We start from the raw sequence: 72,089 nt of genomic DNA, 5'->3' as shown, positions 1-72,089 counted from the left end.
AGTGGAAAGAGACAGATAATGAACAAATGTGTCGTAAGGACTATAAAGCAAAATAAGTTCAGGTAAGGGGATAGAACATTTGAGTGAGTCCTCTATGAAATGAAGGTGTGAGTCATGTAGATATGTACATGTCTCTGCCCCTCAACTAGGATTTATGCTGCTTAATGGCAGAGACACACTATTGTGTCTTTGATCTCCTCTCCCCTCCTTGAACAATAGGGGTCCAAAATATTTTAATTGCTCTGAAAGTTATTTCAAAGAGATAGCTAGCATCTCTTCCCAGCCAGTAAAGCAAAGATACAACTACTAAGTTCATGAAACAGCAGTACAAATCCTATCAAGCGTAAATGGTTTCCCAACTATTCTACTTAGTTCAACCCATATGAGAAATCTCATAGAACAAAATAGTAAACCCATTTTGATAAATTGGAAAGAAATTCATTTTATGTTGTCCTCGGTATCAGTTATCAGTTCACTGATTTACCAGCTCCGGTAGAGGGACAAATCTCTAGCTGTTTTGGCAGTCATGATCCTACTGAAACTTCCATAAAAATAACGCAGATGAGAATTATAACACCTACTAGTAAAAGGCTTCAATCTGACAAAACTATGCTATATTTTATTCATCCAGCAAACACTTGCTGTGCACATACTATGTGCCAGATACTGGGGATGTAATGTAGAAAAGAGTCCTGCCCTCAAAGAGTTTATTTGCTGGCACATTTCAGATAGAACATATTCTCTCTCACTGTAAAGGCTGATTCTTAGGGTCGAGGCACCACTCCCACCCAGCATTGTTGAAGAAATACAGAACACTCAGAGAAGAGTCTAGTGAAATGCAGCCCCAGGATTCAGTATTCCACTGTCCCAAAGGACAGCAGTTTCCTTGACTTGGCAATTCCAACCCAAGTGTCTCTTTGGAGACAGGGACAATGGTGTTCAAAACTGAGTCCCTTACTGAGCTGAAAGGCAAAGGCCCAACACACGCAGCCGTAAACACATACATCTGAGAAGACAGTACAGCTGCCACCACTGTACCCACCGTTACTCCTGTCTGGGAGTCCGCTCCACCTCCTCCATTACTGGGCTTTCTCTGCCAGGTGTTGATCCATGACAGACAGATAGTCCTTGAACCACTGACCTCTGGATGGGTCATTAAGAAGCCTCTGCTCCTGGAAAAATCAAGAAGCGTATGGGTACAAAGGAAAAAACAGTCATGTCATTGTTTCGACATATTCAAAGTACCAAGTTTAAGCTTTGGTTCTAGATAGGTGTCTAAGTCCTTATTTTATACTGGAAAGGAGAAAATCTAGCATTATCTACTTTCCCTCTGTTTTATACTGGCTCTTACATTTCTCAGACCACCCCTAAGTTACGATAGTTAGGGCTGGGTTTGGTGTCCTGTTGCTTTTAGAACCTCCCCGCTCTGAGGGGAAGACTCTTTGATTGGACATATTTTCCATCTCATTTGTCCTTTCTGCTGTTTGCTTTGCCTGTTTCTTTGGGGAAAGCAGCATTTTTTTAGTAGCTTCCCAACGTGACACTTCATGAGTACAGATGTGTCAAGCTGCTATCTGATCTTTCCAGAGTCATGCGGCTTTCCTGTCCAGTTCTGATGGGAAATCCGACATACTCTGTGATCACGCTGCAATTTTGACAAGGGAAATCTAGCTGAAAACACCATTGTCTCCACACAAATGACCTAGAATGTCTCCTTGTCTTCTAGCCATAAAACAAATGGTTATGCCAACTTGAGGTGTAGAGCCATGAAGAGAATGACACATTATGCTGTCAGCTATGAGAAATTTGTGCTTTATACGCTCAGGATAGCAACCTTCAGGCACACAAACAGGTATTATTATAGTACATCAATTTGCATTTTCTTAAAAATATTATACTTTTTTTTTTTTTTTACAAGATATTGAGTATAGTTCCCTATGCTATATAGTAGGTTCTTATTGTTTATATCTATTTTAGATGTAGTAGTGTCTACCCGTTAATCCCCCCTTTCCCCTTTGGTAACCATAAGTTTGTTTTTTATGTCTGTGAGTCAGTTTCTGTTTTATAAATAAGTTCATTTGTACCATACTTTTTAATTGTTTTCTAACAATAGAAAGTATATGATATTGTTATATAACCAGCAAACTAAAAGTCTGGGACTAGAAGAATGGAACTGGTGCTGAGTTTTAGGATTTAGGGTCTCCGAAAATGAAGAGAAAAAGGAAAATGATCAATAAAATTACAGATTGGACAATACAGTATTTCCTTTTCTCCATAGTTGTAAAGATTCTATAATTTCACAATCTGGTCAATGATCCTTTTTAGATACAACAGCCATTTTAACACAGACCTCTGGGGAATTTGGAATTATTTACTGTAGCTTTGAAAAAAACAGTATTTATCCTAGCTTTTGCTTCTCCATAACATTCACTAAACAAAAACAAAAACAACCTTCAAAAAAACCCTGTAATATCTGCTTTTTACCTTTGATACAGCATAGCCTTTTATTCATATGCAAGATCACCTTGGAAAAGTTAACAGATTACGTTTAATGAATCTTTGTTAGGAATGACAGAGTTCAAATGTGTCAATTCTTTCATTTTCATCAGAAGAAAAGCACAGTTTATTCAAGCTTAGGCATCTCACAGTTACAGAGCCTTCTGTTTGTACAGCCTCATTTTCTTTATTACGGGCTTTGCAAACCTTTTTTCATAAAGTGATTCTGCCTGTTTTACCACTGTCAGATTGGAAGCCAGCAACTGAGAATTTTGAACTAGCATTTCTTATTATAGAATATACATTTTCATTCTCCTAAAAGAATATATACTTATTGTTTTTTAATTAAACAACAGAAAGTATATAATATTCTTATAAAAGAACTTTTATTAAGCAAAACATGACTAAATTATGTGTAAAATAAGATTGTGGTCAAAACAAATTTTGCCGTAAGAAAGAGAAGTTCAAATAAATGGTCTATAAAAAGAGCCTTCCTAAGAAAGACTTTAGTTATAATCTGGAAGTAGTTTATGCTGGAAAGAACGGCAAGGCGACAGAATTACAAGATTTATAAAAAGGAAAGAAAACCTTAAGTATAGGTCTTTCAACTAAAAACATGACCCAAGTTAATTATTTAAGTTACCTCAACCTGATTTCTCATCTTTAAAAATCTATATCTACCCAACAAGGATAGAATAAATAAGACAATAGATATAAAAGTGCTTGTAGCTTATAAAGCACCCTAAACAGTCAAGTTGCTTTAATTCTTTTTGTGGTATTACAAAACTAGATATCTCACAACCAGAAACACAATATTAGTTTCCATTTATGAAGTCAAAATATTATGTCTCATGCAGTGTGTGTATAATGTATATCGCTTTCAGAGAAGAAGAGAGTCTTAATATGTAACATGGTAGAAGGGATACTGCTTATTGAGTCTAATCTACCAGAATCTTGCCAGTTGGGATCCAGCTGGCTCAGATATAGACCCACAACAATAGATGAAGTTAATGCATGACCATAAAAAGACACCAAGAACTCAACTGAGAATGACTGAACTTATGTTCTGAAATTTAGAGCTGTAGACATCTTAGTATACAACTGACAGAAGTATGGGTGAACACAAGAAGCTATAAGTGATGCAAAGTGGTGTTCCACCATTAACTCCCTCCCCTTCCCCTACTCACTGAAGAATTCATGGGGCTGGGGGAATATTTTTAATGTTCTGTGTTCCCTCTTGTTTCCATCTTTCTGACTTAATGATCTCTCTGTGTCCTCCTTGCTTTTGTCCCATTCTGCTTTGCACTGAGTCAACTGCACCCATACTTCTTTTCCCTTATAACTAAATAGAGCAAATTCTAAGTCTCTCTGGAATTGCTCAAAGTTCAGACTTCAAAGAGCAAAGACCTCATTAACTCTCTTGCTAAGGAGTTGCTTCCTCCAACAGATTCAGAAAAATGCCACTGCCATTTACTTTGATTTAGAGAATGACTCCTCTTCCCATTTGTCTTGCACTGAAACTTTATTTCTGAATACTTTGTTTGGAGTCATGTAGGTGGTTATACCATGACAGGCAAAGTTTTTGTTTTTTTAATTCTTGCCTTTTGAGTTAGGAAAAAACTTTCTATATTTTTCTTGTCTGTAAGGGGTCTCCCTTTGGGTAGAAAATGGATGCCAAAACACTCCTAATTGCAGCAGTCTGAAACTATATTATTTACTTCTGCATGCCTTCTGTCATCTAGGCTACATATGTCTGATTCTTGAGAGATCTGAATTCTAACGTTTGCCAAAAGATGAGTCATCAAGCCATAGCTAATAAAATGTATACTACTACTACTACTAATAATACTATGAATTAACCCAGCTAGACTTTTAGAAGCTCAGATTTCATAAATAGGAAACAAGAAAAAAGAAGAAATACTCCCCTAATATTTGGATGCTCTCATACTATTTGAGAAATAAATATTTTAAAAAATCAAAAGAAAACATTAAGAAAAACTTTGCCAGAGAATGCCTTTTTTCACTTTCATTTCATGAGCTATAACTATTGCCAGTGCTATAGCCATCTCTCCAGTAAAGCACCTTATGTTTAGCATGAGTCAAATGAAAGGCCTCTAGCTATTTTACAAAAATTAATTATTAATGACTGTTTGATTTAACTTTAGCTCAGGCCAAGAAAAGAGCCTTCTACTCTGCAGCTTCTGTTTCTACTTGAGGTTTTATTTTGTTTTGTTTCCATCTTGTTTCCTATTAAATTGCATCTGTTTATCTCCTATGTGGATTCTGTACCCAGTATAATGACAATTAGGCTATTTGTCATTCTTGCTCAAACCTCAGAAAGTTACATACTTTTTAAAGGCTTTAAGAACCCTTCAAGATTAAAGCCCAGCAGAAAACTCCTCTCTCCAGATTTGCATTTTACAATCCATTATTTATTATTGTTGTTTGCCCTCTCAGAACACTGTTCTTTATGTACTGCTGTGAGTTATATATACATAGTCCAAACTCATTATCTTTTTCCCTTTGCCTATCCAAACCTAAAACCCAAGAGAAGACTCTCACTTTCCATACTTGAGATAATGCTTCAAGTGACAATGCCTCAGCTGAACTGCAGACCTGTTTTAAGCGACCTGTTTTCAACTTTGAGCTTGAAATGTCTAGGTGCATGTCATCTGTGGCAATTCATACATAAACCACTCCTGTTTCTGATTTCTCTAGGATCCTAGTGTCTGAATGAGTTGTTCTAGAGAGAAAATAATAAATGAAACATCAGACTAACTGCTTTCTAGCTCTCTTGGCTCATAACAATCTTTATTGTTGCAGACACTCCCAATATATATCAACAGAATCAGATTCAAGACACAGAGCTCTCCTTCATGATTTTAACCTCAAAGGACACCTTCTCCCTTTACACTATTTCTAATAAAGTGACACGTTTTCCTTCTAAGGTTCTTTTATTTAGTATTGGGAGAACCACAGACAAGTAATTGTCTTTTCCAAACCATGAAACGTATATTGCCCAATAGCCTGAAAAAGAAAAAAAAAGAATAAAAGTCACGAGATAAAGGGGGCACACAAGAAAATCGATTCTAGTAACATAGAGTGTGTGTCATTTTAATCATTCTGCCTTACTCAGCTACTGACCCAAATCACTGGAAGTCTATCTTACTTACTGAGTTAAGCAATCTTCCAAATAGTATTTTGAATAAGGAATTGTTGTTACATTTTTTTTAGTTGAAATAAGCTGTGGTTCAGCTTAAAGAAAACAGTCCTGGTAGAGTTGATACAGCTGCCAAGAGTAGGATGTTATTTGTAAAATTCACTTTTAGGAAAAGATTTAAGATCCTTTAAAGACAGATTTATCAGCCCAGACTCAGATAGTGAGTATAGGAAATCAATATTATGAATAAAGTTATTACCCATAAAAGTAAAATATTTTGGTACTTCTGTAAAATTACACAGCTACCTGAATAGCATGCTCTGCCTGGAATAGAACCTAATATAATAAGGCTTTTTACACATTATCTTGAATACTGATGTCTGTCATCACTCCGTTGTAATATACGTATGTAATATATATATAAAATAAAATGATAATTATATAAAATCCAGATAAAAATAATTATAATTTCTCATGCACATGTTTGGTGGTCTGCTGACTGCTGGCTGGGGCAACCTGGTGATGGATACAGGAAGAACTGCCCCACTGACCCCAACCCAAATTGTTAACTTGTAAATTCTTAAACTAAATAGATACATATTGTTTTAAGGCAGTGAGTTTTTCCAGTAGTTTGTTACACAGAGTTACTTGGGCTACAGATAATGGATGATCTTTTGATGGAGGAAAGAACTGCATAAAGGGAGGCATAAGTGTACCAAAGAAAATCCTCCAATTCTCCACTGCTGCCCATCAACATTCTAGAGTCCTTGTCTCCCTTTCCAAGGTATTGCTTTAGTCTGCAACCTTGGTTGCTAAAACTTCATCTAGAGTTAGAAGAAAAAAAGGATTTAAATCCTAGTTCTGGAGCTAATTGCTTCGTTGAACCTCTCTAGGTTTCAATGTCCTCAGTAGTACTACCTATGATATGGAGTTACTGTGGGAAGTGTACTGGGAAAATATAAATGATTCACATGTTGCCTGATCCATAACACATGCTCAATAAATGATAGGCACTAAGGAAACACTGGCCAATAAATGACCATGTGTTTTTCTCATTCTTCAGGAAGCCAAATGGGTGAACATAGAGAAACAAGCAAGGGCAAACCCAAATGCACAAGGACTGGTCAAGCCCCTGCTTTGCCAAAGCTGCTAACATCTCGCTGGACAAAGCAAGTCACATGCCTGACACAGAGTGGAAGTGAAGGGACGTAACAACGCTATACAGCAAATGGTTTGAAAACACGAGGTTGGAGGATTGGGCCCACTAGTCAAATCAATATACCAGAATCTATAACTTTTAATCTTATTTCTGAAGACTCCGTTCACCCTTGGCATTCTCAGGCTATGATTCCACAAGAACAGTGATTTACAATAAATATAGATGTAGCTATATAAAATGACCCTCCAATACTGCTGGGCTCCATCATCAAAGAAGCACTGATTGCTTTGCTACTCAAAGGTGGTAACTGGACCAGAGGTTGTGACATTTTGCAGTGCCTTGATAGAAATTCAGAATCTTGGGCCATACCCAAGGCATACTGAATCATAATAAACGTTTTAACAGGATATTCAGGTGACTTGTGAAAAACCACTGGCTATTAGATTTAGAATTCTGTTCTTAAATTTGTTCTCAATTGTGTTTGCTAGAGAAACAAACTTATATAATTAGAGGATTTTTAACTATAAGAATGGGAAACAAAAAATGGGTTTGACTCTCCAGTAATAACCTAATTTTTAAATAGATAAAAGCCACTTCACCAAAGAATATATACAAATAACCTATAAGCACGTGAAAGGATGATTCGCTCCATTAGTCATTAGGGAAATGCAAATTAAAGCCATACTGAAACCCACTAGAATGGCTGAAATTAAAGAGATTGAAAAGATTTGCATGGATGTGGTGCATCTGGGACCCTTATAAAACTATTTTGGAAAGCAGTTTAACAATTTCTTACAAAGGTAAAGTTGTACCTACCACCACAGACCAGCAATTCCACTTTGAGTACATATCCAAGGGAAATGAAAGTGTATATCCACCAAATAACATGTAGCAGAATGTTCATTGTAGTTTTATTCATAATAGCTAAAACTGGAAATAATCCAAATATCCATAAACGGGGGTATGGATAAACAAAATGTGGTTTATTCATGCAATGAAATACTCCGCAGCAGTAAAAAGGAATGATACACAGAACATACATGTATCTCACTGACGTTATTTTAGAGAACAAGGTCAAATACCAAAAAAACACTTATTGTATGATCCCATTTATCTGAAATTAAGGGACAGGGAAAATGAATCTATTTCTATAGAAATCCGAATGGTGGTTTTCTGTGGGGTGGTGGGAGATGTGGCTTGGATTAATCATAAAAGAACAGAAGAGATCCTTCTACAGTGATGGTGAGCTATTGTATCTTGCTTTGGGCATTTTTACACAAGTATATCTATTTGGCAAAAACATATTGAACTTTGTGCATTTTATTATTTATAGATTAAACTTCAATAAGGAGGTGTTTATCACCTCACAGTTTTCAAATCACATATTCCCACATATGATCCTGTTTCAACACCCCTGTGGGTCCAGCAGGGCAGGTGTTATTATGAACTTTACAGATGAGAACATTAAAGCTCAGAGAGAGGTAACTTGCTAAAGTCTCCCGCAGATTTAATCATTGTATCTGCTGCCTAACTCATTTCTGCTCCTCTCCTTCTTTATTCCTTGGTGATTAAAGATTAAAGATCCCATGGTGAATGTTCTGATAATATACTGCTATGTAATAAACTATTCTAAAACCTAGTGACTTAAAACCACCCCTATTTTGTGGTATCTTATATTTATGTGGGTCAGGAATTCAGGCTCCACATAACTTCTGTTCTTTAAAAGACACTGCTAATATATCTGGTGAAGAACTTGTAACCAGAATATATTAAAAACTCTGAAAACCCAATAATATAAAAGCAAACAGTCCAAGAAAAAGCAGGCAAAACATTGAAAGACGCTGCACCAGAGAAGATATATAAATGGCAAATAATCCCATGAAAAGATACTCAATATCATTAGTCATTAGGGTTCTGCAAATCAAAACCATGAGGAGATACTGCCACATAGTAATTTAAAGAGACTAAAAGAAGATTAGTGGTTTTCTGCCTGGAGACAGGAGCTGAAGGAAGGAAGAGGAGGTATCACAAAGGGACGCAAGTTAATTTGGGGCGTGACAGATACGTTCACTACCTTGACTGTGGTGATGGTTTCCCAGGGGTATACACAAATCAAAGCACATGAAGTTATTCAATTTAAATTTGCGCAGTTTATTGTGTGCCAATTGTACCTCAATACAGTTGTTTAAAAAAGAGAATGGAGAGAAGGAATCTTCCCTCCCACCTCTCATCCCACCATGAAAACCCAGAAATTTGGAACTTGTGGAGACATTAGTGTTAAAGAAATTTGAGGCTGATACTTTATGTTCCAAATGAGGAAATCACACCTCAGACAAAAGAGGTGGTTTGCCTAAGGTCACACAGCTGTTGGCTACAATTTCAAACTCCTGTCTCTCTATTTCCTACTGATCTCTGCAAAAAGGTGTCTCGTTTTACAATTGCAAAGGAAACACACTCAAAGTGTTTCAGGATCAATTAATCTGATTGAAAGTGTGATTTAAAAGTAGACTAACATAGGTACTAATTTAATTGAAGGACATCTAAAACTCTGATTTTAAAAAGCCACAATCTGTCTGGCCTAAAGAACTTGAGGATAGAGTTTGGAATAATCACAGGTCCTGGTAAGTGAGTGGGGGAATCCTGGAAAGGTGAGAGCTAGAAAAGGAGAATCCCAAATTTTATTTATAAATTCCACCCAAATCTCTGTTTAATCCCTGAGCCATGCATGCATAAAACAGTCAAACAGAAGATAAAAGAACTAAACTGATATTGGAGTTGCTGCCTAAGATACAAAGTTGGCAGTTTTAGCCCATTCATTTAATTGCCTGCTAAAACAATAAAATCAACACTCTTCAGAAGAATACAACAGAATCCAGAGACTCTAACACAACATTCAGGATACAATCCAAAATTACTAGACATATTAAAAATAGCAAAATGTAATCCATTTTCAACAGAAAAGATAATCAACAGAGACTGACTCCAAGATGGCCCAGATGTTAGAATTAGCAGACAGGAATCACTATTATAGCTATGTTTAATGATGTAAAGAATGATGCAGCTTAAGATAAACTCAACTATCGAGGTAGTCTTCTCTTAGTCTACTATCAGACACTGAGTAATAGCTTACTGTTTTCTGGAAACTATATTGACTTCTGTGGGATATCTTTTCCATCCCTCACCCAAAGGGATTTCTGATCCCAATACTCCACTCTTCTGGCCACAGGTAGGTCCAGGCAGGGGCTACATGATCCAAACCATGTGAACTTAAGTTTCTCCATAGGATTTTTCATGCTGAGATTTGGGATAGAGATTCTGAGATGAAAGACTTGAAAGCTATTGGCAGCCATCTCCCACACAATGGGGAGAAAGTTGATCTTCAGTAGAAGTAAAGTAGATGCAGCTTCCCTAAGAAGGAAGGCACATAAAAAATCTTGGCAACATTTGAATACTGGTTCCAGTTGATCCTGAGTCCAGCTATATCCACTGGTTACATGAGATAACAAATTCCCACATTTTTGTTTAATTTAGTTCAAATTGGAATTCTAATAACCAAAAGCTAAGTGTTTTGTAAAATACAGACCTAAAGAACAGAGAAGATGTGTCAACAGAAGAAATCACAATGTCAAAATAAGTAATGCCAGAGAACTTTCAGGATAAAGAGTAGTTTCAGAGAGAGAGATACCAGAAAACACAATGAAGGGCTTGCTTAGCATTTGCACACAAACTCTTCTTTCCACTTCTGCTTCACTTGAGATAAAACATTGAGAGAGGTAGACAGGAAGCAGCAGTAGGAACTGAAAAGTCTTTGGGAGGTTGCCAAGGAAACCATTCGTTCATTCATTACTAAAGACTTACCATGATTGAAGGCGTATATGGGTTGCTAAGGATACAGCAATGAGCAAAATAGATAGTTCCTCTCCTCATGGAGCTTCAGTCTTGTGCTGTGTTACTTTTGAGAAAGAATACTATTGCTGTAGCATAACTTGAGGCCAAGGAAGATGTCAGCTTAACACACCAAAAATCACAAGCTGCTTCTGGCATGTGGAACCAGGTAAGAAGTTGCTGGTACATTGTCACAAAAAAAGAGAGAATTCCAGAAAGATCAGTGATCAACGAGCCCTATAAGCATGTTGAATCCCATGACAGATCTTCATAAGGAAGAACACATATGCCTCAATGAAGAGAAACACAAAGGAAGGAAATTGGGAGGATGTTGACATGCTAGGAGGCATGTTTCTCCAGGGATTCAACTCTCTAAGAAGCCATCTCCACTCTCCTCTCTACCAGGCTTGGAGGAGAGGGGTTGTCTATAGATGGGTGCACGGTGTCCTTAGCATTAGCTGAGCTAAAGGTCACGGACAGTGCATGATTAGAACTTGGAGGTCTGAAAGTAGACTTCTGTAACAGTGTGAAGGGTCCTTCCTCTTCCACAGGAGGGTTGGAAACACTGACCACAGCCAAACCAAGCAGTTCTGTGGCCTCATTTAACAAGTAAATGAAATCTCACGGCCATCCCATGGTGTCAGCTATCATCCCAGCCATCACATTCTGCCTGGCAGGCTGGGAAATGAGGTGCAGAATAACATACTCAGCTTTTGCCGATGAGCGCTGGCTCTTAGGCTCATCAGTCAGCCCTGGTATACTCCAGAGTGTTCCTGGAGGAGCTTTCAGCACCAAAAGTGTTTTCTGAAGGCAAAATTCTGTACAAATGGAGGAGAGAGTACCTTGATTTTACTCAACTGTCAGATGGCTCAAGATCATCCAAGTTGTCTGTGTTGTTAACAAGCCCTGTCTCCTGTCAAGACTGTCTACCCAGGAGTATCCTCAGCAGTCCTCAAAGTCTACAAACTCTAAAGTAGATCAAAGTGCATACGTGTGAATACATGTACGGGCAGCTGAAAACCAGATTTGAGCTACATCTGCCAAGCTGTCTGAGCAGGTCCTCAGTCAACAGGGGTTGTCTTTGGAGATGGGACATTTTTCTTGGATTGAGAGTCCTCTCAAGGACATTATATCAGGTGCACAATAAATATCTGTTGAATGGATCATGTTTCCAAGAAGAGCTGAACATAGTTTTGTGTCTCAGCAGTTGGCTTAATGAGACTGAAGAGCAGTGAATGGCTGCTGAGCAGTAAAGCTTTGTCCAGGAATCAGGGAAGGCTTCCCTAACACAGTGGCCTGGAGGATGGGGAGAATGAACCCAAATTCAAGAGAGAGAGGATTCATCTTTGAGGCAAAGGGAATGTTATCTGAAGGCCTGGTGCATGTGGCTGGACCAGAGCAAGTGAGGAGTGATGAAATGAGGCTGGAGGGCGAGCCAGCTGGCCAAGACCAAAGACAAGGGCTAGGGATGCAGCCCACACTGGCGGCAGGGACTGCAAAGTTCAAGGCAAAGAGTTCGGGTACAGAAAGGGAGAAGAACTGGGGCCAATAATTCAATTCTCCAGTGAAGACCACCATTACCACATTCTTTTAAGAATTAAAAAAAAAAAAAAGATAGAAGGAGGTTTTAAATTGTTTTGAAAATAACTACAGATTTAATAAAATGGAAATAGTGATGACCTCACTCTTCCTCTGGAATGCTAAGTACCAGGATAAATGGAACATGATATGGTAGGTTGAATAATAGCCTCCCCCCAAGAGGTCCCCATCCAAATTCCCACAACATGTGAATATGTTGTCTTACAAGGTAAAAGGGACTTTGCAGATGATCAATTAAGGATTTTGAGAGGAGGTGATCCTAGATTATCCAAGTAGGCCCAGTGTAATCATCAGGGTCTTTATAAGAGAAAGGCAGGAAGATCCAAATCAGAAAGAGATGAAATAATGGAAAAGCAGAGGTCAGAGAGGAGAGCAGATGTTATGGTGCTGGCTTTGAAGATGGAGGAAGCAACCCTGAGTCAAAATGTGAGTGCCCTCTATAAGCCGGAAAAGGCAAGCAAACAGGCTCTCCCCTAACCAGCCCTGCTAACGCTTTTATGTTAGTCCATGAAATTGATTTCAGACTTCCAACTCCCAAAACTGTAAGATAACATATTGGTGTTGTTTTAAGCCACTGTCTGTGGCAATTTGTTAAAGAAGCAATAGGATACTAATATACATGGTCTAAAGAAATTTGAAGGGGAAAAGTTGTACCTTAAATTTATTTACCTGCTAAGTTATTTTTAATGTATGAAAGAAATAGAAAAATACCATCAGGAAGTCAAGGGCTCAGTAAATATACTTATTTATAGCAATTTATTGATCAAATCTCTGTTTAGATAGTTTCAATGAATAATATCACTTCGTTTCATAATACTCCTTAGACGCTACTGAATTTTTGTGGTCAATTTTTTGGTTGACTGTAATATGTCTTAAGTAATTTTTCAAGAAAAAGCACGTGCATGTTATTTCAGAGTTTTTGTGTACCTACGAAGATATGTATATTGCTGTAGTACATAAGCATTAGCTTGGCTTGTTTTAAATTTTTAGGGCAAAATCTTTTGTTCTTAAACATAGCTTTAAATGTTTTCATGTTGAACAATAAAGAATAAAAATTAATCGAACTTTGTGTTAAACCTCAGATCTTTATGAAAGATACAATAAGCAAAACATAAAATAATTCAGAATAGAGTTAGTTATGGTTACTGTCAGGCAAAATCAAATGAAATCAATCAAATGGACAGACTTTTGGCATATCCAATTTTTAGAAGAGAATAAAACACAAATAAGACTATTAGGAGAGATATATAAGAGAGAGAGAGGGAGAGATTAACATTAATAAAGAAATATTTTTTACAATCACTATTAAAACTTTGCATTTAAAAAAATGGACAATATCTAGATAGAACTGTAATGCTCAAAACTTTTCTCAGGACCCCTTTAAACACTTAAAATGTATTGAGGAACCCAAAGTGCCTTTGTTTATGTTTGTCAAATCTATTAATATTTACCATATTAGAAATTAAACTAGGAATTTTTTGAGTTAGGAATTGTTTTTCATTATTTTTTGTTAAAGAATAGTTGATTTACAAAACTAGGAATATTTAAAACACAAGAATATGTAAGCATGTTTTCTCTTAGATATCAGAATAATGACATCAGTACACATAATTTACTTTCTGGAAAACTCAATACACCCAGAAGAGAATGAGAATAAAAGAGCAAACAACAGCTTGGTTTTATTATGAAAATCATTTTGACCTCACAGTGCCCTAAAAAATATTTCAGACTGCACTTTGAAAATCAGTGGTCTAGTATAAACTACCAACTTACAATTGTGTAATGAAAATTATCAAAATTAATTCAAAGAAAGTTTAAAAATAAAAAAAGCAGAATAAACCAAATACCTACAAAGGACTTGAAAATGTTATCAAAGATTTAGGTACAAATAAGACTCCAACCTGAGGTGGGGCTAATAGAAGTTGTATATAACATCCTAAAATAGAGCCCAAAATAAAAGAAGGAAACTAAAAATCAGTTTTATTAATGAAATTAGTGCAAAAATATTGAGTAAAATATTAATAAGTTAGAGAGGTGGGTTAACAGTTAATAGTAGTGGTCAAGGATTGGTCTGGCCAAGCTCTGACATCAGTGCTTTTTCATGAAGCAAGGTTACCCATTAACCCCTTTTGCCTGCAATGCTGCTGAACTTTTTGCTTTATCAATCCTTTTCCAGTTTTGTCATTTAAAGAGCTTTAAAATTTCTACCCTCTGTAAGAGTTATTCCTGCCTTTGCAGTAAAAGCAGGAAACAAAATTCCTGTATTGATAAAATATCTGAACCTATGTAAATGCTTAATGATGTACTAATTTCCTGAGTAGCTATAAGCTTGCACACTTTTCTTAAAAATTGTGTAAGAATGTAAGAGTATATTAAATTATTTACCCACACAAAGAATTGTTTTTCCCAGAAATTCAATGTTGACTTACTATTCATTTGATTCATGTTGTTAATATATAGTACATTACATTAAGAAATTTAAAAATATGATTTCAATAAATGTCAGAAAAACATTTGCTAATATTCACCATACTTATCACTGACTTTTTAAAGAAAACTAAGAATAAAAGAATCTTTTTCAACATAATAAAGAATATCTAACTTATGCCAATAAACAACATAATACTGGATAGTAAAATACTAGAGTGATTTCCATTTAAATCAAAGAATCAGATTAGAAAATCTTTAATTACCATTATCATTTTACATGTTTCTGAGAAATATTAGAAAGAAATGGGGCAAGAAGCAAAATTATACATTTAACTGCATAAAAAAATTTTAAAACCATGTATTAAGAAGACAAATTGAAAAGTAAACCATGAACTTGGAAAACATATATAACGATCTCTAATAAATCAATAAGAAAATTGCTTACGTGCAATATTAATTATCTATTACTGCATAACAACTAATCCCCAAATTTTGTGGCTTAAAATAGTAATCATTTAGTATTCCTCTCAGTCTCTGTGGGTCAGGAATTTGGGAATTCTAGGTTGGGTCTCACCTGAGGTCATAGTCAAACGCTGCAGTCACCTGGAGGTTGGCTGTGGCTGGAGGATCCCCTGCACCCCTGGTTCACGTACATGGTGCTGGCTGCTGGTGGAAGTCCTCACTTCCTCTCCTCAGGGACTGCTTGTGCATCTTCATGTCACAATGGCTGGTTACCTCCAGAGCAAGAGACCTAAGAGATCACGTCAGAAGCCACAAAGCTTTTTATGACTTAATCTTGGAAGTCTTAGTCCATCAATAATCAGCTGGTCACACAGGCCAATCTTAATGTAAAAGGGAGATGTTCAAGGGCCTGAATACCAGAATCACTGGGGGCCCTCTTGGAAAATAACAACTGCACACACCAATAGGAAAATGTGGCCAAAGACATTCGTGGACAGTTCATAGAAGAATAAATACAAATGGCCAATTAATGTTTTAAAATTTCAATCTCATTATATTCAAAGAGAGAGAAAGTCGAATAAGAGAGTATTTTTCATACATTACAAATAGATAACTCAAAGTGAAAACAAAAACAAAACAAAACAAAACTTGAAAAAAAAATACAATGAAAAGTTTCTATTCCACTATCCCAAACTGAAGCAACTCATGCTACCAGATCCTATGTGCCTTTCTAGAAAGATTCTTTGCATATACAAGCAAATATGTGCGTATATGTGTGTTTTCATAATTAACATCTTATTGTTATTTTTAGGCTTATATTATATCCTGGAGTTTATTTGGTATCAGTGCATATAAAACTACCTTATATATTAATTTCTGCATCAAAATTGTAGTGGATATTGAGGTTGCTTCCCAGTGACCCTCCACTTTTCCACCTCCTTTGTGTCACTGCACTAAAGTTTGAGTGAGACTCATAGCATCTGTAACTCCAGGGGTGTTGTCCCTGTTCAACAGTGATTATTTCAGTGTCAAATGGCCAATGTTGGTCCAATCAAAATGAAGCCTAGATTTTTTTTTTTTTTTTAATGACTGGGGAGTTGCTCCCTCTCTCCATGAGATGAAGAAGCCCAGAGCATTTTTTAATCACAAGTGGAGGCAGCCAAGCCATGTATTTTAGCAGATAATGCAGAAGGCAGAGCAGAGAAACTAGGTCTTTGGGGATAGTAAGAGTCAAGAGGGGGCTTCCCTGGTGGCGCAGTGGTTGAGAATCTGCCTGCTAATGCAGGGTACACGGGTTCGATCCCTGGTCTGGGAGAATCCCACATGCCGCGGAGCAACTGGGCCCGTGAGCCACAACTACTGAGCCTGCGCGTCTGGAGCCTGTGCTCCGCAACTAGAGAGGCTGCGACAGTGAGAGGCCAGCACACCGCGATGAAGAGTGGCCCCCGCTTGCCGCAACTAGAGAAAGCCCTCGCACAGAAACGAAGACCCAACACAGCCAAAAATAAATAAATAAATAAATAAATTTTTTAAAAAAAGAGTCAAGAATATGAGAGTCAGGAGGTTAAGGCCACCCTGAAGTCCACTCTGCCTCTGGACTGTCAAGTTATCAATGGATTTTCTTATAGTGTAAGCCAATTTGGGTTAGATTTCTGTTATTTTTAGCATTGAGAGCTCTAATTGACCCAGTAGTCTACGGTGTGACTATACCATATTTATATAACCAACCTCCTATAGATGGATAGTTGGGTGGCTTACAGCCTTTGGCTATTACAAACAAGGGGTCATGAATATTTTTGTACACATGACTTTGAGACCAAGCTTGAACATATCTGGAGAAATCCTAGAAACTAATTAAATTGCTATCAAAAGAGAAATGAAATTTTAGCAGGAGTTTCCAAATTTCCCTCCATAAAATTTGTAGCAATTTTTACACATATTCACAAAATACGAACATATCTGTTTCTCAAACACTCATTGACACAGTGTTATCAAAGTTTTTAATCATCAAAGATTTTGTTTCCAGGAGCAATATTTAAAGTTGATAAAGGTATCATAAAGTAGGTACCCCTGTATGCTTCTGTTTAATTATGTACAACCTTTCTGGGAAGCAGTCAGCAATATGAATCAAGAAATTAAAATTCACTTTTTTAAACTGAGATTTAATTGACATATAACATTATGTATGTTTAAAGTGTACAACATGTTGATTTGATACACATGTTGCATTGCAATATAATTACAAATGTAACATTAGCTAACACCTCCATCACCTCACGTAATTATTATTTCCTTTTTTGGGTGAGAACATTTAAGATCTTGTCTCTCCACTTTGGGGACTCAATCATGAGGAAAAGTTCAGCGATGTGGATAGTGGTTTATTCATAAGAAAACACTGAATTATTATTTTTAAAGATACTGAAAATAAGAACAAGTTGTAAAATAAGTTATGGCTTATCCATAGGATGAATATTATCTAGACATTAAATATCATGCTTTTGAAAAACAATAATAGTGAAATATGCTTCTTATATAAAATTAAATAAGCATTCATTTAAAGTAACATGCTAATTTTGAAGTATACACACTCATACACACATATGTATATGTATTCCTCTGTATTTGACATATATGTATGTATAAATATGACATATATCTATATATGCATATAGGTGTTAAAGGATTTATGCACCAAACTATTCTGGTTTTTCTTTTCTTGGCAGATTTAGCAGTAATTGATTCTTAATTTCTTCTTAAAAATCTTCTACATTTCTAAAATTCCATGTAATGAACATGTGTTATTTCATAATCAGAAAAATGTTCCCTTCTTTTACTATTCCTTGACTTTAGCTTGACAAGGAATTTGAATTCATAATTAATTGGAGGAAGGGAAATGAAACATCATGAAACTTTCTGGTTCATGAAACTTTCAACGTGAGTGAAAAATGAATATTCTCTAACATTTCTGACATGCTGGTATCTCTACTTAAGACCCTCCATTTTTTAAGTTGTTAGGCCATGAAAATATTCATTACCTATTTTAAATACCTCTGCCAAAGCTCATACAGATTTTTTTGGAAATAATTAACCTAGCAATATGAAACTCCACAGCACAGGACACATATGACAGGAAGTTAACATCCAAAATACAGACAGATGTAAATAAATTGTTCAATATTTTATTCATTCAGTTTTCATTCTTTCATCTCTACTTGTATTATGTACCATAATAATGAGTAAAACAGACCGTTATCTTTAGAATGGGAAAATAGACATTCACACAAATAAATGTAAGTTGTGACTTTGGAAAATGTCACTAAGGGAGAGAGGCAGCATAAGTAAGGTCCTTAAAACATGGACCCCTTCTGTTGGATCCATGGACCCCTTCGTGGATCTGATGGGATTGATCCCTTCTGTCACATACTAGCTATGTGACCACGGGAAAGTTACTTAACCTCTCTGCCCTCAGTTTGCTGATATGTAAAATGGAAAATTTTAAAGTATCTATTTCATAGGATTGTTATAAGTATTAATCGAGCTAATATTTTAAATGCTTATATAACGTTTGACACATAGCAACTTCTAGTTGAATGTTTCATAAATAAGGGAACAGAATGGAGTACATGTATAGAGTACATTTAACAGGGAGAAATAAATGACTGAGATGGCCAGAGAAGTCCTTCCTGCATGACTGGTGATTGAATGGCAAGAGCTCCCTACTTGAAGAACGTGGGGTGAGGGAGTTGTGTATTACTAAAGCACAATGTGGAGAAAAGTAAGGACAGACAATGCAGGGCGTGTTTGGCCACATTAAATATTTGGGGTTTTATTTTACTAAACTGTTATACAGAAGGTGTGACTTGATCAGGTTTCTGTTTGAAGAAAAAAAATTATTCTGACTATGGAGTAAGGACTGGAAGAAGACAACTGACCCTAAGGGAGATTCTGTTAGAAAATGATTACAATACTCTAAGCGAGAGTATTCTAGAACAAGGGCAGAGGCAGTAGAGAAGAAAGAGGGACACATTGGAAAAGCATTGGGAGGAAAAAAACCCTTCCTAGTGGGAGATCAGGTATTGAGAATAAGAGAGAGGAAAATGTTAAGATTAATTCCTGTGTTTTCTGGAGCTATACTGAGTCAAAGACCACTGGGTGTAAAGACTAGAAGTGGCAAATGGAGCGTGACTTTGAATCTAAATAAGTTGAGTTTGAGGTAACATTGAATCATCCAAGTAAAAAGATTATGTACGCAGTTAGTTATATGAATCTGGAGCTCAAGGGGATTGCAAAGCTGGAATATAATATCAAATTTTATTACATGATAGATATTAAAACCAAACTGGAAAAGTTTGATTATAAGGTGGGACAAGGTAGAGGGATGGAAACAAGGATAGATGGGAATTTGGGGTAAAGGCAGGATTGTCAGAGTTTGTTTTAATGGAGAGCTTCAAAAATTGATAAGAAAAAGCTATTTGAGAAGATGTTAAATATACAAGACAAGGAAAGTATAATCAATAGCACAAGAATTTTGAGTAGGCAAATAAATGAATTAGGCTTAAAGAAAAGAAGACCTCTATTGAGGAAAAGGAGGATGGGATAGATCCTGATGTAGGATCCAGAGCCTGTAACAAATAGCCACCTCTTGTTCATCCTGCCCAATCAACATAATGTCATTGATATGATGGATGCATGCAATGTTCTGTGGGCTCCAGATCCCCTTATATCCTATTATTAGAGAAGGGGGATGAGTTAACATAGCCCTAGGTAGGGCAAACCTATTAATAAATACTTTTGTCCATTCCATGAAAATATGGACTATTTCTGATCCTCTTCTCTTATTAGAATACAAAAAAATGCATTTACCAAATTAATGGGCCAGTGTCATTTGGCTGAGGCTTTCTATATCTCCTCTAGCAACAATGAAACATCTGGCACAACGGCTGCAAACAGGGCTACTATGTGTTTGAACTTGCAGTGATCTACAGTTATTCTCCAGGATCCATCAGTATCTGAAAGACGCCAGACTGACAAATTAAAAGGAGACAAGGAAATGATAAGGGACCACCACCCCACTATCTGTGCCATGCTCTACTACACCCTTGCCCCAGAATGTGTGAGCCAGCATGGGTGGAGGAAGTTTCAGAGGTTTCTATTAGGCTGTCCTCATTATATTATCTCTTATCTAACAGGCAAAATACTCAATGAAAAAATTATCCCAACTACAAGTATGTTCATCCTAGTTATGCATTCGGGAAATGACCACTGAGTAGATCCGTGGAACCAGTGGACCCATTAGAAACTGGATTTTAGTCAGAACTCCATTTATTATCTTACCTTCATAAACCAGTATTCTAGCAGGGGAGCCGTGATGATGCTTTGGTTCCCCAAGCATCAAATTCACTTTCTACTTGTGTCTAATAGTCCTTGAAATGTCTGAGCATTTCCCTCTCCCAAGTATGTAGTAATCTGAGTAAATGACTTAGGTCTTTCAGGGGAGGGACTGTGAAATCATTATAATATACAATTGCCAGGAAGTTGCTGTGACCTTCTTCCTAGGAATGAGGCCACCTGTTAGTCAATGGGTTCCAGATCTGAAAATTGGCTCAGGTCCTAGAACTGAGCAAGGGATTATGACTTTTTATTAGACTGGTTGCACTCAGCTTCCTGACACATATCTACAGCATGATTTAGCTAAGAGAAATGAAGGCACATGTTCATACCAAAGCTTGTACATAAATGTTCACAGTAGCTTTATTTGTAATACCCAAAAGCTGAAAAAAAAAACCTCAAAACATCCATCAACTTGTGAATGGATAAACATAACATTGTGGTATATTCATACTCAGCAATACAACGGAATTTCAATACATGAAGTCAATTAAAATATGAAACACCATGGGTGGAAAACTGCAAAATGAAAGCAGACAGAGACAAAAGCAACTTATATGATTCTATTCATATAAATTCTGGCTGGAAAAGGCAAAACAATAGTTCCAGAAAAATCTGTAATCACCTAAGTCTATGGATTAAAGGAGGACAGGTTTCAAAGATGCAAGAGGAAACTTTTTATAGTATTAGAAATATTGTATATCTTGATTATGGTATGATAACTGTATGTAACTACCAAAATTCATCAAACTGTACACTTAAATGGATTTCACTGTATGTAATTATGCTACAATAAAGCTGGAGGGAAAAGATGCTATGCTAAGCACTAAGGAAATAAAAGGATATTAAAAACAATATCCCTGTACTCAAACAATGTATAATTTTGTAAGCAAGAGAAAAATATATAGAATATGTTGAATAAATACATAATGTGAGGCATACCATGAAAAGAGTTCAAAATGTTATGAAGACTTACAGGTGAAAGAGGTCACTTCCATCTGGGGAGCTCTGACAGAGCTTAATGAAGGAGGTAACATTGGAATTAAATCCTGACAGATGGGTTAGATAGCTAAGGGAAGAAGAAATTTCAGAAGAACTGGATTAGGAAGGCATTTATTTTTATTTATATTTATAAAAACCATGGAGTATATTTGAAAAATGTTTAACTGGGACATAAATTTCATATAAGAAAATTTTCAGAGATAAGGCAATAAAGACCAATTAGAGCCTACAATTCTAGTGTGTAAGCAACAGAAGCTGCTGAGAGTTGTGTGGCCAGAACTTTGTTTCAGATGAAGATTATACTGGAAGCTCAGTGCAGGATGGATTGAACAAGAGGCATGGAAACTGTACTAGGATATGGTACTGAAATTTTCCAGTTTGAGAATGCTGAAATAAGAACAGATAAGAAAAGTACACCTATGAGAGTTTGTAGAACAAGAAACTGGGGGCTGACTGGATATCTTGGTGGAAATGAAAGATGAGGAAGATCATCCTTGAAGAATGTTTCCTCATAAAATTAATATTGAGCAGATTTATTATCAGAAGTCTCTGAAAATTAAAGTTGGTTTGGATTAGGTGATTACCTGGTCACTCAGTGAATAGTTATGGAGTACCAACTCTGCACCAGACAGGATATGTAGGATATACAGTGAGGAACCAGACGGATAAAGTCTTTGTCTTGAAAGGGTTTTTATTCTCGTTTGAGAAGACAGACAATAAGCATGTAAATATTTGTGATTTATTTTAAATATAAGGTGATTCATTACAATTAGGAGATTGTGACTTCAGTAGAGTATTACTCTCGATGGAATACTACACATCAAATTGTGTTTATGGAATCAGCAAGTTATTAAAAAATGGAGCTAGTGAGCATAGAATGCTACTGAAAAGGAAACTCATAGAAAGTAGCAGTTTCAAGATACAAGCATGTTGAAAGAAAGAAAAGGAAAAGAAAGAAAGAAAGAAAGAAAGAAAGAAAGAAAGAAAGAAAGAAAGAAAGAAAGAAAGAAGAAAGAAAGAAAGAAAGCGAACGAAAATTCTTGAAGATGTGAAATAAAGGAAATAATTAATAGATCAAGTTCTGCAAAAGGGATGGGATTGTGAGCATAGTATAAACCACTGGCCTTGAGAGGAAAATGAATCTTCTTTCTCCATTGTAAGAATTAAGACTTTATAAGAATTAAGAATAAGGTGACAGATGAAAATATTAATACAAAGTAAATGTAAGGTGGGAAATACCTGAGGGAATATGAGTTGGGAAATGTTTGACTTTTTTTTAGATGGTGTTATTAATCTTGGTGAAAATAAAAGGGGATATGGATTGGTTTCCAGGTCTGAAGAGAGAAAAACATCTATGGAATGGCAGCTATGAAGACTAGGGCTCTGCATCATAGCAACTGGCTAGCAGGGTTCGCTGAGAGCTCATCAAAGGTTATTGGCCATGAATTTAGAGCACCTAAATCAGCATGACTTTCTCCAGCAATCCAAGATAAGAGAATGTAAAAAATTCAGGTTGTAGATCAAAGTTAAATCAAATTAAATACATAAATAAATGAAAAATATGGAGGAAAGTCAAGGGCATCAGGTATAAAAACGTGTTATTGAAATGGATGATCATGATGTGTTCAAATATAAGTTGAAAATTCAGAATCTTGGGGAGAAGTCACCATCAGTCCATGATAGAATGGCAAGCTGATAAGAATAAGGCAGTTGTAAAAGTGGAAAGAAGACTGGAGACAGAAAGCAATAGCAGAAACTAAGATAAAGGATTACAGAAGTTCCTAGAAATAATATAGTCAGGATGAGGTGTTAGGCCTTAATTAAAAGTATTGTATACAGTAAAGGTTTCAAAAGTATTTTTTCAAATTTCAATCCACTGTTTATTTACAGATCTCTATGTGAAATCCCAAGGTGCTAATTAAAGCCTTTGTAAACATTTACACATAGTAATTTCACAATTCTTTGAGGAGATATGAAGAAGCACTTCCCTTTTGAACACAGTTTATTTTTACAAGTGGTTGTTATTAATGTGAAGTTTAAAAAAGGAAACTTCAGATGCCTTCTCGGTGCTGTTGGCGACAGTCTCTTTTTTGGCCAGAAAAGCATGATGATGTGATTGGATTACAGACTAGAAAATTCCTAAATGGGCCTCATGCTACATTTATGATGATTGAATTAGATTCTGTTACCCCTAGGGTCTGGTAATCAACTTGGGGAACAAACAAAAACTAAAGAAACAGAAGGGAACATTCTCTCCTAATGTTCTGCTTCTCAGAAGTAGAGAAAATGAATTTTTAAGAGCTACATTATTTTGACTGGAAGAAACAAAACTCTGGCAAGGCAGCAGGTGGTTATCGTTTTGAAACAAAAATAAGCACAAATTCCCATACCTTAAAATTCAAAGTATTCTTCTGAATTTAGTCCCACTGAGTATCAATGTCTCTTGAGTATTGATGTCCAGGGGTGAGCTCTGAAATGCTAATACAATGAATGCTGTATACTCTGGGTCACATATTCAAAGTCCCCCCAGAAAGAATAAGAAACAGAATATCTTACCCCTCCTTGTCTTATAAAAGACATTTTTGAAAGCAACATCTATTAGGGAACACCCACGGTAAATATTGCCATGATAATAGAACCTAAATATTCGGTTATATCGGTTCCCTAAGAGCATCCTTTTACATTACCTGAGCAACACACACAGTACGGTGAGGTCTCCCCAGAATAATCTGCCTGTCTTAGATGAATTATAGAATAGCAAACTGACTACATTGCTTAGTCCAATTTGGTCACTCTCTATAGATGTGTTTGTTTAGTTTGTTATCTTCTACAATAGAAGAATTTTTTTCTCTCCTTTTCTGGAACGCAGAGAGGAAATTCATCCTCTTAGTGTGGTTTAGAAGTTTTGCAAAAAGCTGATGGTCTGCACTGATAGGTATAAAATGGAATCAGATGGAGCAAGGCCTCCAAATTATACAACACCAGGAGACATTATTCTCGGAGAACACAATAATGGGCCTCCGGGGGTGTCATTCACATTATATTCTATATTGTGCGATATGGTGGCCCCGTGGAGAGCAGATGACAAATGAGCTGACCAGGTAAGTGTGCATGATCAAATGTTTGCTGTGTGGAACAGGTTGTCTATTCATCTTGCAAATAATAGGAAGGGCTAAAGTTCTGGCTGGCACTCTTTTAACCCCATGGGAAATATAACATCATTTTCTCATTTTATACATAAAGAAGCTAAGTTAAAGAGAGATTATGTGCCTGGCCCTGGGTCATAAAGCTAATCAGCGGCAGAGCCAAGATTTGAAAACAGGTAGTCTGACTCCAGAATCGGGGCTCATCTGCTTTTTAAGTAGAGATCCTGTTTTTTTCCCCAAATCAAAGGAAAACAACAACAAAGCTTAGAGTTCATGAGATCTGCAATGAAAGAAATATTTGGTATGTAACTTGATTTATTATCCAGGCTGGGTCTTTCAAAAGCAAGTACTAGATATATTTTCTAGAAACTTTTAAAAATATAAAGCAAAATAGATTGACAGTGACATCTGAGAGAGCAGATTTAATTATGTAACAATTACTCCTTCCCTCTTAATATGGTAACATCAAATCTGCACAGAAAAATAAAGAAACCAAGAAGGCTTCTTTAGAGAGGATTATCACATCCTACTCTTCACTTTCATCTTTCTTCTTTTAAATGGAACACAGCAAAAGAAAAGTATGGGCTATATTTTGCCATATGTTTCTTAACCTTTAACATAATAAAATTAAAGTTAATAAACAACAAAAGAGAAATACACGAAAACCTAGATTTATACAGAATAAACCAAATATCCTAAAAGGGAGACCATTACTGATGCAATTACTTTTCTACTGGTTTTATTCACATGCTTCCTGATGATGCCATATCTGATTTTTGTCCCTTCTCTGATAATGCCTAATTAAACTAAATTCTTCAGGAACATGAGAGAACTTTTCCCAGTATGTTATACAGAATTTTATAACACAATTTGCTTTTATCCAACACAGAAACTATTTTCCTTGAGTTAAAACAAGCACTGCTGATTTAAATGTGCCAGGCAACCACATAATATAGTTTTTTCCGGCAAGATGTATCTTCAACTTGACAATGTTCATACATCATTCTCAGATCCTGACAGTTAACATGATTGTAAACATTTTACAGCCACACTAGTAATGTATGCCAAGGTTCCCATAAAAAGAACTCTGGCAATTGGTGGAAGGCTTCTCAATAAAATGCAGCACACTTCCACCTGAAATAGCGATTGTTAAAGATTGGGGGATACGGGCATTCAGATGAATGTTGCTTGCCAAAGTCAAAAGTAGCAAGCACACTTTCAGATCCAACTTGACTCTGTACCCCAAAATGAAAGTCACAAAACAAGAGTGAAGACATTATCTTCAGACAGCAAGGATGAAAATTTCCATCTTGAAAGATTTTAAGAATAAAAAAAGTTTCCCACCTAGGTTTAAAAGTACCAAAAAGCAAATGCCTTAATGAGAACTAAAATTCCTTCTAGAAAAATTTTGTTGATTTTTCTGGAGGTTGATATAGGAGACTTAAATTGAACAGAGTATTAAAGCCACTTCTTGGAAAGCTCAAAAACCACAGGCTTGTTTCTATTGATCAGGAAGAAAAGTTAAGGCTGTATGCAATTTATTTTGCCATCTCTTTGAATGCACAGGAGTATCGCACTCAAAAGTATCGAAAATATTCTTTAGGAGAGAGTGACACCCGTCTCTGGTTGTAAGGAAGAGCACACCCTGAGTCCTCAGCTGGCTGAGTTCTCTGCCCCAAACAGTGAGTCTAGGGTGCACTTGAGACAAGGCTTCCCATATAGAAAGTGTCAACATGTGTCTTGGGAAAAGCATAAAATTCGGTTTTTCCACCACCTTGTCTTTTATTGACCCAGCAAACATTTCATATTTTATAAAATATACATTGAAGGGGAAATTTTAGTCAAGACTGAAAAGTGAATTTGAGAAGCAGAAATAATGGAGTGTGTGTGTGTGTGTGTGTGTGTGTGTGTGTGTGTGTGTGTACTTACTGATCTTTCTATTCGTCTAGCTGAGCCCAGGAGAATAAGTGATGCATGATTTAATAAAGGGATGTAATATCAATAAGAGCTTTTCCTCATCCTTTGTTCTAGCTGGATTAGAAGGTCAGTGTGATTTTCCAAACAAATGCTGCTTATGAGAATCCATGGCAGAAAACAAAGATAAGCAACAAGGCACAAACAAAACAGGAAAAAATAAGGAATTGGAAGCTTTTGTTCCTTATTTTCTCCTTCTTCCTTGCCCCTCTTGTCACCTCCCAACCTGAGCCTCTCTGCCTGAATCCTGTGGGCAATGAGCAGTGGTTAGGGTTTTGCTCTTTTGTTTCCAAGTAACAAAAAGCCACTTGGGTTATCCCAAGAGCAGAGGTACCTTAAGTATAAGGATGCTCATCTGAAGAATTCAAGCTGCTGCGCAAAATATTCGTTTACTTTCCAGCTGTCTCTGTTCATCCCTGTTTCACGATACACATCATCTGTCTTTTACTCTTTCCACCTACTTATATCTTTTCTGCTCCCTTACAATTTCAGTTTGCACAAGGCTTTGGCTTGTCACAGTTCTGATTCACGACATCCTTTTAAAAAAAACCTTCCTATTTTGCTTTGATTTCAGATTCCCAAGCTAGAGAATGTGTTCGCCTCAATTCATTCTTGTGTGTCCAGTCATGGTTCATAAACATTTGGTCACTGTTATGGCTTGAAGTGTGTCCTGCCCAAAAGATACGTTGATGTGTTAGCCTTCCTGATACCTATGAATGTGACCTTATTTGGAAATAGGGTCTTTGCAGATGTAATCAAGTTAAGATGAGGTCCTCAAGGTGGGCCCCTAATTCACTATGACTGGTGTCCTTATAAAAAGAGGGAAATTTGGGCACAGGCAGAGAGGGAAGATGGCCATGTGAAGACGGAGGCAGGGATTGGAGCCATACTTCCATTGGTGACAGACTGCCTGGGGCTACCAGAAGCTGGAAGAGGCAAGGAAGGATCTTCCCCTAGAGGCTCCCTACCAATACCTTAATTTTGGACTTCTGGCCTCCAGAACGGTGAGAGAATACATTTCTGTTGTTTTAAGCTGCTCAGCTTGCGGTACATTAATATAGGAGTTCTAGGAAACTAATACAGTCTCTGTAGTCCGTTGTTCAACCTTAATCCAAATATTTAGATGGTGTCTTATGTCCAAAAAAATGACACTTTTGTTCTTTGGCTGAACTTGTGGAAGACTTTTTTTTTCCTTTGAAACTATGGGAGTAAGTAGCTGATGTCCATGTCTCTTGTCAAGAACATACCTGGTAACAATTGCTGAGAAAGATCTTCTCTAAAAAAAGGGAAAGAAGGGTCTGTTCTTTTTTCAGAGGTACATGGTTTATTCTCCAATTTCTGGGAAAGAGGAACTTTTCAAAAGGAAAAACAATCAGTTCTTTCTTCTAAAATTGGCACTAATGAAATTCCTTTAATATTTCTTTTTTCTCCTCTACACAAGGTCTCATACTTTTCAAAAGAGAATTTAAATACTTAACATTGAAGAATTTCACACTTAACAGTGACCATCATTCATCATTTTTTGAAGTCATCTGTGCTTATTAACGTCATGGAAAGTCCTAAAACCTGAGTTAAAGCCCAAGGAAGAAAGAGGCACAATATGCCATCCAACATATCCTATTCAGTCCCTTCAATTTTTAAAATTGAAATATAATTGATGTATAACATTGTGGAAAGTTAAGGGGTACAACTTGTTGACTGGGTACATTTACATATTGCAATATGATTCCCAACACAGTGTTAGCTAACACCTCTATTGTGCTGCATAATTACCAACACAGAAGTAGAAAAATCAGGAAAATGAAGATGTGGGTCAGTGGAGCTGAGAAACAGGAGGAACTCTGAAACAATTCTTTGTAAAGGGCCAGAGAGGAAAGGTTGCTGGCTTTGCAAGCTGTACAGTCTCTGTCACAAGTTGTAGCACAATCAGCCATAGACAGCATGCAAATGAATGGGCATGGCCTAGTTACAATCAAACTTTATAAAAACAGGAAAGGGGATTGGATTTGACCTGGAGGCCATGGTTTGCCAACCCCTCTTCTAGAGGATAAGTGCAAACACTCATGGTGGTTTTTAATGAGGCTCTTCATTGGTTTGCACTCAGCATGGACGTGTATAACACTCTATCCAGGAGGAAGCTAGCTTGAATGACCTCGTCCCTTCCCTGTTTCTCCAAAAATGGGTCTCAGCCACAGTCAATTCCAGCGTAGGGGAACACATGTGGTCAACGATAGCACCTTCAAGGCATAGAGGCATGACCCCAAGGGGCCTGGTGCTCCTTGAAGATGTGTTAAGACCTTCCTCTGTCACTTGGAACAACTTAGAAACACTTGACATTCAGTGTGTGCTGGCAGTCACACTTCACCATTTGTTGACAGATTGCCACACTAATGTTCTTTCTCAGAAACAAAAGCAGAGGGAATCCTTACCACAAGCATATCTAGATGCAAAACCCCAAATAGGTCTATAGCCCCATAGACTGAACAAATTCTTAATGACACTAGAATGCACATGAGTACCTACTGGTGTCCCTAGAGGCACAAAAAGAAGTTGGTACCTTGTTCTACAAGGACAGGACACAATATACACTGTCACTGGCCACAGAGACACATAACTCCTGATGCCATCCTGGCCAGTCCTCAGAGCCATTCGCATGGTCAATAAAACTCACAACGACCTTGCACCCACCAACACAATCTCAGAATGTTGCTACCTGCAACAACTCATGTCAAAGACTGACCAGAGATGCCGCGCAGTTTTCTGACCCACCAATGTCCAAATATCCCCAAGACCCTTGGCTATTAGACTGCACAGACATAAACCACTTCTGTTTATAATGGAGTATCCCATCACATACACACACACACACATACACACATACACACACATAGCATATTTCAGCCCCTATCTTGCCAATGATGTGCTGGATCTGGCTCTTAAGAGCTTGTCAGAGCCAAATGTCAAACTTCCAGAAATTTTTTGAGCCCGTTGACATCACGTTGTAGCTTAAAATCAGCCATCTTGGGGGTATTTATTTTATAAACATTAGCAAATACTACAAATCAGGATCTTTTCCCAGAGAGCTGAATGTTAAACATCTACCAGAATAGCACTGACCCTGGTGCCCTAGTGCACCAGCCAAAATGTCCTTGTTTTTTGTCCTTCTTGAACTGACCAGCCACTCTATCACCAAGTTCCAGCTTCTCAACGTCTTCCATTTTGGAATCACCCCCTCCCCTCCCCCACCATAGAACAATAATGAAAAAAAATCAGCTGTTATGTCTCCCATCAGGAACAACAACAATGAAACAAATAAAATTAGCTGTTATATCTCCCACCAAGAACACATCTGGTCCACACATCAGAGAATTCATCTCATAATCACTCATGCTATTCCTACAGCAGTGACAGCTATTATCACTGCAATCATTTTCCAACCCAACCCCACCACCTACAGATCCTCCAAAAAGAGGCATAAAATGCTTTTAAAAGATTAAATTTAAAAGTGAGCATTTAGTAATGAATATTTTAATTCCAGACTAGTCAAAAGGAGCACAGCCCTCAAAAGAAATACAGAGTGAGACTAATTCCTCGGATAAGCTGCTTCTGCAAAGTCGAGAAGAAAGAGCAGCTGTGAATGTTGGCTTTAATCCAGTGTGACAAGTTAGGGATGGTCTGCTGCTCTTCATGGAAACTGTTCACAACTCCACTCTTTAAGATCTATAACAGGGGTTGTTTATCCCTTGCAGGTTTCAACTGATTTCTTTCCCACATAAAGGGAAATAAGCCTTGGTCTAAGTGTAAACCCTTCTAGACTGCAATAACATAAGGAGATGAATCCTACTTTTTCATTATTTTTATAACTGCACTCCTTTTGCCCTATTGTGCTAATGAGACAGAAAGAAATACTGATATAAAATGGCTGATTTATCAATAGATTATTCCTGAAATTTACACATAAAATGCAGTTCTGACTAAAAAATCACCATTATGAGCCAGCCATAATGTATAAATTTCTACCATTAGATATTCATCCCTTTGGTTTTAAAAAGTGTTATGTTAAACCATTCAAATTTTAATACGAACCAAATTATCCAAATTTTGAAAAACGTACACTCTCCACACTACAATCTCTGAATGCCCAGAGATTTATCAAACTGCAATAAAGGAATACATACATGAAATTCAGACTTGATGAGGAGAGATCTTCATGGAGATCACGTTCCTTTGAAGTGTCTCTGAAGATGGTACTAGGACAAGTTTATCTCCAGTGTTGCAAGGTAAGAGGTTAGGTAACATACCTAAATTCACACATCTAATAAGTGGTAGAGCTGAGAGTTGAGCCAAATGTATTGTGTTGCTTAGGGGAGTAGAACTGGGGGGTGGGGGGGACTAATCTCTGGCAATGTGCAACAATCCCAGGAATTATGTATAACATGTCTTTGTCCTGAATGTCAGCTTCTCCAGACTATGAAAATGTTAACTGGTGTTTTGTGAAAATCCTTGACCAGACAAAACATGATCTAATAATTTTGTTTTCTATATCTTGAAACCCATGTGTTAGGGATTGAAAGGAAAGTGATAAGGGTAGTTTTCATTTAATAGTACTTGTATTAGTTTCCCATGATTGCTATGACAGATTACCACAAACTGTGTGACTTAAAACAGCAGAAATTTATCTCCTCATAGTTCTGGAGACAGAAGTCCAAAACCAAGGTGTCAGCAGCATTGCACTCTCTCTGCAGGCTCTAGGGGAGAATCCTTTTCTTGGCTCTTCCAGCTTCTGGTGGCTCTTGGCAGTCCTTGGCTTATAGACACAGCTCTCTCTACCGTGTCTCCACATAACCTTCTCCTCTGTCTGTATTATCTCCCTTCGCCTCTCTCATAAGGATATTTGTGATGGCATTTAAGGACCACTCAGATAATTCAGGGTAACCTCCTCATGTCAAGATCCTTAATTAAGTTGCATCTACAAAGACCCTTTTACCATTTAAGGTACCATTTACAAGTTCCAAGGGTTTGAGACCCTGAGTCATTATTATTCAACCCACTATAGTATTATATTTGGTGGAATCTATTTTTCACTCACAAAGAAGAGAACTACATGTAGTAGAGTTAGATTATCAGTCTATCTTTGCTTCTTTGGAAAAAATGAACAAGATACTACTCTTTATCCCTTTTTCTCCCATATCTCTACCACCGTCTCCACTCCCTAGTGACCCCCACCCCACCTTCATCCCTTGCTAAATCGGGTCATGTTTAGATGGAACTGTTCCTGGAGTATGGTGAGCCATAGGCTGTCAGTAACACTGCCCTTAGGCCCAGGTTACTAGGCCCCCTGCCATGGGCCCTGCACTTCGGGGGCCTCACAATGACTGCACCCTTCCTCACAAGGCAAGGAGTTTATGGGTCAAGGAGAAGCACCTATGGAGAGCTCACGCCCTCCCTTTCACATTCTAGACCACATTCTGGGCATCTGAAATCTTAATATTTCCTGCCCAAAGAGACCCCAAGTCTTTCCTCCTGAACATGGGCTGCACTGCCAGTAAAGACACCCCTAGTCCCAAGAAATGCCCAAGATGAAACTATTTAAGGTGTGGATTTACTTGGTTGAAGAAGCTGGAACACCTACACACATGCATCCGAAGACACAGTTGCATGTGGGAAGTGAAGGTGAGAGTCTATGGGTTGAGAACTTGCATTCATTCTTTGACCCAAGGCCCTACAAATATCAGAGGTGGATCTTGCAGTGAGGATGGGGATTGAGGCAAAGCCAGGGATAGCTAGGAGACACCCTTTGGCTTCTTCATGACATGGTAGGAGACAAGAGAATATCACATAATTGTGAATAGCCAGGTCACTGCTCTACTGATTTAATTTCTACTAAATGCTAAAAATACGTAATGCCTGCTTTAATGTGTTAATGGCCTTAATAATATTCATATTTTTTTAACTCAATAATTTCACTTCCTGGAATTTAGTCCTTAAAAATATTTCCAAATACAGAAAAGACTTTATTTACAGATTTTCATTCCCCATTTTTTAAAAATGTTATAAAAAGAGAAACATCCCAATTGCTCAGTTATAGACATATGGCTACTTAAACTGTGGTATGTTGAAATCAATATAATGGAACTTATAAAAATAATGTTAACAAATTGGATAATAACATGGAAAATTCCTATAGTGTTGAGTAAAAATAAAAGAAGATACAACATTATACCACAAAATGGTCTCAACTATGTAAAAAATAATGCTAGAAAAAAATGACTTCAAGAAATGTTAATTACCCACAGAATGTAGGATTCTGGATTATTTTTATTACACTTTATAATTTAAAAAGTTACCTAAAATAACACGCGTTACTTTTACAGCCAGATATTTTTTAAACATCTTTACTGTAGTAAAATTGCTTTACAATGTTGTGTTAGTTTCTGCTGTACAACGAAGTGAATCAGCTATACATATACATATATCCCCATATCCCCTCCCTCTTGCATCTCCCTCCCACCCTCCTTATCCCCCCCCTCTAGGTGGTCACAAAGCACCGAGCAGATTTCCCTGTGCTATGCGACTGCTTCCCACTAGCTATCTATTTTACAGTTGGTAGCGTATATATGTCAATGCCACTCTCTCACTTCGTCCCAGCTTACCCTTCCCCCTCCCCGTGTCCTCAAGTCCATTCTCTACATCTGAGTCTTTCTTCCGGTCCTGCCTCTAGGTTCTTCAGAAGCATTTTTTTTTAAAGTCCATATATACGTTTTAGCATATGGTATTTGTTTTTCTCTTTCTGACTTACTTCACTCTGTATGACAGACACTAGGTTCATCAATCTCACTACAAATAACTCAATTGCATTTCTTTTTATGGCTGAATAATATTCCATTGTACATATGTGCCACCACATCTTCTTTATCCATTCATCTGTCGATGGACACTTAGGTTGCTTCCATGTCCTGGCTATTGTAAATGGTGCTGCAATGAACATTGTGGTACATGTCTTTTTTTGAATTATCATTTTCTCAGGGTATATGCTCAATAGTGGGTTTGCTGGGTCATATGGTAGTTCTATTTTTAGTTTTTTAAGGAACCTCCATACTGTTCTGCATAGTGGCTGTATCAATTTACTTTCCCACCAACAGTGCAAGAGGGTTCCCTTTTGTCCACACCCTCTCCAGCATTTATTGTTTCTAGATTTTTTGATGATGGCCATTCTAATTGGTGTGAGATGATACCACATTGTAGTTTCGATTTGCATTTCTCTAATGATTAGTGATGTTGAGCATCCTTTCATGTGTTTGTTGGCAATCTGTACATCTTCTCTGAAGAAATGTCTATTTAGGTCTTCTGCCCATTTTTGGATTGGGTTGTTTGTGTTTTTGATATTGAGCTGCATGCGCTGCTTGTATATTTTGGAGATTAATCCTTTGTCAGTTGCTTCATTTGCAAATATGTTCTCCCATTCTGAGGGTTGTCTTTTTGTCTTATTTATGGTTTCCTTTGCTGTGCAAAAGGTTTTAAGTTTCATTAGGTCTCATTTGTTTATTTTTGTTTTTATTTCCATTTCTCTGGGAGGTGGGTCAAAAAGGATCTTGCTGTGATTTATGTCATAGAGTGTTCTGCCTATGTTTTCTTCTAAGAGTTTTATAGTGTCTGGCCTAACATTTAGGTCTTTAATCCATTTTGAGTTTATTTTTGTGTATGGTGTTAGGAAGTGTTCTAATTTCATTCTTTTACATGTAGCTGTCCAGTTTTCCCAGCACCACTTATTGAAGAGGCTGTCTTTTCTCCATTATATATTCTTGCTTCCTTTATCAAAGATAATTTGACCATTTGTGTGTGGGTTTATCTCTGGGCATTCTATCCTGTTCCATTCATCTATAATTCTGTTTTTGTGCCAGTACCATACTGTCTTTATTACTGTAGCTTTTTAGTATAGTCTGAAGTCAGGGAGCCTGATTCCTCGAGCTCTGTTTTTCTTTCTCAAGATTGCTTTGGCTATTCGAGGTCTTTTGTGTTTCTGTAGAAATTGTGAAATTTCTTGTTCTACTTCTGTGAAAAATGCCATTGGTTATTTGATAGGGATTGCATTGAATCAGTAGATTGCTTTGGGTAGTACAGTGATTTTCACAACATTGATTCTTCCAATCCAAGAACATGGTATATCTCTCCATCTGTTTGTATCAACTTTAATTTCTTTCATCAGTGTCTTGTAGTTTTCTGCATACAGGTCTTTTGTCTACTTAGGTAGGTTTATTCCTAGGTATTTTATTCTTTTTGTTGCAATGCTAAATGGGAGTATTTCCTTGATTTTGCTTTCAGATTTTTCATCATTAGTGTATAGGAATGCAAGAGATGTCTGTGCATTAATTTTTTACCCTGCTACTTTACCAAATTCATTGATTAGCTCTAGTAGTTTTCTGGTAGCATCTTTAGGATTCTCTATGTATAGTATCATAGAGAATCTGCAAACAGTGACAGTTTTACTTCTTCTTTTCTGATTTGGATTCCTTTTATTTCTAATTCTTCCTGATTGCTGTGGCTAAAACTTCCAAAACTATACTGAATAATAATGGTGAGAGTGAGCAACCTTGTCTTGTCCCTGATTTTAGAGGAAATGGTTTCAGCCTTTCACCACTGAGAATGATGTTAGCTGTGGGTTTGTCATATATGGCCTTTATTATGTTGCGGTGAGTTCCCTCTATGCCTACTTTCTGGAGAGCTTTTATCATAAATGGGTGTTGAATTATGTCAAAACCTTTTTCTGCGTCTATTGAGATGATCATATGGTTTTTATCCTTCAATTTGTTAAAATGGTGTATCACATTGACTGATTTGCGTATATTGAAGAATCCTTGCATTCCTAGGATAAATCCCACTTGATCATGGTGTATGATCCTTTAATGTGCTGTTGGATTCTGTTTGCTAGTATTTGGTTGAGGATTCTTGCATCTATGTTCATCAGTGATATTGGCCTGTAGTTTTCTTTCTTTGTGACATCTTTGTCTGGTTTTGGTATCAGGGTGATGGTGGCCTCGTAGAATGAGTTTGGGAGTGTTCCTCCCTCTGCTATATTTTGGAAGAGTTTGAGAAGGATAGATGTTAGCTCTTCTCTAACTGTTTGATAGAATTCACCTGTGAATCCATCTGGTCCTGGACTTTTGTTTGTTGGAAGATTTTTAATCACAGTTTCAATTTCAGTGCTTGTGATTGGTCTATTTATGTTTTCTATTTCTTCCTGGTTCAGTCTTGGAAGGTTGTGCTTTTCTAAGAATTTGTCCATTTCTTCCAGGTTGTCCATTTTATTGGCATATAGTTGCCTGTAGTAATCTCTCATGATCCTTTGTATTTCTGCAGTATCAGTTGTTACCTCTCCTTTTTCATTTCTAATTCTATTGATTTGAGTCTTCTCCCTTTTTTTCTTGATGAGTCTGGCTAGTGATTGATCAATTTTGCTTATCTTCTCAAAGAACCAGGTTTTAGTTTTATTGATATTTGCTATTGTTTCCTTCATTTCTTTTTCATTTATTTCTGATCTTATCTTCATGATTTCTTCCCTTTTGCTAACTTCTCCTTTCTTTCCTTTTGCTAACTTCTGTTAACTTTGGGTGTTTTTTGCTTTTCTTTCTGTAATTGCTTTAGGTGTGAGGTTAGGTTCTTTATTTGAGATATTTCTTGTTTCTTGAGGTAGGATTGTATCGCTATAAACTTCCCTCTTAGAACTGCTTTTGCTGCATCCCATAGGTTTTGGGTCATTGTGTTTTCATTGTCATTTGTTTATAGATATTTTTTGATTTCCTCTTTGATTTCTTCAGTGATCTCTTGGCTATTTAGTAGCGTATTGTTTAGCCTCCATGTGTTTGTATTTTTTACAGTTTTTTTCCTGTAATTGATATCTAGTCTCATAGCATTGTGGTCCGAAAAGATACTTGATATGATCTCAATTTTCTTAAATTTACCAAGGCTTGATTTGTGATCCAAGATATGATCTATCCTGGAGAATGTTCCATTAGCACTTGAGAAGAAAGTGTATTCTGTTGTTTTTGGATGGAATGTCCTATAAATATCAATTAAGTCCGTCTTGTTTAATGTATCATTTAAAGCTTATTTATTTTCATTTTGGATGATCTGTCCATTGGTGAAAGTGGGGTGTCAACGTCCCCTATTATGATTGTGTTACTGTCGATTTCCCCTTTTATGGCTGTTAACATTTGCCTTATGTATTGAGGTGGACCTATGTTGGGTACATAAATATTTACAATTGTTATATCTTCTTCTTGGATTGATCCCTTGATCATTATGCAGTGTCCTCCTTTGTCTCTTGTAATAGTCTTTATTTTAAAGTCTATTTTGTTTGATATGATAATTGCTACTCCAGCTTTCTTCTGATTTCCATTTTCGTGGAATATCTTTTTCCATCCCCTCACTTTCAGTCTGTATGTGTCCTTAGGTCTGAAGTGGGTCTCTTGTAGACAGCATACATACAGGTCTTCTTTTTGTATCCATTTAGCCAGTCTATGTTTTTTGCTTGGAGCATTTAATCCATTTACACTTAAGGTAATTATCGATATGTATGTTCCTATTACCATTTTCTTAACTGTTTTGGGTTTGTTTTTGTTGGTCTTTTCCTTCTCTTGTGTTTCCTGCCCAGAGAATTTCCTTTAGCATTTGCTGTAAAGCTGGTTTTGTGGGGCTGACTTCTCTTAACTTTTGCTTGTCTGTAAAGGTTTTAATTTCTCCTTTGAATCTGAGTGAGATCCTTGCTCTGTAGAGTACTCTTGGTTGTAGGTTTTTCCCTTCCATCACTTTAAATATGTCCTGCAACTCCCTTCTGGCTTGCAGAGTTTCTGCTGAAAGATCAGCTGTTAACCTTATGGGGATTCCCTTGTATGTTATTTGTTGCTTTTCCCGTGCTGCTTTTAATACTTTTTCTTTGTACTTAATTTTTGATAGTTTAATTAATATGTGTCCTGGCGTGTTTCTCCTTGGATTTATCCTGTCTGGGTCTCTCTGAGCTTCCTGGACTTGATTGACTATTTCCTTTCCCATGTTAAGGAAATTTTCAACTATAATCTCTTCAAATATTTTCTCAGACCCTTCCTTCTTCTCTTCTTCTTCTTGGACCCCTATAATTCAAATGTTGGTGCATTTAATGTTGTCCCAGAGGTCTCTGAGACTGTCCTCAATTCTTTTCATTCTTTTTTTTTTATTCTGCTCTGTGGTAGTTATTTCCACTATTTTATCTTTCAGGTCACTTATCTGTTCTTCTGCCTCAGTTATTCTGCTATTGATTTCTTCTAGAGAATTTTTAATTTCATTTATTGTGTTGTTCATCATTGTTTGTTTGCTCTTTAGTTCTTCTTTGCCCTTGTTAAACGTTTCTTGTATTTTCTCCATTCTATTTCCAAGATTTTGGATCACCTTTACTATCATTACTCTGAATTCTTTTTCAGGTAGACTGCCTTTTTCTTCTTCATTTGTTTGGTCTGTTGGGTTTTTACCTTGCTCCTTCATCTCCTGCATATTTCTCTGTCTTCTCATTTTTCTTAACTTACTGTGTTTGGGGTCTCCTTTTCTCAGGCTTCAGGTTCATAGTTCCCATTGTTTTTGGTGTCTGCTCCCTCTGGCTAAGGTTGGTTCAGTGGCTTGTGTAGGCTTCCTCGTGGAGGGGACTGGCGCTGAGTTCTGGTGGGTGCACTGGATCTTGTCTTTCTGGTGGGCAGGGATGTGTCTGGTGGTGTGTTTTGGGGTGTTTGTGAACTTAGTATGATCTTAGGCAGCCTCTCTGCTAATGGGTGGGGTTGTGTTCCTGTCTTGCTAGTTGTTTGGCATTGGGTGTCCAGCACTGGAGCTTGCTGGCCGTTGGGTGGACCTGGGTCTTAGAGTTGAGATGGAGATCTCTGGGAGAGCTCTCACAGATTGATATTACGTGGCCCTGGGAGGTCTCTGGTGGTCCAATGTCCTGAACTCGGCTCTCCCACCTCAGAGGCTCGCCTGACACCAGACCGGAGCACCAAGACCCTGTCAGCCACACGGCTGCTAGTGTTGGAGAGTCTCCTGCAGAGGCAGGGAGTGGCTGTGGCTCACCGCAGGGACAAGGACACTGACAGCAGAAGTTCTGGGAAGTACTCCTTGGCATGAGCCCTCCCAGAGTCCAATGGTAGATTATTTTTGTTTTTAAAAATATTTATGATAATTAGCTGGCTAGAACAGATATTTGTACTATTTCCTATGCTTTCATTCTTACTCTGCAACCCCAGCAGTTCTAAGATTCCTTTCCTGCTACACCCAAGTTACTGAGGAAAATCAAAGAAGTCTCAGAGAAACAGACTGTCTTTGCCAAAAATATCTTGCCTCCAGTCCTGAAACTTCTACCAGAGTGTACTCCACCCAGTACACAGTGACTGTAAACATTCCTAGCATGTTGGAATTTGATGGAAAACTGTATGAGTTTCAAATCGTTCAGGGCATGTTTTTTCCTTTTTGGTTAGGCAGTTTAGGTGCAACTACTGTTAGATTACAGCGAGGTTAGTGAAAATTTGGGGAGAAACTCTATATCTTTTCTTTTCAAGGCCTGGTGATTTTTGAGCTCAGTAGTGTTTTCCAACAGAATCCACTTTGATGATTGGCAACAGCCATCTTCTCCCTCCTTCTGACACCTTCCACATGATGCTCACCGTGGAAGTTCCAAGTTCTTTGACAAGTGCTCATGGAGGCCAGTTGGATGAGGCCAGTTGGATTCTCTTGAACAGTTTAAATTTCTCCACGCTATCTTTGGGAACCAAGTGCAGGGCAGGAAGCTGGGAACTGTAATTGACGAACTTATGGTGGCTCAGCACGGACAAGCTTGAGAGTTAAAAATCTCCATGGAAACCCAGTCATAGGGGGATTTACCTCCAGGAACCCGACCAGATTCCCTCATAGAACATCAGAAAAAAACCCTCTCATGCTTCCAGCAGAGGGAAGGAGAAAAGGAACCATTTTGAAATATCCCACAGTGCTCTGTTCTTAATAGGCTTGTCCTCAGGGGAAACTAGTGCCAGATTTTTTAAAGCAATATTAAAAACAAACACTGAGACCACTTACACGTGGTGTTTATCACTTCCTTCCCAAAACCACACTGGATGACAGTAGAGAGATTTTTTTTTTAAGAGCATAAACTCACAAAGAAGAAGAGAACAAGAAAAAAGACAACAGCGAAACAACTTTGGAGACTAGAAAGCTGGTGGATAAGAGGTAATTGATGACATAGAACTGAGAAAAGTGACCCACCACCAGCAGCGGGAAGAAGCCAGGCTGATCCACAGAAAACCTCAGGAATTGAGGCAGCCTATTATATGGGAGTGAGAGTACAGATGGGCTATAAAAACAAGAGGATAAATTGAAAATCTGCACAAAATGCATTTAGAACCCCAGAAGTCTCTCCCACCCCACAGAAGACAGAGGTCTTACTCTCTAAAAAGAGTGAACCAGAGAGATTCTGAGCTCAACGCATAGGCAGAACTGAGGGTCTGTGTGTTACATTGTAAATATGGGCATTAAGTAAATGGTGAGAGCCCTGCTCTCTTTCCCCCAGAATGCAGATAGAAAGGCTTATAACTTTCAGATAGCAAAATACCAAACCAAAAGAAAAGACTTGCATGTACTGACAGGTGGGGTCCATCAATAGAGAAGCCACCCATTGATAAACCCTTCCCATTTATACATAGTGATTGACCAAATTTTATTGCCTCATTCTTGAAAATGAGTGGAAGTCAAGAATCATTAGTCATTTGAGGAAAGTTTCCAACATGAAAGAGAGAAGTTAAGATATCCAAAAAGTAAAAAATAACTCAGGAAAAATAAAAATATTGCAGTAAGCAGAGAGGAACTTTGAATAAACTGTAATTGAAACCCTCAGGCAAGTAAGATAGTAGTATACTTAATCTACAAATTAAAAACAAAAAACTATACAGCTAAGAACATTGAGAGAGAAAAAAAAAAAAGGTCTTTGAACTTAAAAAATGATATGATGACAAAACGAAAATCTCAAAAAAGGTTTGAAATCAGAGTTAACCATTGCAGGGTGAGTGGTACAGCTGATCCTCAAACCTGAGTTTCCAGTATTTCTCTTCCTGCCTTCCATCAATGCCTGCCCCCAATGTATTCTCATGGTTGGTGGCTATGGTTTAAAGAATTCATCTGGGGCATTCTAAGCTTCTCTTAGAACTGTTACAGAAGGCACTCTAACTTCATGAGCAATGAAATTTTATTGCCAGACTCTGCTATTTATCTGGAACTAGAATAAGTTTCCCCTGCCCTCTATTTCCCTACTCATTCTTAAATGCATTTTGTGTGGTAATTTTATAATACCAGTTGCCCACTGGGTATTTTGCTTTCTTTTTTTCAGGCAGCCCACACAAAATTGACTCTCCTTTTACAGACTTTGGAAATAGTAACTCGAATTAGGAAGAAGTATTTACATGCTCCCAGAGGCAATACACAGCTCCAGGAGTAACTTTCACTAACACCAGCCAGCTCCATCCAGAGGGGCAGCCCCACCCTCAACCATTTTTCACTCAGCCCTCCAATCTCTCCAAGATCATTAATTACCCACTCCTTCAGCACCTTCATGCTGCCCTTGTAGGTGCTGACAACACAAGCCTGTCTCCTTTTGTGTGGTTGTTTGAAACTTTCACAGCAGGCAAAGCTCAAATTTAATCATTTGATTCTGATGCACTTTCTGTAGCAAATTGTAACAGCATTTAAGTACAGAGTGACAGATCTGGGATTATGACAACACTGTTGACCAGTGTTATTCTCACAGCCAGGGGTCCAGCTTTGTGGAAAGTTAAAACCCTGATATTAAAAAGCTTTCAGGGACTTCCCTGGTGGTGCAATGGTTAAGAATCCACCTGCCAATGCAGGGGACACGGGTTCAAGCCCTGGTCCCGGAAGATCCCACATGCCTGCTGTGGAGCAACTAAGCCCATGTGCCACAACTACTGAGCCCATGTGCCACAACTGCTGAAGCCCATGTGCCGAGAGCCCATGCTCCACAACAAGAGAAGCCAACGCAATGAGAAGCCTGTGCACTGCAATGAAGGGTAGCCCCTACTCACCACAACTGGAGAAAGCCCATGCGCAGCAACAAAGACCCAATGCAGCCAAAAATTTAAAAATTAATAAATAAATTAATTTTTTAAAAAAGGTTTCAGACTTTGAATCTGGTTGTGCTAAAAGCTTTCACTTGTTTTTGTTGTAATCTGAGGAACACTGGACTTCTAGAAAAAACAAAAATACAAGGATCAAACTGGCTTCTAGTTGTATTGAAACAGAGGTATTACATAAAACAGAAGTCCATTAAAATAGATGTGCTTTATAAAGGAAGGGCAAGTGTGTCCTGCTATGATAAATTTCAATTCCTAAACCCATAAAACAAAAGTTTTAGAGGAAGTCTTTTGCACCACTAAGATGTTTAATCAGGTAGAATTTGTTTCAAAAATAAAATCCTTTAGTCCACCTAAACCACACCACATACTTTGCAATTTATGAACTACATACTTTAGAGCACATAAGTTTACTTTTACAAGAGCTACTATATTTACCTGATAGAGTTCCCCAAATAATTTTGCATCTATTATCTAAGTTTATCTCATTTACATCCCTAAGTATTCAGTACAACTCTTATCTCCAATTTATAGGTAGTGAAATGACTTGTTATAATGAGTGAAAACAGGCTTTTTTCAAATAAATGTTACTCTTTGCATATACCAATATATTCAAAAGCAGTTCCAGAAAGCTAGAAAAAGCTCAATAAATATTTCTAGAAAAAACATAAAACTGAAGAAAATAAAGAAAATATTCACTTTTAAAGTTATATCTTACTTAAGGGATTTCAAAGAACAATGTTTGCAAGCATAACGCATATGGTGAAATACTGATGCAGCAAGGGTATTGCTTTCTAGTTTCCTGGAGGACACAAAAAGTTCCTTGACTCATACTCAGAACCTAAGTCATCCTTTGGATGAAATGTCAGCCTGGCTTGCTGTATCTTTTACAGTATCCCTCTCTCAGAAATCAACAAGGTATATAAGGTAAAACCTAACTAATGTTGGGCTACTTGGCGAGTGGCCAGCCTTAAATAGTATAACCTGAGCTACTGAGAGCTATTCAAGAAATGAAGTTAGTTCTACTATTTGAATTACACAAAGCAACTCAAAGAATGCCAACAATATGACTTTGGTAGAGCAATAAGTAAAATTCATTATTAGCAAATAAGTGTGTCTTTTGTGGTTACTTTGTGTACAGAGCTCAGTGACAGAGGTGGCCATTGTTCAGTGATCATCTCCTGCCCCCAGGCTAGGGTCATTTTGGAACTGCCAGAGCCTGTCTGGTCCATGTGTTATAAGGACTCAGTAAATGCTTGATGAGTAAGTGAATTAATTAATAAATAAGCTGCTGAATGGTTGCCGGATGCACCTTGGCAAAGAAAATGGCACAGGCTGCGGAGTCAGAAAAACTTGGGTTTACTTTCCAGCTGAGCCGAACAGTACCTGTGTGATCTTAAGTTTCTCAACCTCTCTTCCACCCCCTTGTCTCAACTGTAAAAGGCGTTTATGGTGGGTAATAATGCCTATCTTATAGGGTTGCTCTGACAAGGAAATGAGAGAATAAAGTAAGCATTTTAACTGTTTTTCCTGACACCTTGTTTGCACTATAAGTTTACTTTAACTATGAAAAAGATTTTTACCAAGCAAGCTAAATATCAGATCTCAAACTAACATTACCTTGAATGATCAAGTCCTGAAACAGTAGAGTTCAACTAAATTCACTGTCCTCTTTCAATACACAAGGTAGGGAATGATTAATTTAAAATGTATACCGGTGACCATTAATTAAAATAACAAAACAAAGAGCGCATATGTTACCATCCATTAAAACATTTCCATGAATATGGCTTTGATATCAGTTTGAGTATTAATTTTAATTTTATTGATAATGAATATTAATTTGACTGTTTTAAGATAAAAAATTTGATTCTGTAATTTGTTGAAATTTGGACTCTGGGGTGTTTTAATGATAGCAATTTCTACATAGGAAAAGTATGGTTCATGGAAGAAGAAGGGAAAAAAAAAGCTTTGAAACCAACGTTAAGCCCAAAAAATAATTGAAAGAAACAAAAACAAAATATTCGCAAAACCTCTGTGGGAATCCCCTATTTCGATCAGTGCAGAGGGTTAAAAAAAAAAAAAATCTGGCCTGTTGTGATTTCTAATTCCCTGCAAGCCTTTCTACAATGCAAATGTCATGCAGAAAAATTTGGCAATTGCATTAGGGAAAGGTAAGTTGCCCAGATCACTGGAAAATGTTTTGACATTTATGTGACCCTTCCATTCTGCTTTACAAAAGAAGTTCCAATTAAGTGCAGAGCTTTTCTCTTATTTACTATACTGACCCTGAAAATGAAAGCTGTGAAAAGTTGAATGCTTTTCATGCTGTGGGAGCAGGGCTGAATCCTCTGCTCTGCAAGAGGGAACAAAAACTCTAAGCTGCCTCCCAAGAAGCTGAAAGCTGAGGAAAATTGCTGCTTTTCATAAAGTTCATCACCATTTCCCCATAGCACTGGTTTTCTTTCCTTGGCTGCAGCCTAACACAGATGCTCACTTCAGGTGGTGGTACACAGGGAGGAGACATATTGGAAGGTTCTGGTCCTGGCTTTGCTTCTGACTTGTCAGGTAATGTTGAATAAGTCTCTTCATTCCCTTGAACCTCTGTTTTCTTATTTATTAAATGAGGGGGTTGCACCAGATGATTTCTGAGCTCCTTCCACCTCCAATAATCTATGGGGTGTGCCTTTGTGGTCAGTAATGAAGGAAGGAGATGATAAAGCTTGGGTAATGATGTGATTTGCCCAAAGCAGCCAACTGTCTCCTGCTTCCCATGGAAACCTAAGTGTTGGAATGGAACAACTGAAACAATCAGGGGCTGAGGGTGGTAGACTCCACAGCTACTCACCTCCAGAGTCCAGAAATGAGACACGGACCCCAGCAGGTACAGGGGACTCTGGCCATCTAGACAGAGTTTGACTTCCAGACCTACTTGAAATAATTCTAGATGAAAGGCACATTTACTTCTTCTCTAGTGCTAATTAGGACTCTTACCTTGCAGGTAGTAGAAATCAAACCAACGCAGTTTGAGGAAAAGGGAGCAAATGGTTACAGGAATATAATTTGGACCTAGGAAGGCACCAGAACTGTGAATCCCTCAGGAACACAGGTGGTACTCTCCTTCTCTTACTGTCTCTTGCCTCCCCTTCTTTCTGCACACCTGGTTTCTCGCACACCTCCCCTCTTCCTTTTCCTCCTCATCCCTCATCTTCCTCCTTCTCCTTTTCCCCTCCCCTCGCCTCCCTCTCCTCTCTTTCCCTCCCAATAGGCTTTCTCTACTGTCCATCCACACAGAGAAATATGAAGCCACCACCACTCCTGACTTTCAACGTCACATCTATCCGTATCTGGAGAACTGGCCTCCTGAATCCATTTCCACTTTCCCTGGACACAGACACTGAATGGTCCAGGTATCTATGCCTGGTCCAACTGTGAAAATATAAAAGGTTGGGAAAGGGGGTCTCTTGGGAGCATGTGAATAGACAACAGTTCTAAAACTTCAACTGTAAGACTTAGTCTTTTAAAGCTCTCCTCAGACATAAAGCCAACTTCAATCACTGGGTTTCATTTAACCATTTGAAATTGGTTATGTGAATGTCCGACCTCGCTCACCTTCATGATGTAGCTAATGGCCAAAATATTTTTTTTTAAACTGTCAAGGTTAATACTGTTTTTTAAGTAGTGCTTATACAATTAAGCATAATCACATTTAAAATAAGTCTTTAAATGACATTCAAAATCTTATTTGATACAGTTGCTACCACTAGGTTCATATGATTCAGAATATTGGACTCCAGAGACGATTTCCTCTGGAATTTCTTCTTGAGATAATTTACTCTTAATCAACAGGAAACATTGTGCTTGAGTTCCCTAATAGGTTATGTTTATACTTTGTATTATATGAAGATTCCATATTGATGTCAGGACACTGAAGATAGCTTCAGGAATTGCAAACGGAAGGAAAGAAAACACCAGAGATATTTGAACACTTCTTCTTTCCTCAGGTAACATCAAAGAAATGAGTGTTGGTCCCTATGGGAGATTTATAGAGCCTTTCCTTTCTTAGCTGTGAAAGCATGTCACTTTTCTTCTATTTACTCATTTACTCATTCAGCAAGTAGTTATTTGTTGTCTACTCTGCAAAATAATAATTTGCTAGATTCTTTCTTCCACATGTAATCAGAGTGGTCATTTGTTAGCAAGAGAAGAATATTCTCCACTGTGCTCAACTGAATATTCTCCACTGTGCTCAACTGAATATTCTCCACTGTGCTCAATTAAGTCATGTAAGAGTCATAAAAACTCTAACATTTTCACCATTCTATAAGTTTTTTATTCCTGGATAAAAAAGCCTGTGTTGTAAAAAAAAAATCAAATGATAGAGAAATAAATAAAACGGAAGGCAAAAGCCTCCTGTAATCACAACCTTTCCTCTGTTAACCGTTTGCTTGTAAATTCTGAAAGATTTTTTTCCAAGTATATACTGATACAAAATTATTTGTGCATGTAATTCACAAATATATAAATGCACATAACACATATACACATTTTCTGATAGAATCAGAATGTACATATTTTTGACTAGCTTTGGCCACTTATCAATGTATTATAAATATTGTCTCTTATCTACCTCAATACTCTAAAGGGGCCATAGTAGTCCATTATTTGAATATGGCAAATGTCTTTTATTTGAATATGGCAAATGTCTTTCAAACATTCTCCTAATTATACCCATTTTAGTTTATTTCCATTTTATTTCTATGTAAGCAATGCTACTAGGAACACTCTTATGTATATATATCTTTGTTCACATGAGTCAGCATTTTTAAAGAATGAAATCCTAGAAATGAAATTGCTAAATCAAAGAGTAAATACAGTTACCATTTAAGTAATAAATGCCAAATTGCTGTCTAGAAAGCTTTTACCAAATTCTAAATTCACCTAGAGTTTATGGCAGTGCTTGTTGTTCCCTATACCCTGGCCAGCGCTGGGTGTCTAATAAATCACTGCTGCTTGTCCAGATTAAAAAAAGGTTATTTCAATGTTTTAATTTGCATTTCTTAGCAACACATATTTAACCTATTTGGTTTTGGATTTCTTTTGACATTAACAATTTATTATTCTTTTCTCACTTTCTATTAGATTAGTCTTTTTATACTGATTTTAGTTTGCTTTGTATTAGCATTGTTTTTAACTCCTTTTTGTCTGCACATATATTGCCTTTTGTATAACCTTTCTCAGTTTTCAATTGTCTTGCAGCAGGTTTATGATTAGGAATGAATACAAAAAGTTTAAAACTTTTTAAGAATAGCCATTTTCCCTTTGCTTTTTGGTTTCCATCTCATATCTTCTTGTATTAGCTTTCTATGCTACTGTAACAAATTACCCCAAAATTGTGGCTTAAAGCAACGCAAAATTGTTAGCTTGAAATTCAGGAGGTCAGAAGTCTTGCAATCAAGGTGTTGGCAGGGCTGCATTCCTTCTGGAGGCTCTAGGAAAGAATCCATTTCCTTTCCTTTTCCAGCTTCTAAAGGCTACTTGCATTCTTTGGCTCATGGCCCCTTCCTTCTCCATCTTTAAGTCTAGCAGTGTAGTATCTTCAAATCTCTCTCTCTCTCTCTCTCTCTCTAACACACACACACATAAACACATCTGTGTTTCCTTCATCACATCTCCCATCTCCATCTCTGACTCTGACCCTCCTACCTCCCTTTTATGAAGATTCTTATGATTATATTGCATTTTCCCAAATAATCTGGAATAATCTCCCCATCTCAACACCCTTAATCTAATAAACTTCCAAGCCCCGTCAGCTATGTAAGGTAATATATTAATAGGCTTCAAGAAATAGGAAATCTGTGAGGGGCCATTCTTCTGTCTACCATACTTTTCCATCAAAAGATTATAAACATCATTACCTATATTATCTTCTAATATATTGTGTGATTCTGATTTTTATCATTAGAAAAATCTGGACCTTATTTCAGTATTGTATATTATTTATTTGTCTCATAAAAAATAAACTTGCCTCTCTTGTATTGCTAGTGCCTTTCTTTCCTTGTTTCTTCCATTTAACCAATAAGCTTTCTGAAGTCTCACACATTAGACAAACAAACAAACAAATAAATAAATAAAAAGCACTTTTGACCCTGTAGCTCTCTCAAGGTAGTGTCTCCCCCTCCTTTGCCTCCCAACTTATCTTCTCTGGGGACAAATCTGCACTTCTGGTAACACACCTCACCTTTCACTCTTCAGCCCACTGGAATCGACCTTCTGTCATCTGACTCCTTCTCTCACTGAATTTCCCAAATGTCCTCCAGCACCAGTATCATTCTCCATCCTCATTGTTTTAGCCAGAATGTTCTTCCCAAAAGTCAAACCAATCATGTGGCTTCCAGGCTTAAAACCCATCAAAATATCCCATTGCCCCAATGCAAACTGTGTGGTGAGGTGGACCTTACCCTGAAGGTTTGGACCAGTGAGGGTCTCTCTAGGTTTCCCTCTGCCAAGCCCCTGTACTCTAGTCACGCTGAGCAATTTGCAGTTCTGTGGATTCCCAATGCCTTCTTTTACTTTCAGGACTCTGATTCTTATGCTCCTCTACCTGGAACACCCCGCCCTTCCCCGTATCTACCAGGCAAAGGACCTCCATCTTCCGAGACTCAACACAAGGGTTGCCTGCTCTTCGGAGTCTTCCCTAACTAGCCACGCTACCTCTCAATCCACATCTCATAGACCAGTCTTATTACTACCTTATCAGGACCCTTATTATTCTCTCTAGACTGTAGAAAAGAGGGAGACAGTACAAGGGATTGTTTGGGATGGCTGTTATACTCTCTCAGTTTTGTTTTGTTTTTTTTCAAGCAGGGCATTTTTTAACAAATGGGTATTTATTAAAAGCCAGAAGTGCACCAGGCACAGTTCTTGTCTGGTAGGCTAAAATGATGTAACCAATTCACTTATTAGCTTATATGATTAAACAAATACATTTCATAGAAATGATTATAGGATGCATCACAGATAGAAGCAAAATATTTTTTATATTTACAGATCTTAAGGTACCTAAATAATTATTTTTTTCCTTTATATTGTTTTATTGACATATAATTGACATGTAAGATTATATTTACTAGTTTCAGGTATACAACATATTCAATGTTTATACACATTATGAATTGATCACCACAATAAGTCTAGTAGCCATCTGTCACCATATGAAGTTATTACAATATTATTGACTATATTCCCTATGCTATGCATTACAGTACTACATTCTCATGACTTATGCATTTTATAACTGGAAGTTTATACTTCTTAATCCCCTTCACCTATTTTGCCCAACTCCCCCAATCCCCTCCTCTCTGAGGACCACCAGTTTGTTCTCTGCATTTATGAGTCTATTTCTGTTTTGTTTTGTTTGTTCATTTGCTTTGGTTTTTGGATTTCACATATAAATGAAATCATAGAGTATTTGTCTTTCTCTGTCTGACTTATTTCACTTAGCATAATAACCTCTAGGTCCACACTTGTTGCAAACGGCACATAAGTAATTATTAATAAAAACCAGCAAATCCATATAGAAGTTAGCAAACCACGAGTTATTTCTTTATCTTAGTCAGTAAAAGAGAAAAACATGTTATCGTCATGCTGAAATGGGTTTCAGCATTCAACACAGACATCCTGTTTCAAAACGAACATAGTCTAATATAATCTTAAAAATTCAGTGTTTTTCTGTATCACATCACTATTATACTTTTTAGTTTAAAGATTAGTTTCGGTTTAAAAGTAAGTTTAATTTAGTGCTTCGTCCCATGTCTCACAGATTCTTGACCTGGAATGGGTGAGAATCATTCCAACTAATATTAGCTACAGGAACAAAACAAAATATAAATGGGATAGTTTAATTGGCTTTGTCTGATATTCTTGCCTATATTCAATTGAGAGGTTAGGATACACAGGTGATTTAAACAGGAACATAACAGCAGAAAGAAAGAAAAAAAAGACAGAGAAAACGTTGGTGTTATTTGTTTGGAGCAAGCCTATCCATTAAAGCCATTTATTGCCTAAGCCAATCGAAATAAACACACAATTAAGAGACACAAAGTGCTCACCATGCAAATGACTTCTCCAGAAAAGTTCTTTACTCCCTTCCCCTTCCAAACAATTCCTCTACCTAAGCCCCTTTATATCCATCAGGCATTTGGGCAGGAAATAGATCCTACTCTACATATATAAATAAGAAAAAGATTGATTAAAGGATTAAGTGCTTATAAAATTGTTGGAAGGAGGAGGAGAAGGAGCCAGGGGTGACCTCGGAATTATTGGATTCAAGAACCATCCACCATAAGAATCAAGAAGACCCTGTCATCAACGCAACTGTTGCAACCATCACAACTGTCTTATGACTCCCACAAGGCAAGTGACAGAGAAATTGGTTTTAGCTGCTATACCTGACTCCTGACATTTGACATCCACAACTCTGAGCCCAGCTTATCAGCAGGAGCATCAGGAAGATGACCTCTGCCTCGCTCCTGCTTTCCAAGACTCATGCATATGCATCTATTTGGCAGAACCTATTTTACACTGAGAACCCTAGCTGTAAGAGAGTCTGGGAAAACTAGACTTTTGCTTTCTAGCCTTTTGCAGCACAAGACAGGACATAGAAAGAGGTGGGAATGGATATTCAGAGCCAACTGACAAGATCTAATTGCCCCTTCTATATAGAAATTTTAAACTACCTTTGCTCTTACACATCCATCTGAGTACTTAGAATAATTTCCTGCAGTCTTTTAGTGATTATTCTTCCGCTTACAAGATCCTAAATTCCTTGAAGATGGGGACTGTGTCAGCTTCGTCTCTATCTTACAGTATCTTGAGAATAGTCAGCAAGCAATGTATGAAACAATGAATTAATAAATGTGTACAGAGAGCCAGGCAATGTTGTTCACATATCTCTTCTCACCCCACTACTCACCCCTTGTCCAGCTCTCCCACTTACTTTTAAGATGCACACATAAACCAAGGGAAGAAATCAACCTATCTCAAGAGTATCGATTTTGGAGTTAGAAAGGTCTGCATTCAAGTCTAGGTATTGTGTGATCTGGAGAAATGTATCCTTTCTGACCCTCAGTTTTCTTACCTTTCTTTCTTTGGAGGGGCTTTTTAGAAATACTGAATGAGGCAATATGAATCAGGCAATATCTTGCTCAACATATGCTGAGTAAGGACTAGTTTTTGCCCTCTCGAGTCCCCCACAAATGAATCCCACCCTTTCTGTGTCTCTTAGCTCATCTCCTGTACCTGCAACAGGGGGGATAAGAACTAAGCATAATGGAATATGATGGACACTACATGGAGCATTGATTTAGACTTTTTTCTGCTGTAACTAATCATTTTAATTACTTTGTCCCTTTAGAATCTTATGTCTGAATATTTCAAAGGACTTTACAAGCAAGAATTATGATACATAATTGATAACTACAGTAGATAAGGCTTACAGGCTGAGTGATTTGTCAATTTTCTTGTGATCCTCAAAACACCAGCAGCCTACTGGGTCTTTTGCTGTGCTTTCTTTTGCTCTTTCTTTTCTTTTCGTTTTTTTTTTTTTCAGTGTTTTAGTTGTTGCTGCTTAAAAGCTGATGCAAAAGACTTTGAAAAGATGGATTGTTGTCAAGTGGTCGGACCAAAATGACATGTTTAAGGGCAGAGGAGGATAAGAGCTAAGGAGACTGGAGCTGAGCTAGCAGATCTCTTTTCTGCTTCTAACCTGGTATAATTTAGGGATCATTTTGCATTTTATTATGTAGTTTATTTTTCCTCAGATTCCTGAATCTTCAGTCTTTAGTTTTGAGGGGAAGGGTCACAGATCCAATTTCTATCCCCAAACTTCCCACCAGTCGGCTTTGCCGGGTTAAGTAAGTCAAAATCTCTGGGTTTTGATATCTCATCTCTAAATTAGGAATTGGGTAATCTCTTCCAGCTCAATTTTTCTGTGAGTCTTTATGTACAACTCCTAGGACCCTGAACCACAAGAGACCAACTGCACTTTTCATCAGGGGCACATGAGAAGCCCCAAATACAGTCTCTTTCTTTTCCTTTCTGAGTAGAAACAGAAACAGACAGCCGAGAAGGACATAGGTCTATTTGTCCTTGCCAGGGAGAGGGCAAAGAAGCCATAGGGTTGGGAGTTGAGAGTGGCTTAAAGGGACCAAGCAAAGCTGGAGAGCAAGCTGAGAAGGCAGCTCACAGCCAAGATGCTGAGATGCTCAGAAAAGCCTGCACACTCCCAGCCTGGCTGGCACCAAACTCAGTTGATCTGCTGATGGTTCTGTTTAGTGATGCAACCTGTAGTTCTTTACTCTAATAAAATCCCAAATAATTGAAATGGCATGTCTATGCAGGAGCCTCCCATATGTTAACTTGGCCCCTTCTGTGGATACACCTAAACTATCTAGGCATACAAAGAACCAAAGCAAAAATGTTTCAACAGAAGATCAGAGAAAAAAATAACACTTAAAAAAGGGACCTTTGAAAATGGGCAAACTCTTATCCACCCTTACGCCCCTTCATTTTTATGGATGATTAAAAAATGAGGTTGAGGAAAGAGATTAGTGATTTGTTCAAGGTCATCCAGTTTATCAGTATCTGAGTTAATTTAAGCCATCTCATTCCTAGATTGAATCCCACTGAAGTATGGATCATATTGTATATGCTTTTGTGAACCATACTTGGCTACCCCTGGACTCAATCAGTACCAGAAAACCAGTGCCATTCCAAAGTATATACTCAGACTGGGCCAATCCATTCATTGTTCATTTGGTCTGAATTTGCCCCAGGAGGTTAAGGCTGGAAGCGCCAGAGGCCCCAGGGTCTCCTATGTGTGAAATCCTCATTGGTCCCATTGTCTTCTTTGGTCTTTTAGCCTCCACAGCCTTCCACAAGTACCTCTCACATTTTAAGCTCTGCCCATGCAGCTTCTGACCCTGTTGAGCAGTCTAGCTGGAGAATCAGACATTCTCTTAAATTTTTAATAATAATAATAATAATAAACCTGAAAATCACAGTGGCTTACTCAACAACAATCATGTATTTCTCACTTATTGATCTGCAGGTCATCTGGGGCTCTGCTTGTCTCCGCTCCACGTGTCTTCTCATTCTGGACATTGGCTGAAAGTGTGACCCCCACCTAGATACCCTGTTCTCATGGCCGATAGCAAAAACAAAAGGATGAACTAAACCGCACAGCATGTATAAGTTGCTGTTTGAAAGGACACACGTCCACTCATATTCTATCAGCCAAAGAAAGTCATATGGCCCAACCTGACTACGGAACAGGAAAACACCATCTACTTGGCATCATGGCAAGGGTGGGGATGTGTTATACTCTTACAGGGGAAGGAGCAGACAATTGGAAACAATAATGTAACATACCACAGTATCATAATATTGGTATGTGAATGAAGCATTCTTGAAGCATAAAAAAAGCAACCAGCTTTGCCTACAGCAGATCAATTAAAGAGGCTGAAAGAAATAAAAACACAGTCCGAAGGCCTTTGCGGGATGACTAGGAATTTTCCAGTCATAGAAGGATGCAAAAGCATTCTAGAAAGAACACTATGAGCATTAGCATGAAAGCACTAAATAGCATATTACATTCAGAAAACTGTGAATACTCTTACAAGAATGAATCACGTTTGTTTTACAAGTGTCTTCCTTTCACCTTAGCTAGATCACAAGATTCTTCAGAGTGTAAAACACATACACATGCACACGTGATTCAAGGGGACAGCATGGGGGAAAAGTAAGGTTTAGGAGATGATGTTTACCTAGATTTCCTAGGACTTTCTCAAACCTCTGAGATATGATGTAGTGGCTAAATGTTCAAAACACCACAGAGTAACTAGGGCTGGGAATATGGGCATAAGTCAGCCAAAACTTGGCTCTAAAATCTCTGAAAGGCAGTGAGAGATAAACTATAAGTTACACGAGTTGTTATGTTCAGAATGTAAAAGCAAACCACAACAGGGTTCTTGTTCCAGGTAATATGGAGTAAGCACTCACCCTCCTGTCTCTGACACTGAATGCAGCCATAAAAGCTGGACAGAATGCAAGGAAGAGCTGTTTAAAGACTCTGGAATGTAGCAGGTATATTAGGAAAGCAGACCAAAATCCAAAGTATTGACGAACTGTTGGTGAGTTCAGCGCTGTTTTTCTCCAGTTGTTCCAGCCAGGACTTAGAAGAAACAGAGGCGAGGGCATTAATGAGGACTGGGATAGCCCCAGAAGAAGCCCACGACTGAGGCTCAAGGAATGAGAAAGAGGTCTACCGACACCAATAGCAGCAGCACCTGGAACAGCAGGCAACTAAAACTCTGTGGAATGGGACACTTCTTCCCTGATCAGAGGAGCTCCAGTCCCAAGAGAATGGGTGAACCCCTGATGCTTCTTCTCTCTCCCTGTCCTTTCACCTCTTGGCCCCAGACATGGGCACAATCATAGGAGTGCGTGGCAATGTGAGGTAAATAAAGTCTTAAGTTTCTGGCCAAAAGATTGAAAAGAGTATCCAAAGAACTGGAATGTACCAGGGAGATCACTGAGAGGGAAGAACTCAGGAAACTGATCCCATAAAGTAGTTTATGACCACTGAGACTCACCGTGAGCTGCACATGTGTGGACTGAATCCTAAACACCATAGTGAAGACTCTGAGAACTGAATCAAGGTATAGAATACCACCCAGGTTAGACCACCACCCGGGTCCTGGAAATGGCCACTGAGTAACACACATGTGAAATAGAACCAAATAGTACTGAAAAAGGCTTTGAAGATGAAAGAACATTGAAACCACAGCCAGTAGAAGATTGGTGGAAATGTGCAGGCTGAGCCCAACCGGACTGATTGCCTGCTGAAAGAAAAATATCAACACCCTCCATTGGATTTAAACAATATGTACAGTGTCATAATATTCAAAATGTCCAGTATACAATCCAAATTAACTCAATATATGAAAAAACAGGAAAATCTTAATTTACATGGGAAAAGGAAACAAACAGATGTCACTACCAAGGTGACACACATGTTGAAATTGTCTGACAAAGACTTTAAAGCAGCTACTATAAAAAATGTACCAACAAGCAATTGCAAGCACAGTTGAAATAACTGGAGAGCTAGAAAGTTTTGGCAAAGGAACAGAAGATTGAAAGAAGAACCAAGCAGAAATTTTAGGACTGAAAAAAATATAATAACCAAAGTAAAAAAAAAAAAAAAACTATATGGGCTTAATAGCAAAATGGAAATGACAGAGGACAGATTCAATGAACTTGAAAATAGATCAATAGAAATTATCCAATCTGAAAAACACAGAGGAACATTTTTTTTTTAATGAACAGAGCTTCAGAGACCTATGAGATAATATCAGAAGATCTAATATTTATGTCATCAGAAGCCCAGAATAAAAGGAAAGAGCATAATGCTGACAAAATATTTGAAAAAATAATGGATGAAAACTTCCTAAATTTGATGGAATACAGAAAGTGCAGTGAATCCCAAATACAATAAATTCATGTCCAGACGTATTATGATCAAACTGCTGAAAACTAAACACAAAGAAAATATCTTGAAAACATCCAGAGAAAACTAATGCATTGTTTATACAAGAACAATGATTTTAATTCCTGTGTATTTCTCACTAGAAACCATGGAGGCCAGAAGAAAGTGGAACAACATTTATAGAATACTCCACTCAGCAATAGCAGAATACACATTGTTTTCAAATGTCCACAGATACACCAAGATACACATATCTTGGACCATTAAAAAATTCTCAACAAATTTAAAAGAATTGAATTCCAGAAAATGAATCTTCAGATTTAAATGGTTGTACTGGTGAATTCTACCAAACATTTGAAAAAGAAATAACATCAATTCTACACAATCTTTTCCAGAGAACATAAGAAAAGGAAACACCTCTGAGTCATTTTATAAAGCCAGCATCACTCTCATACCATAACCAAACAAAGACTGAACAAGAAAGATAACCACAGAATAAACCACAAATGCAAAAATCCTTAACAAAGTATCAGCAAGTCAAATCCAGCAATATATAAAAAGTATGACCCATCATAACAAATGCAAAGCTGGTTTAATATATGAAAATCAGTCAATGTATCCACCATATTTTAACACTCTAAAGAAGAAAAGCCACATGATCATATAAATTGATGCAGAGAAAACATGTGACAAAATCCAGTATCCATTCATGATAAAAACTCTAAGCAACCTAGGAACAGAAGAGAACTTCCTCAGCCTGATAAAAGACATCTACAACCCACAGCTAACATCACACTGAAGAGTGAAAGACTGAATACTTTCCTCCTAAGGTAAGGAACAACACAGGAAGTCCATCTCACCTCCTCTATTCAAAATTGTACTGGCATTCTTAGTCAGAACAATAAGGCAAGAACAAGAACAAAAATGCATACACACTGGAAAGGAAGAAATAAAACTCTCTCTTTTGATATATGGCATGATTGTCTGCCTAGAAAATCCCATGTAATCTACAATAAATCTCCTAAGACAAATAAGTGAGTTTGGCAAGGATGTAGGATACAAAGTCAAAACACCAAAATCAGTTATATTTATATCACTAATGAACAAGCAGAAACTGGAATTTTTTAAAATACCATTTATATTAGCTCCAAAAGATAAAATATTTAGGTATAAATCTAAACAAACACATGCAGAATTTGTATGCTGAAAATTACAAAATGATGAAAGAAGATCTTTATAAATCGAGTCACCTCACGTTTGTGGATTTGAAGACACCATATTATTAAGATGCCATTTCTCCCCCAAAATGATCTATAGGTTTAACTCAATCTTAATCAAAGTCTTTGCAGGATTTTTGGTAGATACAGACAAGCTAATTCTAAAATTTATATGGAAGGCAAAGGCACTGAAATAGTCAAGGCAATTTTCAAAACTAAGAATAAAGTTGAAGTAAGCTCACCACCCCATTTTAAGTCTTACTATAAAGTTATGGTATCAAAACAGCGTAATATTGGAAAAAGCACAGACATATAGATTAACAGAACAGAATAGACAGTGCAGAAATAGACTCATGCAAATATAGCAAATATGGCCAGTTCATATTCAGAGCTATTTAACAAAGGAATAGCCTTTTCAACAAATGGTACAGAGCAATTGGTCATCCATAAGCAAAAGAAAGAAAGAAAAAAGAAGGACCTCAACCAAAACATTACCCCTTATGTAAAAATTAACTGTAATGAATGTCAGACCTAAATATAGATGCAAAATTATAAAACATTCAGAGAAAAACAGGAGAAAACTTATGACAAACATCTCATATGGTGAAGGCAAAAAATTGGCAAAAATTCGTGGATATAAAAGAAAAAAATTAATAAATTGGACCCAATCAGAATTAAGAAGGTTTACTCTGTGAAAGACACTGTTAAAAGAAAGAAAGACAAAGTATAGACTGGGAGAAAATATTTGCAAATCACATATTCAGTGAAGATCTTTTATCCAAAATACACAAAGAAATCTCAAAACTCAACAGTAAGAAAATAACGCAGTCTTTAAAAAATGAGCAAGAGATTTGAACACTTCACAAAAGAGTATATACAGAAGGCAGTTAAGTGCCTGATAAGATATACAATATCATTAGCCATTAGGGAAACACAAATTAAAACTATGATTAGATACTATAACATATCTATTAGAATGTCCAAAACAATTACTGACAATACTAAGGGTTGGCAAGCATGCAGAGCAACCGGAACTCTCATACATCACTCGTGGGAATGTAAAACAGTACCCCTGCTCTGGAAAGCAGTTGGCAGTTTATTACAAAGGTACACATAGACTTACTGTATGATCCCATATTCTCACTTTTAGTTATTTCCCCTGAGTTACAAAAACTTATACACACCCCCACCCACAACAGTACATGAATGATCACAGTAGCTTTATGTATAATAAATAAAACCTGAAACAACACAAACACCTTTCAATGGGTGAGAAGATAATGTTACATTCATATGATGGAATACTACCCAGCGATAAAAAGAAATAAATTGATGATAGAACAACTTGGATGATCTCAAAGGCATTATGTTAAATGAAAGAAGCCATTCTCAAAAGGTTACATATTGTATGATTCTATTTTTATGATATTGTCAAAAAGACAAAACTGTAGTGATTGATAACAGATCAGTGGCTAGGGATTAGGGGGAGGGAGAAAGTATGACTACAAAATGAAAGCACAAGGGAGTTTTTTGGTGTGATGAAACTGTTCTGTATCCTGTTGTGGTGATGGTTACCTGAAGGTAGACATATGTTAAAATTCTACTACACACCTACTGACTGTACATTCTACTGACTCTATGCCCCCCAAAAAGTTAATTTTACCATATGTTAACTTAAAAATAAAAAGATTTTAAATACTGGTAAAATGCTTCTAGTCTTAGTACTAAGTCCTATGAGAAATTTCTCCCATCCTAATGAATGTAGTGTAATGAATACCAAATACCTATGTAATCATTTATTCATTTGTTTATTCATTCACTAAACAAATACTGAACACTTACTATTTTTCTAGACACTCTACCACTCACCAGATTTAGCAGTAAGTAACAGAAGACCTTAGTTTGAGACATCTAATGCAGGCTGACAGCACAATCACAAAACCCAATTTGTAAAAGCAATCTTACATGAGCCAAAATGATACAATCCAGGTACTCAACTATCCTGCTCTGACTTAAATTTAGCATAGATTTTAGAAAGCATAGAGGAATAAATGGGTCACAACATGTAAGTATTAGTTCTCTAAACGGAGCTTTTAACGAACAGTAAGTGGCAGAGAGTTTGAGATAATACTCAGTAAGTACCTAAAGTGCAATATTTTATCTTTTCAGTTAAATCCAGAGCCACTTGTCTTCTGAGTCAGCCCAGCTGGGGGTGGAACTTCCATTCTTTTACAGAAGCTGAGAAGTCTGATAATTGCTTCAGTCCTAATAGAAAGACACACTGCCTCAGCCCAGAGAGGCTGGAGGAGGCACAGATGGGAAAGGTCATGAAAAATCTCCATAAGGAACTCGTAGAAAGTGTAACCTTGAACCATGTAAATTTTTGATATATCCTACAGAACGTACTGTATCAAATGATTAACCATAAACCAATATTGAGGGAATTGACCACCAAAAATGATTATTTGGGTTTTAATATAGTTACTTTTTAGCTCTTTCATGAGTTAAAAGAGAAGACCACTTGCTGTAAACTGAATTAGGTGTTCCCAGAATTCATATGCTGGAGCCCTAACCCCCACTGTGATGGTATTTGGAGATGGGTCTTTGGAAGATAATTAGGTTTAGATGAGGTCATGAGGGTGGGACCTCCATGATGGGATTAGTGCCCTTAGAAGAAGAGACCAGAGAGCTTGTGCTCATTCGCATTCTCCCTCCCTCCCTCTCTCTCTCAATCTCTCTCTCTCTATCTCTCTCTGCCCTACCAACCCCAATGTGAGGACACAGCAAGAAGGAAGTCAGGAAGAGTGTTCTCACCAGAATTTCACTATGTTGGCATGTTAATCTTAGACTTTCAGTCTCCAGAACTGAGAAATAAATTTCTGTTGTTTGAGCTACCTGGTCTATGGTATTTTGTTATGTCAACCTGAGCAGACTAACATACCACTCCTAAGTCACGATAATAGTGAAAATCATTATAATTGCTAAAATATATTGAGTGCTTAATATACGACATATTATCTCACTCAATCCTCACAACATCCCTGTGATTTTGGTACTATCATCATCCATTTCACAAATAGCTAAACACCTTTTCAAAAGTTACACTGCTAGTAATAGTAGCTGGACTACTAAAAATAGATTCAAGGCATAGCTCTAGTTTACCCACTGCAAACTGGTGTAAGAACTATCCAAAATCTTTACTACTGACCTTGCATAAAGTGCAAATTCTAAATAACTGTCAACAACTGGGTGGGACTGGTGTCTATGGAGATCATATTGATAATCCATAAACTATTCCTATCAACGACAACCAGAATTAACCTTCTATTACTCCCAGAAGATTTCTCCAAGGTAATAAAGTGTATAACTAAAGACGTTAATGGAATACACTATGCTTAAATCTTTCCTCTTGTTGAATAACTAAACTTTGTCAACGGCCTCCAGCCAAAATCTACCAGGAGAAACACCTCTGTAATTAAACATTAGACTTATTGCTCATTGTAATAAGGGAGACACACACCATGGAGAGCCATGGGATGTCTCAGTAAGAGGATATTAGACAGAACTTACTACAGTTATCAGGCTTGGGTTAGACGACTTTGGAGAAGTTTCAGGATGCGAAGCAATGCTTTCAGGAAACAGGAGAAATTCTAGAACCATATTTTATAGACTAGAAGGGGAGTGTAGAGTGAGGCTAAAGCTGTGATCAGGAAAGAAGCAGCAGTCACTCATATTACGCAAGATTGGGGAATGTGTGGTATTTTGTGTTTTGCACATAACCCTGTTCTGTTTGTGTGTAGACAAGATTACAGAGCGGTCTCCTTTTGTGCCTCACTTCATCTCACGGTCACAGAGTGGCCTTGCCTGATGCTGGTACTTTGTGAGATAGACAAAAACAAGGCCTTGCTGTGAGTTTCTCAAGGGCAGCTCCTAGAAACACCAACACCCAGCTGATAGTGTCAGGCCAGTTCTTAGGTATCAAAGGCTACTTTTCCCTTTCTCAGCTTAAACCTTTCTTTCTCTTCTCATAAAATATAGGCCTAGGAGAAGGAAGTCTGCAGTATGCCAATTAGGTAATTGGCATTGAGCTGCTTTTCAGATGGAACAGCTAAGAAACTAATTAGCCTATAATTTTAAGGAAATAGTGCTGTCCTTTAACAAAAATGAGTTAGATCACTCCCTGAGTCAACAAGCTATATATTATGTAGCAGTGGGTGTCCTTTCAAAAATAACAAAATCCCTTTTAGCCTTCTTCCTTGTCCTTGAGATTATAAAACCATTTTCCATTTTATTCAAATGCATCGAAATGTTTTCTTAGTGTCCATCAATTCCTTCCAAGGCAAAAAGGGAAAGAGGTCACAGAGGCTAAGGGAGCAGTTAGATTTTAGTAGAGGGGCTTTCCCAGTGGTAAATACAAGTAGCTTGCTCCAATAGAAAGAGTGCGGGTTTTGGAGTTAGATTGTATTTGTCCAAACATCAACTCCACCACTTTGCATACATGACCTTGAGCTTGTTGCTTTAACTTTCTGTAGAATAGAAATATTATTTACATCTGCCATCATAAGTTAAAATAACTGAGATAAAAAAATAAGAAAACACTCTGTAATCTCTCAAAGCATTCTAAATACTAGTCAATATTATTATTACATATATAAATATTGTGATATTAATTAAAAGTTCATCAATAATGTCTTAAAAATAAGGATACTGATATTAAAAAATAAACTGATCGTGTTAGGCAATCCTTGCAAATTAGGCAAAGGATGTTTCTGAGTTCTAAAAATCCTCTAAAATTCCAAGCAAGTTTACATAAGATGTTTATCTCCAGAAAGTTAAAAAGATTCTCCAAGGGTCATGGCACCTACTATCTAGCTGGCTCAAAGCCAGCGATGTAAAATAAATGACACAGTATCACATTGATTTATTATTTCACCTTATAAAAAATATTCCAGTCCTCAGGATTCTGAGGGCATGTAATTTTCAAAGAAGAATAAATAGTGAGACTAAGTTGAAATTAAAGGCACAGAATATGGTTAGATTCTGAGACAGAGGGTTGGACAACCAGTTCAATCAATATGCCTGTATAAACAGGGAGTTGAACTTAGGAGTCTCTCCCTGCTTTTGAAGGTGCAAAGCTCTTAAGGATGGAAAGAAACAACTCAAGGAATAAACAATAGATTTGAAGGAACACGTGACGAGCAAGGTCGAAATGGGATTCGTTGGGCTTTGCAGAGGAGCCAAAAAGAGAACATGTGGAAATTGGTGGAGCTTGGGACAAAAGATTCCACTGTGAAGAGACTGAAGATTGAAGCCAAGTCAGGATGCAGAGATGGCCCAGCCAGAAGTCCAGGCCATTGCTAACAACCAGATACACCATGGGTGCAGAAACAGAGCCCATAAGCCACCCAGTCTCCACTCACGTGAGTGGTGCTTGTACCAAAGAGCTAGTTCTCCTCCCCACTGGAGTTCAGAGAGGACCTCTCCTTGACAGCCGTTAGAATCGATCAATAGCTATTGACCAGCCAGCATGAGCAACATCCATCAGAGCCTCAAGTCTCTGCTTGGTCTTTATCAACCTCACTTCTATGTAAAATCCCCTTGACCCAAGAAACTCATAAGCCCAGATCTGTATGGGGCTGGGAAGTGTGACATCTGGTGAAGTGGTCAAGGTGCAACAGAAAGCACACATATTAGCTGAAACTGAACATATCCAGCTTAAGAGCCCCCTCTCCAAGTAAATGTGTACGTAAAACTAGTGAGAGAAAAGATAGAATCCCTATTGTCCTCCAATTTACTGAGCCCCTTGATGAAGAAGTCAAGAGTTTTATCATTTAAAAAGACAGAGCATAATGGAGTGGGCTTTCGATCACCTTTGGTTGATAATTAATTTTCATGGACAGATACATGCATGATTGACTGTCCCGTGTTGATTCTACCACTCCTCATTGTGCATCAGCAGTGCAGTGTTGGGGATTGACCCTACTCCAGAGTTTGTACTAAGCAGTCTTTGCCAATAATGGAAATTTCTTCACTCACACAAGCATCAAGAAGCCAGGCGTAGGCCAACAAATCATGGCATTTCCCCGGAAACAGACATCAGTTCAGGAATAGGCATGTGACTCAAATCAGGTCAATGAGACATCAGGGGCCAATTTCCAGAGAGAGAGAGTTACAGGAGGAAATTCCTTCTCTCTTTTCTGCTGAAATGGCTGAAAAAGCAGGTAGCATCATTTGCTACTAGCAGTTCCTCTATGATTGTCAGGGATCCAGCTTCAGCATGAAATCTACACTGTGAACAGCAGATGAAATGGAAAGAATCTGGATCCTTTATGACACCCTGAGCTGCCGGCTCAACCAGACCTGAGGCCTGCCCTGCTTCTGTTAAATGACCCTATATATTTCCTCAACATTTAAGCCAATGAAGTCAAGTTTCTGTCACTCTTGACCAAAAGCAAATTAATTGATACATATGGCTCTGATGCTGGTTTAAGGGAATATCATATTTTGAGGTTCTAGAGACCAAGCCACTTCCTATACATAGAGCCAATTTCCACCTAGAAATGTGTCCTGCTCTGACATTCTTTTAGGGTGACGGCTTGTCACTCAGGTTAAAAACCAAAAAATTGGAAGGGCTCAGGGAAGGATCAGAGTTGAAACACCCTTTCGTGACTTTGTAGCAAAGAGACCAAGTGAATAAAGGCATTTTTTTTCTGGAAGCAAGGCATGAAATGCAATCGGGAAGCCAGAAAATGAGGAATTCGGCTAAAGGTGCTCTTTTAGGAATGAAGCTAAGGTTAGCCATAGCGGGAAAATCCTAATATTATTAGGTTGGCCAAAAAGTGCGTTCGGATTTTGCATAAGATGGTACCAAAAACCCAAACGAACTTTTTGGCCAACTATATATATATATACGCTGGCTGTAATTTTCTGCTTATAATTTCTGTATTTTATAACTTTGTTTGCCCTTAGTATTTTAAAAAGTCCTTTTTGAAAGCTCTAGTCTGTCTGCTGTTCTGTGAGAAAAATCAAAGTCCTTTTAAGGGATTGAGTGTATCCCTAATGGTACAAGGAATCAGAGTGAGAGGACGCTCAGATAAAACAGACCAGTTAGGGCACTTGATGCTGACTCCTCCCCTTTGGAGATTCTCTTCCAGGGCTTGACCCAAGAGGTCCTAGGTTTTATTTTGCTGATGAACATCACGTCCCCTGCATCGTGGTGACCTTGTGGCTGTGTTGGATTATAAATGGACCAAACTCAGCATCTCGGCTGAGCAATCACATTGGTGACAGACACATAGTCCTGTGTAGTGTTTCCTCACCTTAGAAATGTTCACTGTCCAGGGTGCTCATAAAAGCCTCAGGTACCACCAACACCCAGTATGCAGTAGGAACCCACTTCCTTCCAAGTGGCACATGCAGCCTGGAAACTGAAGTTTCCCCGAATCAGTACCAGCACACCACTTTACAGACGTTAAGACCCTGCCCATCCATTTTAGAGCACCTTGCAGATTCTCATTTCAACAGAAAATCAATATATGGAAAGTAATTCATGTATAAGCACAGTCAGCAGTGCACAAAAGCAGAGACTAGTAAAGTAAGCATTTTTTTTTTTTTTTTACTATTTGGAGTAAAACAATAAGTTATGGCAATTTTTTCTCCCAATCACTCAGCAAAAGAAAATACAGTTTTAGTACGTCCACCTTTACTGGATAGTTATAGATCTATTTGACTTTAATGCCTTTCTTGGAGTAATTTTAATCTGTTATATGAATGCACCAGGTTTACTTACTAAAAAAAGCTTTAGAATCATTTCACTGGGAACACAACAAAGTTCCTGAAAAAAAACAGACCTAAGAAACAAAATACCATACAAATTCTGAACAATGTAATTAATGTTTTTTAATTCAGTTGCATTTTTCTGCATGTCCCCAAGCAATTGCACACATTACCAGTTGCTTCTTGTGCAATTTTAATTCAGAGTGATGAAAATATTTTTGAATTCTAAATATATTTAAAAAACCCATTAGATTACTGTCTTGCTTTTGCAATTTATTTGAATCCCACATATATGCTTTATTTTTTTAAATTGTGCCATAGTATAAAATATCTTTGGTTTTTGCCCTTAAGTTTTACTCCATGGTTCTATGATTTATTGTTTTGAAGTTAGAAATCACTCAAGAGAGACACAACAGCACTCTTCTTAGAATGTCCCAGCTATGAACTCTATTTGAATGTTATCAATATTATATAATGTTTTTGAGTTCTTTAAAAAATTAGAAAGTCTAAAACATCAAAAGGGAATCTCTCAGATATGTACCACATGCCACCTCTTTGTTTAAAAATGGAAAGCTAGTCTCTGGAGCTGGAATTTGTGGTGACACTGGATCTATGCTTCCGGTTACTGTTATTTTCAATATTGCTCAGAAATTTGGTTCATAGGGCACTAAAGTATAGGACACCATGAGACACACTTTCAGCACAGCAAGCAGTTATAGAGTTTCACCATGCAACTTGCAATAGCCTTACTGGGCAATGAGAAATACATTTCCACCCACTGTGCTGAAATTGTTGCCAGTAGGACCGCACTCAGAATACAGTATAACTGAAAACAGTAAAATACACCATCTGTGGTTGGGCAGGTAAAGCACAAAGACAGTAGAGGATCTGAGAGATCAGTTAATTTGGACAAGGGAGACTACCTAAGTGAGCTCATTTAAATTCTAAGATGGATCTAGGAACTAGTCTCCTTATTGGTCAAATTAATCGTATAATTGTCAGATATTGTTTGTGATTGTAGGCAGTTCTGTTTGCATAAGGTGCAAATGAATGTGATTCAGATACCTGGTTTTTCTGATTTACTAACATTACTAAGATGGTCTGTGAACAGTGAATGGGGTAGTTTAATTTCTTCATACTTCTTAAACCATTCATTATACGAAAACTAACAAACCCAGCCAACAGTCATTAGTCACATCTCATTCCTTGAGAAATGTTCAGATTTGATGAATGTATTCAAGCATCTATGTATTCTTCCCACAAACATGTAGTGGGACCTTCTGAACAAGGCACTGTGCTGGGAACTGTGGGTCATCGTGGGAAGAGGCAGGCACTGAGCCTGCTGTCCTGTGGCTGTCCATCGGAGCAGGAAGAACATAAAGCAGGTGCCTATTTATTTCATTCTATTTCTATAGGAATTAAAGCATTACCTTCAGAGCCAGGTTTACTTGGAGCACAATCTGAGCTCAAACAGCAAACATCCATCACTTGTGTGCCTCTGCCGAGTCAATTTCTCTGACTATTGGTTCTCTTATATGTCAAAAGGGAAGAGTAATACCTACCTTGCAGAGATTTTTTTAGGAATCAGATAATCTTGTAAAATGCCAAGGAAAGTGCTCACATGACTATTCTTATTCAAATGACGACAACCAGAATGATGAGGATGTGATAGTGACAAGTCGTAAATGAGCAAGGAAGTTAATTAGAATTTTAAACAACTAGAGTTGACCACTGCCTTCTATCTACGGCTTGAAATCAATATTTTAGCGCTAAACACCAATGGAAATATATCCCATCTTAAAGCCTGCCCTTTAGGAATTCATGCTTTAAATTAAGATCTTGTGCCCTATTTAAATACAAAGACAGGGAAGAAAGAACATGCATAGATATTTTCAGTCATTAACATCTTAGAATGAATTATTTTATTATATCTTAAGTGGAGAACCTGCTGCACAAGGTTTTCAGTTATGGGTAAGAGGAAGGGTGGGTCCAGAGAACAGGGCATTGCTCTCATATATACCTGGACCTACCCAGTCAGGAGTATGAAGACCCAGCATATGTAGCCAAAGAGGGGAAATAGGGAAGGAGAAACAGCAACAAGTGGGAAGATGGGAAATTTTTAAATAATTGGTAACACATGACAAGGACTATTCTAAAAACCTTGCACGCGCATCTCACACGGTGTGTCGGGGAGGGAGAAATTTTCCTTTACTTTCCTAGGTTCTTCTGGCTGGTCTAAGAATTAAATTGACATGACACAGATTAACAGGAGAAAATCAAACAAAAGTTTAATACCATGTATGCATAGGAGAGACCCAGGAAACCTGAGTAATTTGCCAAAAAGGCCAAAACCCTCACCTCAAATACCATCTTCAACTAAAGACAAAAGAGGATGCTGGGGGTAGTGCTTTGGAACCTCAGAAGGGAGGAAGGCAATTCACGTGAAGATGGAAAAGACTATATTTGGTAAATAAATGTTTGCTGGGTCATGCAGAGACAACAGGACACAGAGTGGACTCTGGTCTCTAGCGTTTCCCCCACTGCACCTAGCCCACACTCTGCAGCTATCTCAGCAAAGCTCTATTCCAGGAACAGGCCCTCTATACAAATTCTTTTAGACAGCTATGGGAAAGGTCAAAGTTTCTTCCTGGGCCTTGAATTTTCTCCACTCCAAATAATCCGCCTGCCAAGGAGGCATTTTGGGGTTGCAAGTTTTGCTCCCCTACAGATGTTTACAAACAATCTTATTAGGTAAGCACTAGTCATACTCCCAGTTTACAGCTGAGAAATTTGAAACAAAGTGCTGTTAAATAACTTCCCCAATATGCACAGGTAATGTGAACAGCAAAGCCAAGATTCACACTCTAGCAGCCTGACTCCAGAGCCCTTTTATTTTTTTAATTTTTATTGGAGTATAGTTGCTTTACAATGTTGTGTTAGTTTCTGCTGTACAGCAAAGTGAATCAGTTATATGTATACGTATATCCACTCTTTTTTTAGATTTCCTTCCCATTTAGGTCACCACAGAGCACAACTACTGTCCTACACAGGCTGATTCAGGTCTTTAGTCACATGACTAATTTGAACTTGCATGATGAACTTGCATGATGACATTTAGCAAATGTATTAGTAGTTAGGGTTCTCCTGAAATGCAGAACTAATGGGATGGATATATATATATTTATAGGATTTATTATGAGTCCTTGGCTCACGCAATTATAGAGGCTGAGAAGTCCCAAGACATGCCTGCCATCTGCAAGTTGGAGATTCAGGAAAGCCAGTGGTATAGTTCCAATTCAAACTTGAAGGCCTGAGAACCAGGGGAGCCAATGGTGTAAGTCCTAGTCTGAGTCTGAAGACCTGAGAACCAGAAGACCAATGCCTAAAGGCAGAAGAGGATGGAGGTCCCAGCTATAGCAGAGAGCAAATTCACCCTTCCTCTGCCTTTCTGTTCTACTCAGACACTCAGCGAATTGAATGATGCCCCCCTGCACTGGGGAGGGCCATCTACTTTACTCAGTCTACTGATTCAAATGTTAATCTGTTCCTAAAATGCCCGCATAGATACTCCAGAAATAATGTTTTACCACCTAGCTGGGTTTATCCCTTAGCCAAGGCAAGTTGACACATAAAATTAACCATCACAGCCAAGATTCTCAAAGTTCTTTGCATGTATAAGTCCGCCCTCTGAATCAATGAGAAGACCCATTTTTACACTGAGAACTTCGTGAGGGTGCAACACAAAGGGTGGTAAAATAGAAATAAGATCAAGGGATTCTGTGTCCTAATATTTTTATGGAGAACATCTGAAGACAGTACAATATATGATGACACATAAGTGAGGCATTTTGGAAGCTCTCCATAAGGAAGGGACAATTGCTTACCTTTGAGCACAGCTGTCAGAATGCAGTAAAGAGTGCTTCTCTGAGACGAGCCCAGACATTGATACTTAACAAAACAAGGCTCCCAAGTCTATCCACTTGGTAATAAATGAAGTAGGAACACTACAACCTACCAATTTATTTTCTGGCAGTAAATGCAGCTCGGGGTTGTATTTGACATTGGAGGTCCAAACCTCAGCAAGAATTTCTATGGTGTAGAAATTTGGGAACATGGGCAGAGGGAGAAGGAACAGGGAGCATGTGAAATTTCTTGGCGAAAAACAGGAACATCTTGTGGTGTGGGAATTGAATCTTTTCTCCCTATTATAATAGTTCTCAGGGGCTTTCCTGAGTTAAAAGTAAAATGAATTCGCACCCTGAAGACCAGTATGTCCTTTTTAATTTCTGGCTTTAGCTTGAGACAACTTATGTCTTATTACTAACGTTCCTCTTTGCCTTAGAGTAAGTTCAAGTGGCAGAAATGGGATGCCAGCTCCCCTATTGAGGAGGATTGGGGAATGAAGGACAGGATCAAAGGCGGGGAGAGGTCTCTTCCCTCCCCACGGACCAACGTTGTCTTTTAATTTCTATCAGTGTTATGACTTTGGAGGAGGGTATAGAATCAAGAAGAAAGAATGAGGAAGCTGGCACTTGCAAAATGACTTCCAGACCTATTAAAACATCAAAGCCAAAATATTCCCCCCAGGAATGAACTTCAGATGATAGTTTAAGAGAAGACATACCAAGGAATATTTTATTTCATATTCACAGAGCCTAAGCTTCCCGTCTCCACAGTATTCTCTGTTTTTATGTGTTTTAACAGCTTGTAACGTCTTCAAATAAAAAGAGTAAAAATGTAAGCATGTGGCTAAGCTATATGTATACACAATTCTTAATCATTCAGTATCACTCTAGTCTTATCCAATACGGACAGGATAAAAGTTGAAGTCGTCATGCAAATTAAAATAGAGAAAGAGTGCTTTTACCGGATTGCTCTTTACAGAGATCTTTTTTTACTTTTACAAAAATGTTTCCAACCACTGGAACACAAAAAGGTACACAAATACATAAAAGCATGAAAGGGGCTATGAACCTATTGTTAAGAGGAAATCTGCTTGTAGAAAAGCACACATGTCCTTTTAAGTGTACAGCTCTGCATGAATCGCTTTCATATAGAAAGAGCACAGTGATGCAGTTAAGAATCAAGCCTGACTTTAGTCAACTTTTTAATGCATAGTAAAGTTAATAGGATATGCAGTTTTGTGCTCTTAGTAACCTTATGAATGCTTTCCTGGAGTTTTTACATTAGAAAAGCCAGTGTTATCAAACATTGGAACTTTGGTAAGAGATTTTGCTACTTGAAGACTGCTGATGCTTTCACGGGAATGGGGGAATGAATTTCCCTTCTCTGTCAATATCGCCTTGAGAACAAGAGCTGAAGGGTTTAAATGAACCCTCTCCAGGGATTCACTTGTGCCTTCTGCAGCTGGCAGTGGTAGGCGCCCATATAGGTCCCTTATTCTAAGCCAAGTTGCAGGAATACTCATAATATATTTGGTGTTATTGTCCTTAGATAGACACACACTGGTCAGACCGTGTGTACTGATGTTTCATGCAGGAAATATGGTGACCATATGTTCAGATTTCTATGTTTCACTAGTTCTACTTCCTCCGCCCCACTTTCTTTAGCAGTTTATGGTTTCTTTTCATTGACAAATTGCCAACTGTTAATTTATAAAACAGACTAAGTGTAAAGTGACCACAGTGAGGAAACCAAAATGAAGAAGACTAAAGCAAAGAAATAATTATATCAAAATATCTCCCAACAGGGACTTCCCTGGCAGTCCAGTGGTTAAGACTTTGCCTTCCAATGCATGGGGTGTGGGTTCCATCCCTGGTTGGGGAGCTAAGATCCCACATGCCTCATGGCCAGAAAACCAAAACATAAAACAGAAGCAGTATTGTAACAAATTCAATAAAGACTTTAAAAATGGTCCACATCCAAAAAAAAAAAAAATCTTAAAAAAAAATCTCCCATCGCAGAGGTATGATCTGTCTTGGACCTTCATGATGTGAGCCCCTAGAACACTCAAGGGGAATGAGAACGACTCAGAGGTGACCAGACTACTACGATGTTCTACCTTTTATGTTTGTTTGGTGAGGGTGAGAGGAGACTCATTCAATTTTCAAACAAGCCAGGCTCCTAAAAGAAGTACAAAGGAACTGATAATTTATTGAGCATTTTTAGAGAACACATTTTCTTACTCTGGCTTTATCAAAATAAAATGTCTTAAATTAGAAAACCTCAGGAAACTCCCAAATCCACCCTAGTATCTAAGTGTCTAAACAGAATGTCACAAAGCTAGTAAGCAAGGATCTTTCCTTTGAGCTTCTTTCCCCCTCCTTCGACTCCTTAGACACAGCTCCCCCCAAGACTGCCCTTCTGTTAAGTCTGACATCAGCTAGAGGCACCCACAAAGGCCAGGTCACTGCCCTCATGGAGGATTATAGATTCTCTGTTCACGATAAAATACTTGCTTATTCTGACTCACTAAAACATCATTTATTTGCCTAAATCCCACCCCCTTAACCTGAGTAAAGACTTGATCTTATAGCAAAAAAGATAGAGCGTTTTCCATATCCTAAGGAATTATCTCCTTGCCTCTAGCTTTCCTACCTAAGAATATGTGCTTGAAAGAAGATGAACGGAGTGAGGAAATGGAATAGAATTCGCAGAAGTAACCTTTGGCAGCTGTGCTTGGAATAGGGCAGGAGAGGTGCTATAGTGGTGCTACTCACTAGTAACTCATCAATTCTCAGAGTAGAGGGATGGAGGAGAAACCACCCTCCCTGCTTCCAGGCTACTTTCTATCCTTACTCCCTCTCCAGGCTCACAAGGTGCTTTGATGACTGGATTGGCTTCCCAAGGGGCTTGATGATTGGGGTAGTGCCCTGAGTGGGGGACATAAGCACTGGAAAGAGATGTTCCCCTTTCCCAGGCTTAATTTCTTCTTCTAGTCGCCATGACAGGCTGATGGTGCTTTGGTTGCTGTCAGTCCATTTCTGAGAGTCTCTTGGTCTCTAGAAATACTGGTAATGCCAAGGTCCTGGATCTGCAGGGATGAAGATCAGATCTGACCTCAGTATCTTCACCAAGGCCAGGTTACCCTAAAGAAAAGAAGCCTATTGATGAATAGTCAGTCAATCAGTGATACACTTTGGCCTCACAGAACACTTCTGTTCGAAGGTCAACAAACTATACTCAATCAACCTCTTTTAGTCATTTCTTTACCAGGTTTATCCTTTCTTCCTTTGACCCTCTATGCTACTCACCATTCCCCTAACATGCCAAGAACATTCATATCACTATCCTTTCCTCAAATTGTTCTTTCTGTCTAAAATTCTTTATGAGTAACTCTACCCAAAAAGTCAGGGGAAGAGAGCTTTTGAGGATAATCCTGATGGTGCCTAATTTAGATGGATGGAAGGATAGCAGCGCCATTAAGTGAACTGAGATGCAGACACAGGGTGAAGGGAGGGAAGGGGATATTGGAGATGAATTTTGGGACCTGTTGTCTTTAGAGTACCTATGAAACATTCCAGAAGAGAGAGATGTAGCATATATTTCAGGCAGAGATTGGGCATGGAAATAATACATGAGAATCATCAAAACAAAGTGGTGATAGATGAAGAGATTTCCAGAGGAAGGGTAGTAGAGTGGGAAAATAAACAAGAAGAATGAGGATACTGCCTTGGTAAGTGTATGAATATAGAGCACACAAAAAAAGTAAACACTATAATAAAATCCACAAAAAAGGA

The sequence above is a fragment of the Balaenoptera acutorostrata genome, chromosome 18, assembly GCF_949987535.1.
Source record: "Balaenoptera acutorostrata chromosome 18, mBalAcu1.1, whole genome shotgun sequence".
NCBI lineage: Eukaryota > Metazoa > Chordata > Mammalia > Artiodactyla > Balaenopteridae > Balaenoptera > Balaenoptera acutorostrata.
This window is presented reverse-complemented; position numbering follows the sequence as displayed.